This window comes from Anoplopoma fimbria, chromosome 12, assembly GCF_027596085.1.
Source record: "Anoplopoma fimbria isolate UVic2021 breed Golden Eagle Sablefish chromosome 12, Afim_UVic_2022, whole genome shotgun sequence".
Lineage (NCBI taxonomy): Eukaryota > Metazoa > Chordata > Actinopteri > Perciformes > Anoplopomatidae > Anoplopoma > Anoplopoma fimbria.
The window spans coordinates 7,110,433-7,182,521 of record NC_072460.1 but is presented as its reverse complement, the minus strand read 5'-3'; the positions used below and the strand labels follow the sequence as shown (position 1 = coordinate 7,182,521).

The 72,089-nt window shown below is 40.1% G+C and overlaps 3 protein-coding genes across 4 annotated transcripts; 2 read left to right on the top strand and 1 right to left on the bottom strand.

Moving 5' to 3' along the window:
* The first annotated feature begins 16,874 nt into the window (after positions 1 to 16,874).
* LOC129099927 (DENN domain-containing protein 2D-like) lies at positions 16,875 to 40,495 on the top strand. 2 transcript variants are annotated; one of them, XM_054609375.1, is made up of 17 exons: positions 16,875 to 17,076; positions 21,700 to 21,766; positions 21,872 to 21,958; positions 22,084 to 22,143; positions 28,259 to 28,306; positions 29,849 to 29,944; positions 31,907 to 32,082; positions 33,342 to 33,454; positions 33,565 to 33,634; positions 33,735 to 33,812; positions 34,973 to 35,113; positions 36,148 to 36,296; positions 37,349 to 37,520; positions 37,644 to 37,694; positions 37,793 to 37,874; positions 38,182 to 38,427; positions 40,171 to 40,495. In XM_054609375.1, the coding sequence occupies exons 1-17, from the start codon at positions 17,047 to 17,049 to the stop codon at positions 40,236 to 40,238; spliced, it is 1,734 nt and encodes a 577-aa protein (XP_054465350.1). In that variant the 5' UTR covers positions 16,875 to 17,046; the 3' UTR covers positions 40,239 to 40,495. The 2 variants fall into 2 exon arrangements, with proteins under 2 accessions (XP_054465350.1, XP_054465351.1); XM_054609376.1 differs by lacking the exons at positions 16,875 to 17,076; positions 21,700 to 21,766; positions 21,872 to 21,958; positions 22,084 to 22,143 and adding an exon at positions 23,530 to 23,981.
* A 3,335-nt stretch (positions 40,496 to 43,830) lies between these two features.
* LOC129099600 (serine/threonine-protein kinase 38) lies at positions 43,831 to 54,353 on the top strand. The gene is made up of 14 exons (XM_054608895.1): positions 43,831 to 43,952; positions 45,628 to 45,765; positions 46,566 to 46,617; positions 46,869 to 46,991; positions 47,293 to 47,376; positions 47,494 to 47,617; positions 48,131 to 48,285; positions 48,813 to 48,924; positions 49,116 to 49,177; positions 50,321 to 50,438; positions 50,570 to 50,693; positions 50,869 to 50,964; positions 51,460 to 51,554; positions 51,663 to 54,353. Exons 2-14 carry the CDS (start codon positions 45,635 to 45,637, stop codon positions 51,797 to 51,799), a joined length of 1,413 nt encoding a protein of 470 aa, XP_054464870.1. The 5' UTR covers positions 43,831 to 43,952; positions 45,628 to 45,634; the 3' UTR covers positions 51,800 to 54,353.
* A 4,098-nt stretch (positions 54,354 to 58,451) lies between these two features.
* On the bottom strand, positions 58,452 to 67,569 carry LOC129099799 (mitochondrial carrier homolog 1-like). The gene is made up of 12 exons (XM_054609176.1): positions 67,392 to 67,569; positions 65,603 to 65,687; positions 65,403 to 65,509; positions 63,885 to 63,947; positions 63,389 to 63,446; positions 63,070 to 63,121; positions 62,453 to 62,512; positions 62,214 to 62,307; positions 60,742 to 60,789; positions 60,590 to 60,657; positions 60,307 to 60,382; positions 58,452 to 59,680 (listed from the first exon to the last, which is right to left on the bottom strand). Exons 1-12 carry the CDS (start codon positions 67,524 to 67,526, stop codon positions 59,606 to 59,608), a joined length of 921 nt encoding a protein of 306 aa, XP_054465151.1. The 5' UTR covers positions 67,527 to 67,569; the 3' UTR covers positions 58,452 to 59,605.
* Positions 67,570 to 72,089: the final 4,520 nt, after the last annotated feature.

The window sequence follows — 72,089 nt, the reverse complement described above, 5'->3', positions numbered from 1 at the left end:
ATAAATACTGTGAAAGTCATAGATATAAAAAAAAAAACATCCAGTCACCATAGCTGCTACTTTTTTAAACACACCGGAAGGCCACTTCCTGTCCTGCCTAAGGCTACATCCACAATAATACAATTTCATTTGAAAAACAAAATCTCCGTCCGCTTGAGCGTTTTAAGGATTGTTTTAGAAATGATTTCCGTCCATACTAACACACCTGAAAAAATAATATATCACATCACCATTCACGTACACTGGGCATGCGGGTGCTGGTGTAAATGGGAAGTAGATTGGTTGCTTAGTTACAGAAAATAAAATAGTATTATTGTACTTTTTATTAACAAAATATCATTCTTAATACTTGAGATCTTCCTCTATATTTCCCAAACATGTACTCAACAGACAAATTTAATAGAAAAGTTTTATTTTTCAATCTAAGTTACAACGCTGCAGTTCTTGCTCTATTTCTGTCCCAAACACACACATCAAATTTACTTTAAATATGAACACTTCAGTTAAGTTTTACTAAATTATGGTTCAAGACATTTGGTCAACACAGGTCTCTCACTTGTTTTCCCTTGGTTTCATTGTCTGTTCTCACACTGGTATCTCTGCTGGGAGGCTGGAAGACCCTGTTGTGCTGAAGAGCATTTATGCTTTTGTACCTTTACAGTTTCTTTGTGAACTTCACAATCATTTTGCAGAGCAAAATGAGAATTAACCACTGGTAGTCTATCAGTATTCAAGGCTGTTGTTTGTTTTCTTCCGGTGGCATGATGAAACAGGGAGGGACATGTTGTGACTGTTAAGACCCATAGTAGTGAACGCAGGTGTTTGGGTCATCTGCCCGTCCACACTACAACGCACCCAGGAGTTTTGAAACTGCGTGGCGTCGGTAGTATTTTCAAACGCCTCCGTTTTTGAGGTTCAAAACTCAAGAGTAATGTGGACGCTTGATGTAAACGTAGCAAAAGATATGCGTTTTAAAACGAAAACGTAGTATTGGAGATGCAGCCTGAGGCTTGTGAGGCTGGCTTACGTTCAGGCTGGCTTACAGTTGGAAACAATGAAAATAAAGTGGAGGGAAGTCCGAGGAAGAGCCTGGTGCTCAAAGTGTTACTCAGTATTATAATCCTTCTGACAGGAGTTATTTGGTATGGGGATCCATTGGTTTCAGTTGAACATTTGGGAAGAGAGTCAGATGATCTGATGGATATCAGCCTCCATCTGAACAGAGCGTAAATCTGGGTTTGGTTAGCCTAGTTTAGCATAAAGACTGGAAGTAGATTGAAACAGCTGGGGTGGCTCTGTCCAAACTTTGAAAGTACACCTACCAAACACTACTAAAGCTCACTGATTAAAATATTCATATCTAATGATTCACGGCCTAATTTCCAGTGTAGGAAGCCAGAAGATCTCACAATTGTCAAAGTGTACATGGAGAAAAGAAGACTTCCAAAAGTTGATAAATGCCCTAAAAGTCTTTTGTTTTCACAGAATATTCCTTAGCTGAGAAACTCCAATCGACCCTTGGCTAAGTCTGAATTTCTCTACAAAAGTGATTTCAGAGAGAAGCAGACAGATGTCCTGTATATATCCAGGATAAAAACAGATTATAACGATAAAGATAGAAGCTAAAGCAACAGATCACTGTTTAAAAGTGAACCACAACATTACCTGGTGATAGAGGCAGAAGACAATGAAATTAAGGATCAACAGTGTTCCGGTAAAGCCAGGTAGGTTTTTATTCACTGTTTCAATCACCGAAAAGCAAAAGCAGCACGTGTTTACATTCAGTATACCTTCAGTAACTAGCTAATTAACTAATTCATTCATTTCTAACATACTCTGCATATGTTAGCGCCACAGGTTTTTATGTGGACACGTTACGTTTTAGAAACGTATGTCTCTTTTTAACCTTTCCTGGTAACGAGTATCACTATTACACAACGTTTAAGCATGACTAGCTCCAAATCAACAGTGCAGTAAAAATACATGAAATACAGCAGGCTACGCTGAAATATATCATGAATCTTGAAAAGGAGGAAGGAGAAAAATGGAGGACCCGGAGAAAACCCAAGCTGGCTAGTGGTTTCGATCCCAGGAACTTCTTGCTGTGAGCCTTCTCTCACTCAGTAATGGCATTACTGAAACGAGTTACTAAGGTGTAAATGTATGGACCCATAATCTAGTAAACTTCTTTTAGTAACTGTTCATTTTAAAATAAATTTGATGTCTGTGTTGGAGAGATACAGCAAGACCTGCAGTGTTGTAGCAAAGTTTGAAAAATAAAACTTCTAAAGACTTCCACGAAATTTGTCTGTTTGAAAATTTTGGAGGAAGCTCTAAAAGTATCAAGCACGACTGTTTTTTTTAATTAAAGAGTAGTATAACACTCTGTCGTATTATCTGTAACCAAGCAACCAATGTTCTTTCTGTTTACACCGGCACTCGCAAGCTCAGTGTACGTGAACAGTCATGTGATATTCGTTTTCAGGCAAACTAGACTGGAGGGAAATCATATCGAAAACGATACTGAAACGCATGTGTGGACAGAGGACGTTTTCTTTTTAAACCCCTGTTTTTAAACAAAAACGTATAAGTGTGGATGTAGCCTAAGTAATGTGACATTCAGAAGAGCAAGTGCATTGATAATTCAATAAAGAATGCAGCATTTCAAACTGTTCTAGGAAGACTGAACACATTGTTTTGTTAATAATGTGTCAAATAGGTAGATAGGATTGCAGGATTACATTGTCCCTCATTGAATCTCACCTTGGGGTATATTCTGCTTCAAACTTGACAGGCTCTTTGAAAAGACTTCTCAGGCAAGAAGGTGCTTCTAGCCTTTTGTCTCCACAACATAGTAACAGCTGTTCACCGTTGACTTGATAAGGCAGGAGGGGAGAGCTTTCTCCTTGTGGCTGCCTGCGTCACAGCCAGATAGTGATATTTACTCCCATCTCTTCCCATGCGGAGCTATTCTAATAAAGGCCTCACTCACATCGGATTCTCATGGCCATGACTAGGCTGTTGTTGTCAGCCCAAAGGCTAAATGTTGGACTGGTAACATTTTTGTTCAGATTATAATTTTCAACAATCTTAACCGATCTGCTATGAAAGAAAACTGTTGCCCTTTTTTATGGTTTTCTGTCCCGTTTTTTTTCAAGCAGGTCTCATATAGAATGTACAAATATACCTTTAATGCAGACTTAACCAATGGGCAAGTCTGGTATCATATAGAGTATGATATATGCATCAATTCATAGCTTTTCATTAAAGAATGCCCTGCTCACCTGTGATAATACGTCCTATACATCACACCACATGCAATATGTGGGTGTAGGATGTGTTAAGGATGGGCCATATGCAACAAGTCCTCCAACCCTCATAGACAAAATAAGTTACTTGTTGTTTCCCTCTTGCCTCAATCAGCATTTTTTGTTGCCTTCCAGAACTGTTACAAAATACTTATAATGAAGAGTACTTTCTGGTCTGCCACCTCTCTGCAGGGCTGGTTTACGCTCCTGAGGGGCCCCGGGCTGTGGACCCCTATTTTGGTTTAATGTGTAAATAATATTGTATAAATAATATTGAACATGGCTTGTTTTATAACTAAATTCTCAAATATTTTTAATGGAGGTTAACAGCGGCTAGGGGGCCACATATCCATGCTTCCAAATTGCAACACGTTTTGAACCGAGCTAACTATTTAGCCTGTTACCTGGCTAGCTTTGCCTTTATGGTTAAGTATGGTTAAGCCACTGGTTCCCAAACTGGGGAGTTATAAAAATGGGGGTGGGGGGTGGGGCTGAATATATATGATGCATATTTTCTGCTTGATATTTTCATCAGCAAACACTGGGTTAAGGTGTGGTTGGGTTACAAAAAACGACTTGGTTAAGGTTAGAGAAAGATCCCAATCATGTGTATAACAAACCAACGTTCACTGTAAAAAACACAAACAAGCCTTTTTGTCCCAAAACTACCCTAGTTTAATGTTTCAATGAAATGTTCGACTTAGTGACTAACTTTGAATCCTGCATTTTTATAATATCAAAGCAGTTGTTATGGGAAAAGGCTATTTAATATGTGAACCAATAAAGTTTAGCTTGGCTCATTCCTCACAGTTATTGAGTTGTTCCTGTCATGTTCAATGCAGTAGATGTAAGTAAGATTTTGTAATGTAAACTGTTATTACTTCAGTGACACTTAGAGCTCACATCTCTGAAACAGATATATGACAGTGAGACTCTACAGAAATACTGACCCGAGCTCTCACAGAACTTTCTGCTTTGCATGCACAAAATTGGCACAAGACGCCGGACAGATTGTTTTGTGTACAAGGCCTGTTGGGTGAATAGACTGTCAACAGGTCCACCTGTGACCAACTGAATGAGTTCAGTGAGGCGGCGTGTCTCTGTCAAGGCTGCTGGAGGATCTGGATTCTTTTTGTTTCTTTCGCCCTATCAGCAGACTTATATCTGCAGCAGAGCAGCTGTGAACACAAAGACAAGCGTCCAGCCAACAGCTAGCCCTCAACCTGGACCAATGATACATCATGCATCTGAAAGCATCAACAACAGCATCTGCCATCAAACTGGTCGTGCAGAGTACAACCTTGTACCTTGAACTGTCCTTGAACTACATATGTAGTTTTTAATTCACAAGTTTTTCAGCTTTGGCCCCTGAGCTCCAGGATAAACTTCTGCCCTGTGCCAGAACTGCTGATCCTGCTGACATTTTTTGGCAGGACATCTAATTCCGTAATTTAACTTTATAATTCATAATTATTGTTTTCCCTATCTCTGTTTAGCTTGTAGGCCTTTATCATGCTGTGTTTGGTTCCTACAGCAGTCACAACACTTAACTCCCCTTGGTAGCCCACCTTGCCCCAAAGTCCCGTATTGCTCTACACAAACTGGACTTGTTTGTACCTGTACATCAACCACTGTACTTCTTTCCTGTTGGTATTCTGGGGAACTGAACTGTACATATCATATATTTTCTCCGTACATATGTTCACATTCATGTGTTTCCCTTTTGATTGCATTGTTGTGATGGTTTATGTTGTTTCTTTTTTCTCACTCTCTTTATTTTGCACTGAGCCACCATGCCGTACCAAAACAATCACCAACACTGTGGCATGGCAATAATAAAGAAATAGCAAATGAAACAAAAACATTTTTGTTTCATTTGCTATGGATTACCTGGTGAGAACATATCACTAGCGTAGTTGGGATTGCAGTCATTAACACCAAAATCAAAATGACATCTTCATCAGTGACTAATGTTTACTGTCACAGAAAAGAATAACAATATAATTATACTAATTGTAGCCAAAGAAAATCAAATTCTCAGATAAAGAATAGAGTGTAGGTGGATAACATGATGAAGTGCCCTTTTGGGTGCACTGTAACAAGTTTCTGTAGTTTCCACAGCATTATTACTGTAAACTGGACAAATGCTTACTGTAGAACCTGTATACAGCATGTAGCTGTAGATCTGCAAAGCATCATGGTCAAAATTAATTCCCGGGTTAATCCTACAGTAAATACATTTTACTGTGAATCACATTACAGTTATTTTGAGCGGGATTTTTTATTCAGCAGTTAATGTTGGCGACTGTCTTTATGGGCTGTCGCTGTAGTTTATTGATATAAAGTGAGTTGTAGGCCATTTTACATCTAAAATACATACATACAGCTAGTGGGGCTGTACACAGTTTAAATGGGGAGGTAGGGAGTAAAAAAATTGATGTAAAAACAAGAAGACGGTCAGAACATTGTTGTTTGGCATAGAGCAACTTACAAACAATATAAAGTATTATAATGTGTAATATGGCAGTGAGCATCTTTCCGTTGAAAAGATCGTTTAAAAAACGACTATGGTCACCGGTGAAAAGACGTTCAAGAGTTAATATGTTTTTCTAATTCTTGTTTAATTTACAGACATCCCTCTGAAATATGGCAGACCATCTGAAACTGGCTCCTGGGAGGCTTTGACAACAACATTTAAAGAAGAAACAGGAGATTTTGTTGTGTGTATTTTCAATTTCATAGTAGTTGTATCAATAAAAACAAATTAATTGTTGCCTGTGTCAGATGATCTTATTTGTCCTGTCAATGTAAACAATGTAAACTGTTCAAAAGTGGTTCAAAAGTGAAAGTTTATTCACAGACTATTTGAAGACGTTAATTAGACGTTCACTTTTAGACCATATTTCACCGGGATTTGCAATATTGGCTTTCAACTGAGAAATGTGGATGTGGTTTCATAGTAAGCCTCTAAAATGAGGATATAACATTATTAGCACAACGTAGAGGATGAACAAATTCACTATTGCAAATCACGTTGAAATGTGGTCTAAACGTGAACGTCTAACCAACATCTACAAATAGTCAGTGAATAAACTTTCACTTTTGAACCAATTCTGAACGTCTTTTCAATGTCGGCCATAGTCGTCTTTTAAACGTATTTTCAATGGAAAAATGCTCACTGGGTAGCGATAAATGTGTTCACTGAAATCTTTTTGGTCTCAAGATTTTCTCTACTATGTTAATAAAATATGTTGCAGAGTAGACATACCATGATAACAGCTGTGGATGAAAATAAACTTAAAGTGATTTCAGATTGGTACCAATATAGTCGTATTTACTGGTCCATGTGAGTGCATTACATCCACAAAGTTTGGTCTATTAGCTCTTTCCCTGTTGGGAGAATGAGAGCTTCACCAGGACTGTATGTCCGGAAATGAAGTAGATACACTCAGAAAAAATTGAGCTGTAGAATTGTTGAAAGATCCACTTTTGTTTTGTTTTCACATAAAGACATCAGGCAGTTCTAGAGTTCAAGTTTATATAGCTATAATTCACTGTTACACAGACTCCAGCCCAGGAAGAAGACTCCAGTACAAAGAGAAACTTCATTTCAAGTGCAAAAAAGTTAGTTTTGGACATTTTATTGTTTAAAATTCTGCCGTATTTGCAGTTCATATTTCATTTCTGTGTTTTTATACTTATCCTCTTTTTTCAGAATACATTTTCTTGCTTCCAGTGCTTGAATTTGACTGATATCTGTCAAATACTTGAAAACATGTTAACATTGTCACCGTAACTTGAAGAAAGAGGAGAAATGTGTACGTTCAGTAATGCCATAGTAGCAGTGTTATTGTTTTAAAAATGAAAAATGTTTACAAAATGAAAAAATAAAAAGTCAAATTGGTATTTACTATGTAAAAGGTTGAAAGTGAAAAAATGAATTACTTCTGGTGAGAAAAACTGTGTCTATATTTTACAGTATGTAATTATTTTACTGTTATTAATTTACAGCATCAAAATGAATGCAGTGATGCATTTTACAGTGTTCTAAGATTTGCTGTTTGAAAAAATACAGTACCCTCTTACTGTAATTAGAATGACGGTACTGTGATTATTACTGTAAAAATAACTACAGTATTTTATAGGTACTGTGATTCATTTTACAGTGAACATACTGTGAAATGTATTACAGCAATATACTTGCTAATTGCTGCCAGCTAGTTACTGTACATATCATAGTAACCTCGTTACAGTGGGACTTTTCAGTGGAGAAAGCATGATGAACTGCCAGTGGAGAAAACATGAAGTTCCTCTTGGGTGCTGCTGCTAAGCTGGCAGACAGCTTGATGACTTTGATTTTGTTTTTGGCAAGATTGTACGACGTGTCTCATAAGACTTTTGCCTGCATACATTGTCGCTTGTCTCTGACTTTGAATGAGGGGTGCTTTATGATTTTGCCAATTGTGAGTTGTATTTATTCAGCTACACAATACAGCAGTGGTCTGTGCAGACACACCTGGTGGAGAACACGTTTGTAGCTTGTTTTGTGTTCACATTAGTTTTAGAAAATCTCTTTTAGTAAATCTCTCGCATGGACTCCCTCCTTGTCACATTCCCTGAGCCAGTTTGTGACAATGCTGCAGTGAAGAGTCAAAAAAAAAAAGAAAAGAAAAGCCAGTCTGATCTTGTTCCACATTTTGTTACTCACACTGAGACTGCAGTGTACTTAGTGTGTCGGGACTGTAGTGTTGGAATGGGATTCCTTATCTGCTGTATTCCAACCTCGAACCACCTGCTGAGCTTTGTTGCCTTCTCATTAAACCTGCACCAATGTAAACACAGGCCAGTGTGTGAATGGACAGAGCTCACTAGGTCAGGGGGCATTACTGTCAAAGGGAATAGACATTGTCAAGGACGTTTCAATGCCAGCCGTGACGTCACCCATTTTTTCGTGGACAACCGTTTTAAATCCTCCAGTCTGGTATTTTGTCTGTCCCCTTCTTAGTTTTGTGGAGTCAGAAGTGACCATATTTGGACTGGAGGCTGAAGAGGTTGGAGGGATATGCATTGCTGCATCTCTATCCTGATTGACAGGTTTAATTCATAGCGACATGTCTATCACAATTGGAGATAGCCATATCCTAAAGTATCACTGACTTAAAAAATATTTTCACACTCTCAAGAGGACAAGTGGAAGTGGGCTTATGTAGCCCCCCTTGATGCCCCCAATGTTAAAAGAATCGCAGCAAAAGTGCCCTCTTGGATGGCCCTATGATATAAGACTTGATGTAGTGTCCTCAAGTGTGCCCTGACATCAAACAATGACATTAGCATCACAACAACAGCTGCTACTGATCAGCAAGGGCAAGTCAACCCCCTCCTACAAACATATCATGTCTGCAAACATATCCACTGACTGTGTTCAGTCAGAGGGGTTGAACATGTGTTTAAATGTCTATTTCTGGAAAACTTTTTAATTTTTTTCCTAAGTCTAGCTGTGTTGATATTGGTACGTAGTGGTGAGCTTTGGTTGTTTAGTTGGGAATTATTGCTTTCATACCGTAGAAGTATTTTATTAAGCTCATGACACATGGAATAATCGCCTTGCTGAACAAAACTTGTAAGTATCAGGAAGAAATCAGTGCTACGCTAACTTCCCGGTTGGCCTTAAAAAATACATCAACACTCTTTGTTGGCATTGCAAAACACATTTTATTTGAGATGTTTAAAGTGAAATTAGAATATTTGTGGAACACAATATTTTTGGCTGCGTCCATTTAAAAAAAAAAAAAAGTACAAAAAATACCATATCATTTGTATTCAGTTACTGACTACCTTTCAAAGTAATCCGACCCAGGCCTGTGTGTAGCAGTGTTTACTTGTCTGACTTCAGTCAATCCTAGCTGCAGCAGCGTCAGTACATTTATTTGACTTGCACAGCATGTATGAGCTCTTTAATTCACTTATCAGGCTGTTCATTGTCTCCTGATCTCCTTTTGTTGTGTTGCACAGTGTTAGAGTGAATATGACTATGAGAGACAAGTAGATTGTGATAAGTGTTTGGGTACACTGTTAAGATTAGTAAGGATGTAAATAAACAGATGATAACTGAGTATGACCAGGAGAGTGTGTATCATCCACGGAAAAATTTGTTTTCATTCAGCAGTTTGTCACTCAAATCTTTTGACCTTTCCTTTATCTGCTTCTTGCATAACTTCTGCTTGTAAAATAAAATGGAGGTGGCAGTATTCTTCCTGTGAGGCTTGTCCATACCATATTCAGCAAACTCTCTCAACTTGTCATTAACTGCTTGTTTAAACCTGATGAATGCCAGCTGTTCGTGAGTTTTGTGAGTTTCATTCACAAAAATGTCATGTAGGAAGCTTGATCCCATGGGTCATCACAGAGACATGTTGTGACAGAAATAAAGACAGAACGGTAAATGATGTGAAGTGATATGCCAAGAAGCATTGTGCTACAGCAAAGCAGACTGAAGAGAGAATGAATCAGGGAGACATGACAGTCACAGAAATACATGACAGGACACATTCCATCAGAAGTGTTGTTACCCACTACGGAAGATGTTCTTCTGGAATGCGCAGAAAGTAATCTAATCTACGTCGTCTATAACTGCCCTTTAGAACAAATTGTTAAGTGATCTACACCATCAGCAGGACCACTTCGATGTGACAATTCCGTGGTTGAGGTTTGGTTTATTTAAGCCACCAACATGACCTGATTAGGTTCGGGGAAGGACTGCTGTTTCAGTTAATAGTTCAAATTAGGGAAACTTTCAAACACAGGCCCTATATGTTATTTTCTGGGTGCATATTTTTATCTCAAGTTACAGTTACAACATGTTTGCATGCGTTAATGCTCATAATCCGCCTTGTTTTTCTCATCCTGGTTGTCCTGCAGCAGCTCTTCTCACCCTCTCTCTGAAACGCTCCGTTGTAGCGCTTGCTCTGATTGGTCAGCTAGCCCACTCTGTTGTGATTGGTCAACGTTTCACATTTCAAAAAACTCTTCCACATCTTTCTCTCTTGTTGTTTGAGGGCCAAACTAGCCAGAAGGAGTTTTACGTCACTTCCGTAACATTGTGACCTCATAAAGTTACAGAAGTGAAGGAGTGAATTCAATAGAGCCGTTTTAGGCAGCTCAGGAGCAGTGTGTCTGAGGGGGAGGGTAACTCCTTTTAGGAGTGGACTTCAGGTTTTACACTCTACGGACCTTTTACATGTACAAAAATATATATAACACACTAAAGAAGAGAGGAAACGTGGAAAAGCATAATAGGGCCACTTTAAGAAGTAAACACATATTTTGTGTTTATTTCTTGTTTTACTTCAGTGATAAGACCATCGGAATATTTATCAGTGACTTGCTAAGACATTCAGTGTGATATTATTACAGGTACAGAAGAGTCAGAATAAAGTCCTTTATAAAACTTTTCTACATGCACCTAGTCGTCTCCCATATTGACAATGTTTTCGTTTACCTTTCCATCCACTTCCTTCCTTTTGCGCTGTATTAAAACCTCACCTTACTTCCTCCTTTTTCTCCTGTCAGAACTACTACGGCCTACAGATGGCGCCTTCACTTAAACTTTAACAGACTTTTGGCTGGCAACTGTAGCTTAGTGGAGAGCAGGGTCGTCCTCCGATCAGAGGATTGACGGTTCGATCCAGCAGTCCATGTCGATGTGATCTTGGGCACGAAACTTAACCCCAAATCGCTCCCGCAGGCTGTTCCTTCGGTGTATGTATGTGTATGAATGTTAGTTAGAGTCCTGATGGGCAGGTTAGGTGGCCCTGTCATCAGTGTATGAATGGGTGTGAATGGGTGAAGGGTGACAGACCATTTACCATTCTGCTGAAACAACTGATGCTGTATTTCTCTCCGGTCGTGAATTTTGTTTGTGCGTAAGAAGTAAACTGTTGAAGGCATCAAATACCCTTAAATCACTCACGTTCTAACTCCCAACTCGCCACACACGGACACATGGTCCACTTGAACCCACTGAGTGCCCCTTAAGCCTAACTTTTTCAACAAGCAGTCCAACACACTCCAACATGTGGTCAACATTGACGATTCAGACAAAACTACTTGGTAAGGTTCAGGAAAAGTTAATGGTTTGGATTAAAATAAATAAGTTGAATGGTGAATGTCCTTTATTCAACATAAAATAATCAGAAAGTATCACAGAAGTAGTAGTGTGTTCATCAGATAATTGAAGACAACAGGTTTTTCAATGTTAATAACAATGCAAGACTCCGTTAAAGGGTCACTGCCTTTCAGAGTCCAGTGGGGGTGAAACTACCAACCACTGTTTTTTCCAATTACTTACTGAAAGAGTCCTCCCAAGAAGGACGGCCATCGTCCGTTTCAGCGAAACAAAAAACACTTGTGAACATTCATTATGACGGGAGCGAAGGAGGAAGTCAGATGACGTTAGGGTGGATGGAATTACTTCATAAACTAGAAAATGGACTCAAAGACGTTGCCAAACAAGTTTTCTAACTTATGGGTTTACTTCAACTGTTGATATTAAACCTCCATGGTGGCGCTGTATCCAGCTCTCTTAATACATTCATGGTCAGGGTGGATGGATGGCCCCACAAAACGCCAGGAGACCACTTCCTGTTTCCAGCAGACAGTCAACGTTGGCTTCTTTCAACCATGACCTGAACCTAATGGTCATTGTTGTTACCATGACGACAAAGCACCTCTAACCTTAGCAAAGTAATTTGAACCCCAACCAGGTTGATTTTGGTGCCTAAACCTAACCTAACCAAACCTTATCCATATCGTTAAGTAAGTGATGTTGTGCTGCTGATAGAGGAGTCAGATCACAAAACATTGATTGTTCTGAAGGGCAGTGACAATGTATTCTGTCATTTAATTTAATTTGAATTTTTCATTCGGAGGTCCGCAAACAGGTATCAAGATTGTCAAAATAATGCCACATGTAGAAAATAAAACATAATCTGCAGTGATGCAAAATGATCACAGCGCAGAAAATGAGCAAAATCTCTTCTCATTCAAGAGCTTTCTGTAGGTGCAGCTCTGCCATCTGATGGGATCTGAGGTTGAAGCATTATGTAACAGATCAACATGCACCACTCATATGTGGGACAAGGACTTTGTGATTAGTCCTTGTCGGTGACCTGTTTCTCCAACATGTCCAGACTGTGTGGCTCTGAGTGACGTCCTCATCCAGTCGGTCCACTATCACATCTGACAGCACAGGATGAGTGACAGGCAGGAACACACCAGTCTGAAGAGATGTGACAACGACATAAATGTCACTAGCAGTGTCTATGACAATCACTGTGCAGTACATTTTGGAAAGATATACCTCATACCAATCAGGTTCTGCAGTGTTGTTGCCAGAGGGGGGCAGAGGGGAGTTCTAGTGAGGATGATAGATTTGTTTCAGTGGACTGACGTATCTGCATATACAGGAGTTAAAAGGAAAGGGATACAATTCCGCTTATTATTGAAAAGGGTAAAATGAATGATGCCCTTGAGGGCTTCCTGAAAATAAAATGTCTATTATTGATAGTTCAAATATGTAATGTGCCAAATTACCTTTTGTTTATGTAAGTGATGTAACTTTCAACCAGATTTCTGTTGTTTAAGAAATGCATGGATTGTGGAGGCAATTCAGTGTGTTGTGGCCAGGCCCATAAGTGAACAACACTCTTGCAGATGAATTGGGTTATATGATGGTTGTATTAACTCCAGAGCCCCAGAGCCTCTTTTCTAAAAAGTTCAGATGAACAATAGAATCAACATTGTGTGGATGGAGGACTTATTACATTCAAGAACTGTACAGACAAGGCAGTATATTATGTCATGTACAATATGTAACTCCTCCCCAGTAGATAATGTTTGAGCTTTGTATCACATGCATATCACCACTGTTAAGACCTGTCCTGAGTTTGATTACTGTGTCTTCCTTTTATACTTTTTACAGTAGCATTCACTTCAACAATATACCAGAATTAGCCCCATATCAATGTTACTACTCAATAAAAATACATTAATCAATTTGAATAACTTGGCTGTATTCCACTGGCAGCTTTGTTTCCATATTAAAGGTCCGTTGAGATCCTAGAGTAAGAAAACTAAATAGTATCAAACAGCGAGGTGATATCAGAGTCTTTTCAGAGAGGATATGATGAGTTTGTATGTGCACTAGTTCGTACTCAAGATAATCTACAGACATTTAGCATAGAATACACCGGACCATCCTTTAAAAAAGGAAAAAAGATCATGCCGCCCCACAATTCCTTGGGGCTGCATTCGGCCATTCACGAAAATAAAACAGTATGCCTATCCAGCATAGGCTTACCTATTATTTTCATATATCATATACTCATGGGATTTATGTTGAGGAACATGAGTGAACAGTGACTATAATTTTTTTTCATTGTATTAAAATGTATTTATTTCAAACATGTAACAAATAAGTAAAAAACTAAACAGGAATAACATAAAATGAACAGAAATATAGCAAATTTTGTATATTGGGAGTTGCATTTTAATTATGGGTCTCAGTAAAAAATGCAGTCACATTCTCTTTGCTCCATGGTTGTATTTACATACATCCATTATGAAATCTCCTTCACATCTTTCATAGGGACCTCACCTTTATGAGTCTTCCTGATCCTGATTCCTGAAATGAGCCCCAGAGCCTCAGAAACAACCCTGATGCTGAAATATTATTATTATTATTAAGGATAAGGCACCATGTGGGCACAATATCAGCTAACAACAATACAGAGGAGGTCAAATCTGACCCTGACAAACCCATTGAGGACTATAGTTGATAAAGCACAGCCATTCTCAAGGCCTGTAGTTTTCTTAAAGGTCCTGACAATTAATTTTCTTAACAGCTCAAACCACACCCACACAGTCCTTTGGCTGAGTTGAATGTTAAATTTAGCTTTGTTAGTCATGAATTCCAATGAAAAAACTCAATTCCACAGCATTAACTGGGATCCACAGCATTAACATAGCAACAAGCAACTTCTATTTATAAAAATATATAGCTGGTTAGCTGGACGCCACTCTGCACGTTGCTCATTTGGCAGTTACAGCTGATAGCGTCCCGACCGTCAGCATCATCGTGGAAGTGTGGTGCCCACCCTCCAGTTCCCACTGTGGTCATCACTGTTACTGTGAGGGGGAGCTGGAAGGTGGCAGCTGCGTTGTTTGCGCTGTTACCACTGTTAGCTTCTAGCTATATGCTTAGCTGTCGCCATGCAGAGAACCACTATTTAATAATGGAAATATAAAGTGCATTAAAAAGTGTAAACTTAAGAGTTTATAACGGCAGCATAGGATATTTTGTCTCTGCTGCTCACGTTGCTCCCGATGCAACCACAGTCAAAGCAGAGTATCTTAAATGTAGTTTCTCTTTTTTCTTCCTCAATATAAGAGACCCTTTAAAAAAACCCAACTGAATTTCTAAACTTCTCCAATGCCCACCTGCGTTTCAGATCTGGCTCGACTTTACTGACCTCTGATGCCATCCAGCAACTCAGCTGAAAAGAAAAGCACCATCACAGACCGTTCTGCCACACACTCTGCAGCTCTGCTCTCCACCCAGCGTTGACGCTCCTCAACACGTTCTGTCCATCCTGGGTGAGGTCAGTGCTTGGTTCCGGTTTGACCTGTGTTACCTTGCTGCACAGATACCGTATACCTCACGTCTCCCCAAACTGTCTCAGATAGCAGGTGCAATGTGTCACCTGCTATCTGAGACAGTTTGGGGAGACGTGAGGTATACGTACCTTGTTGGCACACCTTCTCACACACACACACACACACAGACACTTCACAGTTGCAAAACAGCTGCTGATTTGCTTAATTTCCTCTGTTCTGCCAACAGATCCACTTTAAGAAAAAGTAATATCTCGCTGAAAAGCTTCATGTTAAACACTCCCACTGACTGTGACATTACATTCACACTATCATCTAGATCTATAGTAGTTGTGTATATGTGGTTGAGCTGCCAGCACACGCCCTTAGCACACAGAAAGAACTGTCAACAAGTTGTCATGTACTCTTATTAATGTTTGCTGATGTGTTGAATCCACTTTATGCAGGTTAACTATGATGAGACTTCTGCCCATGTACTCAGAGACTTCTAAGGCCCACCTCTTGCTGTTAGAAAAAAAAAGAGAAACTAAACCGGGTTGTACATAATTGGTATGCCACTGTCAGCTGCTGTTATACTCCAAATTGAATGTATTTGGAGTCATATTTCCTCACCACATGCATTGGAGCTGTTTTCTCTATAATTCAGGAACTGATCCATTTTGTGTCACTCCATACCAGGAAACACTAGCTGGTTAACCGGGTCAAAACAAGTTTATCTCTAACTGACGATCTGTGGTGATTGGTGTGGTAGTATTCAAACGTCACTGGACATTGACATCATGCTTTGTTTGAATTACTATGTTTTTTTGCATTTATGTGAATTCTTGAGCACATGTAGAAATGAAAATAACTTGCTTTGTTAATTACTCAAAAATTGGTTTCTTTATTCAATCTAACCATTTGGTGGTACCTCCGCCGCCCACTATATGGCAATCTGAGGCTCACCAATGGGCCCCGGCCCAGAGGTTTAGAACAGCCGCCCTAAATCATACCCTGCTTTATGGATTATTGACTCTGAATGGACCATAATTTACTAAATGAACATCATGCTGTATTGAAGAAGACTTGAAACTAGAGATTGAGACCATAAACTCATGTTTACAATGTTTACTGAGGGAATGAATCAAGTGAGAAGTAGAGTCATTTTCTCATAGACTTCTATACAACCAGAGGAAACGGTGAGTGGGTGGTGGGAGGGAGAGCATGTTAGGTGAGCAGGACTGGAGTCGGAGGGCATCTAGTGGATGGTTACGAGGACGGCAGGTCTCGGGAGTGAGAGGGGAGAACATGGCTTGGGGGAAGTGAGAAGTAGGTGGAGACAGGGAGCCAGGCAACATAACAAAGACACAATAAAGTCCTTGTGACAAGTTCATCAACTAGTCAAGTCAAGGGCGTTGTATTTATATAGCCCAATATCACAAAGTTGCGTAACTATATTGATGTTGTGAATACACTGGATGACTTTCAGTCTGCCACTCTAGTGTGACCGGGACATCATTCATGGACTTAAAAGAGTACGCCACTACTTTAGCATTACACAGCTTTAACACTGTTGGTCTCACAATGCTCAGTTTTAAAAGACGGATTAAAATAGAAATCAGTGGAACCACAGATATTATTTATTTAAATTATTCTTCCTTATGACTCTGTTGCGTTTGCCAACACAAGCACTGTGTAGAGTGCATATACACTATTAATCGTTATCCAGTGCTCTAACTGGCTCCAAAAGCCGGTGGACAGGTTTCACTTGCAACAAACACACACACAAACCCCCCCCCACACACACACACACATTGTGTCGCCTACGTCGCTGTACTATGGTTCAACATTGAAAGAGGAAATCCCAGCTTGAGACTGAAGTCCGTCAACCGCACATTTCAAGTGCACTTCCTCTTATGGTGCACTTGCTGCTTCATCGTCACCAACAGCAGTTGTCGACACCGGCCGTGTTGATTCGCAGGAGAACATTTTAGGCTGGTATTAATCATTGAAGGAATAAAATAATCTAAGCTATGACAAAGACAGAACATTAGAACCTGATCCAGTTTCATCTGCCAAACCGAGAGAAATGGACAAGACATCACAGCAAGCGCAGGTGGTGAGTAAGCTCCTACATAAACCATGCTCTCTGTGTTTTCAGTTCAGGGCTGCCTTACTTGTTTGAAGAGGCTCAGCTGTGATTAACTTGCCGTTTCCATGCTCACTTTTCATATTGATTGACATCAGTATCTGAAAATGATTATAAATGAAGGTGGCAATCAGCAAACCAGAAAAAGAAAAAAAAAGCAAGTTGAAATGTGAATCTTTTTTTTTTCTTAATCATCTTGAGATATTTCCTGTGACTATCACATGACAGGAGGAATGGAGAACTTTGATGTCAACAATTTCACTTTTACTTCCTGTGGTAAGAATTACATGAAGATCACACCACTTTAGAATTGAGTGTGTGAGTGTGTGTGTGTGTGTGTGTGTGTGTGTGTGTGTGTGTGTGTGTGTGTGTGTGTGTGTGTGTGTGTGTGTGTGTGTGTGTGTGTGTGTGTGTGTGTGTGTGTGTGTGTGTGTGTGTGTGTGTGTGTGTTAGTAAGTGTGTGCATTTCTTTTCATGTGTAAAGACATGAAATGTACCAGCAAAATATCGCTTGACTATCAGCTATTGCAACTTCCTGCACACCTGTCTCAGCAAGTCTTTCCTGATCTGTCCTGATTTTACTAGCTTCCAGTGAAATGTAGGACTGATTACACATTATCTACAAGTCACATCATTCTAAATGGTATCCTAGAGGATTACTCAATCACTAGAAGCCAAACATAAACATGCTATGGTTTGGTTACTTTCCCATTTCATCAGTGTTTTAATGTTTCCACAGTGGTATTGTAACATTAGAGCAGGCGTAGACTGAAGTGCTGATCTACCCTTAGGTACTTCTCCTACTTCCTCTGCTTTATCTCAACATAACTTTGTGATCTTGATCAAGCAAACTAGTCTGATCAAGTCAAAGTTGATTAATAACGCCTCAAAGGGCTGTAATTATGATAAGAACAGCAATGAGTAACATTAACAAAACACACATGGATGTATAGAAGTGAGATACGGGGCATTGCAAATGTAATAATGCACAGTACATGTGATAAAAGCAGTAGCAGCATCAGCAAACAAATATGGAAAGAGTCAACGTTATGGAATAAGGGGTAATATGAACACATTTTCTACTTTAGGATAATAGAATAGAATAGGAAGAGTTGACCGGACATTTACATGGTCATTTGACTGGTACAAAAGAAAATGGAAATTGTTGTTAGTTGTCGTGGCGACAACTCAGTGGGGCTGTAAAGTGCAGCTGCAGCTCATCAGTAAGGGAGCGGAAGCAGTGGAATAAAGCGTGGGCGCAGCACACCGCTTCTCAGGTTATTTCATGTTTAATATGAAATGTACCATTACACCTATGTTAAAACACAGTTACAAGTAATAGTCCTGCATTCATCATTTCACTGAAGCAAAAGCGCAATTATAATTATCATATATTTTAAAGTTACTGTGAGGATCTTTTAACTGGTAGTGAAATAGTCTCGATTTAATGTTGATGCCTCTATAGGACCTACATCAGTAAGCAAGAGGATTATCTATTTCTATTTATTTTATTCTTAATTCTTGTCATCTCAATTCTGGCAAATTCAGAAGAATTCATCAGATTCCCCAGAAACTCCTTCAGCTCAGACTCCAGAGGGGCCTCCAGCAGCAACCAGTCCACCGTGGATAGACCCAGATCCGAACTGCTTTTTTCCACAGGGACTTCCAAAATAATAGACTTCCAAACAAATGTAAAGTTCCTTGTAATAGCTTAAAGTAAGTAAAAGTACTCATTCTACAAAGGATGGAGTGTTTATTGATATTTATTACATCCATGGCAAGTTATCCCCTTCGCCAGGTTTGACACCCAGCCTTGGTGCAAGAATGCAGAATGAGAAATGAAACAATCGACAGCTGAAAACTTCACAATCAATGCATCAATTAATTTAGGAACATTTATAGAAAGGTATAAGAATGTGGGTAATAATATAGAAGAGAATACAATGACCTACTCTATTGAATTTGAAGCGATACGCCCAAGAAACACACTGTCATTTTGTCATAAATGAGTGTGTTTGTAATGGATTGAGGCATGGTCACTATGGCGACTGAGGTCCTCTGTTCTTTGAAGTGAATGATAAGCCAGAGGAAGGGCAAGTGCGCACAGGTCTGAAAGCACCCGAAAGGCCGCTAGCCAGAGGCTTTAAATGACATTTGCATTTTGGTGGTCTGTGTGTTCATGTGTTTGTCTTATTTTTTCAAACTAACACTGGGAGGCCCCGAAATGACTTGTTTTTAACCTTACATATATAGACTTCAAAGGAGAAATATACTTATATGCTTTCTTTTTACGAAAGTAAATTGAAAATAAATATCAATGTTGATCTCAAGTCTGTGGGTTCAGTACAGACCTGGAGTCAGGCAATGCTTGGTCTAGCTTAGCATAAAGACTGGAGGAAAGGGGAAAAGCTAGCCTGGCTATGTTCAAAGTTCAACACCTCTAAAGCATCTTTATCATGTTTATTCAATCCTTACACAAGCATTGTTAAAACTACGATTGGTTGTTTAAGGGGCAACTACATGCTGGAACTATTTCTTGTCAAACAACAGCCTGGCCAGGCTGTACTGAAGTGCTGGGTGGATGAGTACTGGATGATTCCTGGAACTTGATTTTAACATTGCTCAGAGGGAGATACGAAATGAAAGTGCTGAAAACATTCAGGGCCAAATACTCTGCACAAATCTGCTGGGTGGATGGATAAACTGCTGTTTGTCTAGATATAGTTCCAACGTGTAACTCTCCCTTTTTTTTTTTAGCACTGTCTACTGATGGATTGACAATCAGTCACAGTTAGTGTTAGGTGACTTATTGTGATGGCACCCTTTGCTTGTTTTTATACTCCCCTGCTCATGCTCACTGTACCCGGTTTATTCAAAACAAACACGAAATATGAAACTCTTCATTTCCTGTGCCTAGGGAATCAATGACTGACTGACAAGCAAAGGTTGAAGCTTGCAGAAACTGCAATACCAATTATGGCAAGAGCAGGACACCGACAATGTTTTACTAACTATAACAAACTGATTTTACAAATACTTTACTTAACGACGCGCTCCACCAACCCTGCATCGATGCATTCCACTTGTACACTGGTGGTTTATATTGCCGGGGAGTTTTCCCTTAGGGCACCATCATGTCCTGTCATTTTTGTTGGCTATAAATACCATGTCTTCATGTCCTGTCATTTTTGTTGGCTATAAATAGCGGCCGTGTCTTCCCATGCAGAACCAATGATGCTCATATAAAGTTTGTGCAGTATGAGCTTCCAGTTGAGTTATTCAAACCAAGCAACAACAGTAGCTCAGTGGTAGTAAAGGAATGGTGTCTGTATAGTGTTATCAGATATTGTTTGTGACCACGCTTCAGTTTATATTTACAGCAGAGCAAACAAAGCCACGTTAAAACTAGACAGTGTGAGCCTGACAAACAAGGTTTAATAGACTCAGACCAACTGTTTACATGAAGTTCCCTTACTGTCTAAGACATACAAAAATAAGTGGTAATGTACAGTATTGCAGTTAAAAAAAAAACTTTACAACAAGTTAAAGCTGCACTTGTTATTTTTGCTTCTTGTTGAGACTTGCCTATAAGAGGACCATAGAATGTCTATAAGAAGTGGAAGTCATTGTGATGTCACCCAATTGTTTGTGGACTGCAGTTTACAGCCATAGTCATGTTGTTGTTTTTTGCAGCCAATGAACAGGAGTTACCATATTTGGTATGTGGAGGAGTGACGTAGAGACGCTGTATACGTCTCTTGTAGCGGTAGCAACCTGTCACAGTAGCCCCGCCCTAAAGCATACTCTGCTTTATGGTCTATTTGACTCTAAATGGAGCATAATTTACTAAATGAACATCATGCTGTATTGAAAAAGACTTGAAACTAGAGATTGAGGCCATAAACTCATGTTAACAATGTTTACTGAGGGAATAAATCAAGAGAGAAGTAGAGTAATTTTCTCATAGACTTCTATACAACCAGAGGAGTCGCCCCCTGTTGGTCAGTAGAGAGAATGCAAGTTTTGAGAAACTTCCGGATCGGCCTCATTCGGCAGAACCGGAGGTTGTCGCCTGAGGACGACAAAACATGCTGACACTATAGAACCACCAAAATCCATATGGTTTGTCTTCTTTAGAACATGATCATCCAAAACAAAGATCTTGGCAATCTTGCCCGTAGAGATCTACAGCACACAGTAGATCAATCATCTAAGGAGCAGCAGCCTGACAAGATGGATTTTCATCTGATACTTGATCCCGTATCGAGAATCCAACTGCCGTGCAAGAAAGTGTTCTTCCTCAGGGGACCAGAAACGCTTATTGAAAAGGTCCTGGAAACTCGACCATCAGTTAAGACACGTTGGATCAAAAGTAAAAATGGTGACCCAACAGTAGCATGAAAGATGAAAGGTCAAGAGGGTCACAAAAATCATTAGTAATCAGTAGCTGTTGGAATACAGATAGACAGAGTGACATGCCTTACTTGCAGAGGGAAAACTATACTAATCTTTTTTGCTAGACCACTAACTGATTGTATACTTTACCTCTTTTTATATTTTATTTTAATGTATCTTTATCCCCCTTTTTCTCAGAATTCGGAGCAGCAACTGTCTCCGAACACCAGAAGGAGTTTCAGGTTCTCATCCTTCCGAATTAAAAGTAAGACAGCGGATCGCACAATGCACATTCACAGACAATACTTTCATCCCAATTAGCCTTTTACTTATTGACGACTCGTCATTGTGTCGACGTTAACCTTTGCAGAAAGGAGCTTCAGTTGTGATGATGGCGCATTCACACGGCGGAGAGGGTTGTTTTCTTTCTCATCAGTACGGGAGACATCGAGAAAGGGTAAATGAAGTACTTACGTAACTCCCCTGCAGTCAATCTATTGAACAATAATCACAGACAACAACGTGACAAATCTGTTTGTTTCCTGGTCAAACCTTGTTGGTGCTTTTTCCCTTTCTAATCAGTCCCAGATGAAGACGGTGTCTTGCAGACACGCTGTAATCAGGACCAGGTGAAGCAGACAGGTATGTACGAAGGTAACAGGAGCATTGAGTGGACCCTGCAAAGTTTGGAATGCTAAATGAAGCCTCGGCTAATCGGCATAAAAGGTTTCATTCAAACTTCACAGTCACTGGCTTATTCATCAGCCTAGATTAATGCAAAGGGGATTTTAGACTCAGCATGCATACATCGTCCTGCAGCTCCCTTCACCGTCCCACCCTCCTTCTTAAGTGCTAAGAGTTTGGTGCTGCTAAGATTTAGTGTTCATAAACTTGTTAGGGGGACTTTTTGTCCAGCAGAATCCTTTTTGCCGCTTCGAGTTCGCTCAAAGAGCAAATGCCCTTTTACTCTTCTGTATCATGTTTGTTTCCTAAAAATCACATTTACATTCTACTCATTTGCACCAGCCAAGACATTTTAAAAGGAGGATAATGCTGCCAGTATTAACATTTCAACAACAAAATGAAGACACTTTTCAAATGAATGTTTATGCAGAACATTAAGTAAAAAGTATTTCATTTGTTTTTTTCCACTTGCGGAAGCTAAAAGCATGACTTAAAGCATTTAATTAAAGCTAGGGAAAGACGGTCAGGGTTTCTGAAAGGACAATTTTGTAAGGTAATAGAATAGAAGATGGCAATGAGCCTGTGACATTATCTAAATGAAATTACATATTGATCCATTCAAAAGATGTTCGAGAGAATAACAAATACAAAGTGACAAACGTTTTGACATTAAAGGTATGAACCCATGAACTCACATATTTGCAGATGTCTGAGATTAATCACAGCAATCCAGTACAGGTTTGCACAAGTGCACGATTTTCTTCATACCATGTAGGATTGGAAATGGTGAAATATTAAAGGGGCATTCTTAATTTCACATGTCACGGTCATTTTACTAGTCATATAGAAGTATTACGAGGCCTTTAAAGCTTTAAAGACCTTTAAAGTCAAGGTTACAAAGTTACAAGGTTTTTTATTTGTCATTGTACCACAGGGTTCCACAATGAAATTTAAATTGTAGTCCCAATTTGCTACATAGGAAAAACAATCAGAAAGTTGGTTGGAAAATATGCAAGTTATTAGCCCTTTGGATTTGAAGGCTACTTGACAGATGTGAACTTTATTTTATTGTTGTGTGTATTTCCTTATTTACTGCCTGAACGTATAGTGAACAACTTTTTTCGAGAAGTTTCTCTTACAGTCTTGTCAAAGTGGGAGAAAAGTCATTAAAGTAAATGTAATTCAGCTCCCTGACATTGAACAGGAGCCCTGTGAAGTTAAACGCTTTCCTGACCTGCTCTTACTCAGGGAGTTTGAGTCACTGCCGGCTGGTTGTTGCTTCACAGTTACAGCTGGGGAGACTTAAAGAACTACATGCAAAACCTTTTTTTTTTTTGTGTCGATGTCGGCCTGTCGAGCTTCTACGACATCTTGTAGTTATTTTAACTTGACTGTGTGACCGTCTTAAATCAGTTTACTAGTCGCGAACCATATTTCCCCATAAGGATAATGTAAGAAAAATAAAAACATTAGGGGAATGCGTTGCGGTGCGTTTTTTTTTTCTTTTTTCGGAACTGACTTGAACGCAACACAACAGAGGACACCAAGCGCTCTGGGCACGCTCCACAAGCAGCAGAAGCTGTTTCAGCCTGCGAAGCACGCGGAACGGTGAGCGGGAGCCAGCATGCGAATGTATGGTGCGGGAATGGAGAAGATAAAGTGCCGCTGCTGACACACACAAAAAAACACACAGCCGAGAGGACTGCGGTGCGTGTGCGGGGCTGAAGAAGACATGAGCGGGACGGTAGTGAAGAGGAGAAAGGGGGCTGGACTGAAGAACTTAAAGAGCAGATGGAGTGAGTACTGGACGTGACCCAACTATGAATGCTGTGTGTCTGACGTAGTCTACGTAGATATGATGTGAGAAACATTTAAAAACACGGAAGAAAATAACCCCCCCCAAAAAATTGACGTGGGTGCTAAACGGGGTTGGACGCGTATTTGTAGCATAGCCAACCTGTTTTTTAAGTTTTATATCCGTGTGTTTAGTGATAAACCACTTTAATAGTTGATTACTTTTGGACAAGTAGGAGTGTTTATACCCGTAACCCCGTCGCTCCACTGTGTCTATCCAGAAACAAGTGCACCACAGGGCCCAATCCTGAAGCCCTCAGGGACCTACGTGACGTCACCTGCTCAATGGTTGAGGGTGAAAGAGGATACTGTGTAAATACAAATGTGACAGCATCATCACACGTTGTGTAGAATTGTGGGTGTTTTATTTTTAGACTTTTTATCCTTCCCATCCGGATTTTAAACGTATTCCTGCTCTCTTGCCTCACGAGAATGAGAGGCAGTTGTCAAATAATTATTATTTACTTAAATTACAAAATTGAAATGTTTGAATCATTCTGTGTAATTTCATCTCTTCTTACATTCCTCTTCTTTTGTGTTTTTTTTTTTTTATGTTCCACCTTTAATCCTTAACGTGTCTGTGTACATTTAAAAGGCCAGGCTTAACACCCATGTGCCTTCCGCTTTGTTTACCTTTTTCTTCCCCTTTTTTTTTTCTTCTGGCTTCCACACTTCCACTGTTAACTTGTGGGTTTAGCGTCGCATTGCTATGAATTGTGGGTAGTTCCCTTAGGAAAAGTCTGCAGCAATGTGGACAGAACTAAACCTTTACGGACTAACGTCAGCCTGGTGCCGAACTCAATGCCTTTAAGTCTTGACATTTTATTACGCCAACACTTGGTTATTTAATGGATTTAATCCGATAATGAGGGTGACTTTGAAGCCAAGAGAGCCGACATGGGAGTCACACATATATGCCTCTTTTGTTAGAAACCGGTAGGCTACCAAGCCAGCTTTCACATTTGAAGTGGAACACCTTTTCACGCAGCAAAGCCCTTGTGAGTGCTCTTCATGGCTGGCTACATCTTAAGACAGGAATGTGGCTGTTGACACTGAAAACGGATCCCACTGGTGATGAAATTTCTGAATCTGGGACTTTTTTACGACTGAACTGGAAGATAAGTGGACAGATTGTATTTTTCCTGAATGAGAAATACAATTTCAACAGGATTCAGGCAGTTTTTAGTTTGGCATTAGTGTCTGCGCCATTCCTTTTCTTATAGAATTGGTTGTAACATGTCCAGGAGCCTGAGGGCTGGAGGCTGTTGAATCACTTTTGTTTACACCCTCATCATAGCTGAACAGCAGCAGCACATCTAGACAGTAGCATGGAAGCTTAAGACAAGTTTGCTCTGATGGCATTGTCTATTTCAAGAGTAAAAACTAAAAAAGTCAACACAGTTTAATATATATTTTGTATGTTACTTGGTATCTGATTATGTGCAAACCTGTTCAACTGCAAGGCGTTGGGTGGGGATACACTGGCATAGCTATTGACACAGTGCAAACAGACAGGTTGAGTGAGGCGGACTTCAGACTTTTAGTAGAGGTTGTTGTTGTGAGGACCTAGATTGAAAGTGAAACCAGGACAATGTCTTTTTTTGTCTCCTTCAGTTGTAGCTCCTCAGGGACGCATTCAGCTGTACTCATATTTCATGTACTTGACCCATTCAGCTTTTTAACCCTACGCATGCGGGAATGTCTAAGTTGGTGATAAACGTTAGGTCGTGTTCGTCGGCAAACCAGTCATTGCAGTGACATAACCTCACACCAACAAGAATGCAGTTTGTGGTCCAGTGTTACCAGTTTTGACATCAAGTGATTCACTTGGGATTAGAGCTTCTGTTTTCTGTCCGGCGGCCTTCTCTTTACCAACTGAGTTCAACACGTTAAGCAGGATCTAATCCATATTTGCCCTCACTGGGCTGAACTATGTGGATCCTTTTTTATTTATAGTAAACTGGTCCAACTTCAATGTCTTCTGTCGAGACAATTATACATTTATATTGACAATGAGTCAATATAAATTCATATTGACACATTGTTTCTGCTTTATGTGCCCAGATTTGGAGATATCCACCTGTGAAATTCACATGAAAGAAATGTGAATTATACAATTGAGTTTCGCAATATTATGTTTTAAGTTTATTTAAGTGCTCTTTATACTATGACAGATATCCTAAAACTCGAATTTATAGCACATTGCTTATGGCAAAATTCCAAATGTATTGAACGGTAACCCCCTGTATCATGATGCTTATCGTACCGCCAGATTTTTGCCAATACACAACCCTAAATTATCCCTTTATTCCAGTACAAAAGAGGGTGCTGGGTGTTTGTCTGTGCTCCTGAAAGTAAAAAAAAAAAAGGGAAAAATTCAAGTCTTTTTGCGTACATTGGAGCTCATGCAAGAACCGCTCGTTCATACTTTTTTTACTTCAGTGGAACTTCATTGATTTTCAACTGCATGACTTAAAGATAGTAGATGTTTTTTTTTACTTTTAATCAGAGCTTACAGTCTTTATGCAAAGCTACGCTAACAGCTACTGGCTGGTAGCCTTTTGACCATGAAGTACAGACGTGGCCGTGGTATCACCCTTTTTCGTCTGAGTCTCGGCAAGAAAACAAGGAATATTTCCAAAACTGTCAAACTATTCATTGAAGGCTTCATGGTGGACGAGGGTCTTTCCTGGTCCCATTCTGTCTTTCAGATGAGAGTTGTGAGATTTGCTCTTTGTTTGTAATAGGTTTCATACACTTGACTTGAGGTATTTACTTGTTCGCAGTGGGAAATCAGAGTTTGGTGATGGACTCTTTGAGTTTCCCAAGTGATGTTAAAGTTGTTAAAATGAAGAATATTTTTTTTGAAATAGTCAATCTTAATATGAAGATTTCTTGAAGAGCATTCACCAGCTTTTTCCAAATGCTGTTTTTTTTACCATCTGTCGATCTACCATCGACAGAATTTTCCTGTACAAAGCTGTGTTTTTTCCCCGCAGGACATGAATGCAGCACCAGTATGAAAATTCTTTCCTCAGAGTCTGAAGTAAACAAATGATTCAGCACTGTTAGAGCTGCAGTTCACAGGGAGGATTAATAAGGAAGACCTGTGTTGTTGATGATGGTTGCTCTGGTACACTGAAATAAGCAAACCAGATGCATAAGACTGCACTGAGGCTTAATCTACAACACATCTAAATTTCATATGCTCCACAACAACCAGAGTTCCAGTAAGTGTGATCTTGGCTCAGAACGTTGTGATGTTTCCCCATCTGGGGAGTTGTTACCCGTTGCTGTTCAACTTCAGCATACTTCAGTTTTTGCTAGTACTTGTATACCCGAGGTGTGTAAGCCAAACATACTTCAGTAAATCAGGCCTGTATGTAGGACATTCTGTTTAATAAAGCAGGTTTAAATTAGTCTGACCTAAGTTACTATGGAAACGTGACCTGGTCCTCATCAACCTAGTTTCCAGCATGAGCTTAACCTCAGACTTAACCGACGTTGCAATCAGTCTACCACACGGAAACGCAGTGCTCGGTGCAAAAGTTCAACCTAAGAAGTCCCTCAGAGCTCATGAGACATTTAGCACTGCGTATTGTATCAGTTACTACTCATCTTAAATGTTCAAGTATCGGCATAGTATTCCAGACTACGTAATGTGCTTACAAACTTCAAACACTGTAAACATTTGCTTTATTTCACTACTTGGATTAAATCAAATGAGTACATTTCCCAAAAATCTCAATTTAAATGTAAACTTAAAAAAATAAGATAAATGTGACAGACACCCAGATATACTTTAAGAAGAAGGTAATTGAACAGTATTTCCATGGCACCAGCATGTCACTTAAACAAATCAAATAAGTCCCTGTGAAATACCCACAAATGGCCAGGCGGGGGTCTTATTTCATACTTGAAAGTTGTTTTAATGTCATGCTGCGTCTTATATATCTCGCACTTGAATTCACATAATTTGTGATAGAAAGGAAACTCACAGGTCAAAGTCAGGAATGAGGAGGGCCTGACCCAGACTGGACTTAGTCTGACCTTGTGTACTTAATGAAACAAACAAATCCTGGTTCAGTTTGTTGGGCTTTTCAAAGTCTTCCTGAAATGCTCCTCCAGATGTGGACGCAAACAGAACCTGAATTCAGTATTTATAGCTGACGTATCAGTATTTAGCAAACTGACAGTTTCTCTTCTCTGTGCTGTCCAGGTGAGCAGCCCAAAGGGAACATCATCACTGAAGTGGCTGGGAAACACAGTAAGTACAGCAGCTGGATACACTTTTTAAATGTAAAGAGAAGATTTTTTTTTAAATGATTTTACCTGGGATAGTCAAAAATAAGGTTCATAATTATAATTTGTCATTTTACTTCCAATCAGCCCTAAATAACTAGAATAGATCTTTATTGCCATTGTGCTTAGAACAATGAAAATCTGTTTAGCGGTTCTTCAGCAGTGTGCTACATGAAAGTTAAATAAAATAAAACAACAATAAAAATGAAAGCAGAATTTAAACCATGACAAGTGATAAAAACAAGATGAAGTGACCAGTGCAATGTTAATTAATATGATAGTATGATATGATAATAAAGTGTGTAGTGCAAATAGTCCACCAAAACTCAGTCTTTAGAGGTGAGAGGGGCAATATGGCCAAAATGTCCTATCCCGATGTAGGTCTTGAAGACATACTATATCAGGATATAGTATGTCTTCTGATAATTCCATAAATAAATAGTCTGTATGAAATAAGCACATGGTAAAGCCTATTTTTGTATTCTCCAGTGGAAATTAAATACTTGACAAATGAGGAGCACTTGAGTATTTTCTCGTTTTATTACATTACATTACATTACAGTCATTTAGCAGAAGCTTTTATCCAATCAGTAGCTCAAAGCTTATATTACATATCATTACATATCATTCACCCATTCATTCACACACTAATGACAGGGCTACCATGCAAGGTGCCACCTGCCCATCAGACTCTAACTAACATTCATGCAACATCCAGTCCACACCGATGGCAAAGTCTTCGGGAGCAACTTGGGGTTAAGTGTCTTGCCCAAGGACACAGCGACATGGACTGCGGAAGCCGGGTATCGAACCGCCGATACTCTGATTGGAGAACTACCTTGCTCTCCACTGTGCCACGGCCGCCCCATTAAAGACTTTAGTGTAAAATAAACAGTTTCAAGTGAAATTATGGAGAAAAAAAAATGAATAAATATAGACCAAGCCTATATTGCCATATAAACTATAAAGAAAATAATCTACACAATAGACATCTTTATATTGTCTTGCCTTTTTATGTCATCATAATGCCCTGCTATGGAGTGTTTACCGCCGGAAGGCTTGAAGATGAGAGCTGCTGTTACAATAGATTGTAGTGACAAAAACATTTATAGTCACTAGTCATGTCTGGGCAACGTATATCGATTATTGTATAGATAATGTGAAATGAGACTAGATATCGTTATATGGCATAAGTATTGTGTTTTCCTGGTTTTAAAAGCTGCATTTTAGTAAATTGATGGAATTCTCTGGATTCACCAAACTTTTCTATCTGCTTTATTATTTTCCTTTACCCACTTAGTCGTTATAAATATTTTGTGAAGGCACTAATAGTCAACCCTACACTAGTTGCAATGTTGATACCGCTGAATTTGGTGAAAAATATTGTGTAAATTGAACTACATTTCTAGTCACTAAAAAAACACTTGACTTTTTAAACTAGCATGGGGAAGTGAATGTTGTGTGAACGTTTTCAGTATAGAGCAGCTTCTGCTTTTGTTTTCTGCAGCAGCCATCCCAGCAGGTGAAGATGAAGGTGGACGACAAGGGGCCCTCCAGAGGTTCAGTGCCATGTGGGCCTCCTTCCGCAGAGGCAAAAGAGATGGCAAGTATTTCATTACATTGACACATCAAAGAAAAAAACAATTCACCTTAGGGTTTTTTTTTTTGCAGCGCAAATACTTCCACTTTCCTGTTCACTGTTACCTTGGTACCCTGAGTGTTCGGACCAGAGAGTGAAGCAGGTGGTGCTGGGTGTTTGGTCAAATCGTGATTTTGGGGTCAAACACCTTGTTATATTTTCTGGTGTGGTGTAGAGTAACCATTTTGAACACGTACTAAACAGACCTGACAAACAGTGTTGAGCAGCTGTGATCAGAGTGCTGCTGCAGACACCAGGGGATTTCCATCTGGCTTCCCTCAGAGAATATCTGTGGTTTGGGGTTGATACTGAGGGAAATGAAAACCAAACAAATAAAATATGTTTTTATTCCCCAGCAAGCAAACTACCTAAAAAGATGCTATTTTCCCCAAACTGGACTCTCGATAAGCAACCGGCCCGACAGACTCACTTTAAAGGACACCCCAAACATATGTAAGACAAATCAAACTACACATAGGCCAACTTTAGGAGTATTTTTGCAAGTGTGGTACGAGATGCTCCAGCAGTCCTCAAAACACACAGACACAAGGCTGCCAGCCTGAGAAAGGGAAAAAAAGGCCCTTGCTGGGGCACTTTTATTTTTGACACAAAAGGAGGAATGCACCAGAGAACACGTGAACAGGCAGCCAGCCGGTGAAGAAGACAGGATGAAGCTGGGCTGCTGGAATTGGCTGAATGCTGGTCTCTGAGCCGTGGATAGGTGGAGTTGTCTGGGCCGACGTCTGTAGGCAAACATTTGTTGGAGACACTGTTAATAAATGATTGAGTAGAATCAGTAGAAAGGGGGTGTTGAACTAACAAAGGCAGAGATGGGTGCCGCAGCGCAATATGTTGTTAACCGACCCTTCGCTTAGTCCCGCCCTTCTAACTGGCCAATTGTTGAGTATTATCAGCCAGCTCTGACCAAGGTCCGACATCCAATCATTCTTAATGATCGTAACAGTGATTACAGACCTACCCGGCTTTACAGGATCAGTGTTGTTCTTCATTTCATTGTCTTCTGTCTCGATCACACGGTGATGTGGTGGTTCACTTTTTCCACTTTGATCTGTAGCTTTAGCTTCTATCTTTTATATTTGAACCTGTTTTCACTGCTGAACCAGTTTGACATCCTGGATATATCCGTAGAACACATATTGTAGACCCTTTCTGTCTGCTTCTCTCTGAAATTGTTTTCAGTTTTCACAAAATTTAGATAATATTTCTTCAGGGAGTGCAGCTAGTGACAGTGTGGGCTCCATGTTAACTCTGACATCGTGTCGGAGTAGTGAGATTTTTGTACTTGAGCAGGAAGAAATAATTTAAAGGAATAATTCAACATTATGGGAAACACACCTTTCAGGGGGGATTGCGTGCTGGAGTGTTGTAGTCAGGTTTGGTTCCAAGCAAGTGGAGAAGTATGGTTGCGTCCCTTCTTTTAGAATATAATAATAACAATTTAGACAGTGGTAACACTTGTCTATTCTCCCGAGGAGAGCAAAGGTAAGAGATGACAGACACCAGGGCAGGAGCACAGCTGAGACCTGCTGAGTCCTGGTAATCTACTGATGATGAAAAAAGAACAATTCATGACTCAGATAAATAACAAATAATAGGGGACTTTTATTGTGCAGAATTAGTTTTTAGTGGAGCTTGAAAAGCTACTCTGCTATACTGCTATACTTCAATGAAAACTAGTTAACTGATGCTGCAGGGAGGAGGAGGAGGAAGCGGCAGAAATAACGTAGAAATGATAGGAAACAAACGTGCTTATTCATCGTTTTACAGCCGCTCCTTTCACCACTCGAATTGTCTGATCGCTATCCGATCAGGTTCTGATCCAACAAAGCCTGTAAACCTTTCCATCTGGATCACAGTAGTAACCCTGGACGCTAAAGCACAATGTTTTTCTACATTTCTGTGTAGGAGTCAAAGACACTGAGCCGACAGAGCCGGAGGGCGCCGCGGCGGCAGACAGCACGTCCAGGCAGCACCGCTACGTCAGCGGTCAGTACTTCTTTGAGTATCTGGTGGTGGTCAGCCTCAAGAAGACGAAAGATGGCAGCAGCTACGAACCTCAGATCACCTACCAGTTTCCCAAGGTCAGTATATTGGTGAACGTAGGGCAGCATTACAAAGCGAACCTGGAGTGTTGGTGGAGTGAGAGACGGGTTATAGTAATACACTGTCCACCTGGAAAAAGCAAAGCCGTGCGCTCTGTTCTCTCTATATATGCGCTAGAGTTACACAGGGTCATTTAGGTGCTTTTAAACTTGAACAAAGAAATCAAGAAAAATCTGATTGTTTCTCAGAATAAAAATAGAACTTAAAACGTGGAGATGTCTGACTTCTCTCCAATATAATAGAACTAAATTAGATGGCACTCGACTTGTAGTGCTCAAATCGTAAAAAAAACTATTTTAGGTCTCTATTCTATACTCGATACTGCTAACTCACTTAGCACCACTTAGCTAGCTAACGTTACAGCTCAGCGGAGGAGTACGCCATGAATATTTTACGTCTCGCGCAGTCACATGCCTCTCGTCCACGAGTGGATCAACACTTCCTTCTGCGCGGTGATACGGTTGGCTGGTGTAGTTGGGGAAAAGAGGAAATACATCCTTCATGAAACTGCTCACAACAAGTTATGTGGATTATCTTGAGTAACTGGCTCAGGATTTCTGGGAAAGAGACGGTGCTGTTGAGTTTTGCAAATGTATTCTTTTGACTCTTTTGAGCACCACAAGCAGAGTGCCATCTGGTCCCATTATAGTGGAGAGAAGGCAGATATCTTTACGGCAGGTATCTCCAACACTAATCCACTAAGAGGAAAAAGATGTATTTCAGATTTTGGGGTGAACTGTCCCTTTTTGTTTCTGCTGACCTGTTGGTCATGATTGGTCACAATGATTTTCACAGAGGCAAGCTTGGAAACATGCTTCATAATTCATGTGTCATAATTGAAGCTGACCAAAGGAAGCTCCAATTTTGAGTAACCACCTTTCAATCCTAGAGGGGTATGGTATTATATTGCTTTTAAAGGTACTGTGTGGAGATTTTGAGTGGTTTGTATCCATGAAATAGAGCAGCACGACAAATAAAAGAGGAGAAGAAGACTACAGGCTGATATAAACCTTATAGGACGCAGCATTTAGAAGGTACCTACATCGTTTGTTACCTGTGTCGTAGCCCAGGCCAAAAAAAACAACTAAATAATCAGCTTAAGAATGAGTGTAAAATCAGATAGAGCCACTAGAACTGAGGTTTCTGGGGGAACTTTGGATAACTTTATTATGTGTTTCTGAGAAAACCTAAATGTTTTTTTTTAAAGAACAGATGTTTGTGGTTGCTTTTCTTTCAGAGAGATGGGATGGCGAGGTTTCAGAAGGAGGAGGAGGAGAAGACGCTAAAGGCGATCACCCTCTTTTGTTTCCCAGAGGGCATCAACTGGGCTCCGTTAACAGAATACCACAGGTACAACTGCTCCTCTGTCAGCTGCTTCCTCACTTTGATAACTTTCCTTCCTCATCCATGGTTCAGTTCAGCGTACACGGTTTATCTCCTCTCCCTTTCTCTCTTCCCAGTGAGACGTTCTCCTTTGTTCTGACTGAGGTTGACGGCAGCAGAAGGAACGGATACTGCAGGAGGTTACTGGTCAGTGTGTAGACTGAAGCTTTCTTCACCGTGTCACCATTTGGATCACATTCTCCAGTGTTCATTTAATAAACCTCTCCTTTCTCGCTCCAATCTGCAGCCTGGAGGGAAAGGAGCTCGACCACCGGAGGCTTACTGTATCATCAGCTCGGTGGCTTGTTTCGGCCTCTTCTCCAAGGTGTGTTCAACTGAACATTTCTGTAACCAAATCTTTCAGCCTGTTCCTCACTGTGACTAAACTTAGCTGTACTTCTCACCAAACATTATGAATTTCCAAAATAGAAACCAGTTAATGCAATTTACAACTTTCAGGACCTAATTATTTAAATAAAGGTGCTATTCAAGTGTTCGTACTGGGAAGTTGGTTTACCTCAAAAAATATTATATGCTGAGGTACAGATGTGTCTTTCCCAATGTTTGTCTTTGGGAAAAAGTATTTTTAATTTATAACTTCCGACTTAGATAAGTTCACTAAATAAAATTTGGGCTAGGTAGATTGAGAACCAAAAAAAAAAAAAATGTAGGCTAGCACCTTGCCTTCAATTGTGGAATGTCACTTAACAGACATTTCATTGTTCAAACATTCATTTCTGACACCATAAATTCAAAAGAAACGCTGATTTATTTCTAGCTCACAAAATTTGGAGGAAGCCAAACTTTAGATTTAGATTACTTCCTCTTTTTTCTTGCTGATGTTTTGAAATTAGAAAATTGGAATCTGCAAAAATCTGAAACAGAAAGTGAGAATAAAAAAAAAAAGAGAGAAAATTGGAATTGGCCACGAAGATTGCACTTGGCACATTTCTTATTTAAATTGATACTGTCAGAAACTACAGTGCAGGGGGTTGAATAATACAAATTGGGATGAAAATAGAAGGAAAACAAAGAATGGTACGGCATACGGTGGCTCCTTTTTTGACGTTTGCACATATTTTTTGAATGAATTGTGAATTGTTAGTGACGTTTTGTTTTTTTGTTAAAACTGTTTGTGTTTCATGAAATGTAAAGCTGATCCCATTTATTATATGCATTCATGCACCATATGGGCTCAGCTCACTGCAGTAAAACATTTAGTGACTTGCTGGGTTGTGGCATATTTATATTTACTTAACCTTTTATATCTACAGTATATATGTATATATCTGATCACATAGGACACTTTTTATTTTACTTTAGGATATTTACAAGATATTCAGAGCATTAATATAGCAGCAAACAACCAGTCACCTAGTCTTGTTAAAAAAAAGTCAAATGAGACTTTATCCGTAAAGCTTTAGAGTTAAAGAAGTTTGGATGATATGAGTATTCCTCAGTACCGTATCATGACTGTGTGTGCAGATATTTGACGAGGTGGAGAAGCGGCGGCAGATCTCCATGGCCATGATCTACCCATTCATGCAGAAGCTGAGGGAGGCTCCATTCCCTGCTCCGGGAAACACTGTGGAGATTAAGAGCTTCATTCCAGAGTCGGGCACTGAGGTCAGACCAACCCCCCCCAATATGCTCACAGATAATCAAAAAGTCTGTTTGCTTTTTAAAAAGTTTAACTTCAAAGATTCAGAGTGGCTCAGGTTTACCGACGTTTAAAACTATTTCTGGTGCAACAGAATTATTAGATTGAGCTGAGTATCCTTGTTTTGTTTAGGAGAAAACATAATGCATCTAATCAGCTGTACGCAAGACAATTACATAATCAGCCCAATGATATTTAAAGGGGCACACACCCAGTCAGATGAAGAGACCAATAAAAAATGAAAGAAAACCTATATCTATATTTCACATCTCTGACCATTAGTTCTATAATATTTATTTGCTGAAATATTCAAATGAGGCAACAAATTCATTTTCCTCCATTCAAAATGCCTTATAAGTTATAAAAGTGATACTCATGGTTGTATTAGCTTCTTCTTCTTCATAGTCAGTGTATAACTACAGTACATTTTGTTTGTAGAAACACACAGGAGAACCAGCATTGGAGCAAAGCAATGCACTGCTATGGACGTATTTTAGACACCTAAAATAATCAATATCAGTTTAAGTGAACGCTATATCAGACAGCCCTTTCTAAAGAGGAACTGGACGGGCTTACAGGTGTGTTCTGGTGGAGTTGTGTCTGACAAGTCTTACAATACCCTATTTTTACCTCAGAGCAGAAACAGAAACAGAAACACTTCTCCCATCAGGCCGCATACCACGTTTCAGCAGTCATCACAAGTTTTCACTGACGCTGGCCATTGTTTGTGCTGCAGTTACTGTGGCCAGCCCTCAGGCTGAAGTGAGGACAAAGACATGGTTCTCCGGCTGTGTTCATGGTGGCAGTGAAGGGGGGGGGGTTCTAACGATGTACAGTAATGTAGAGTAAAGCACTAATACTAACCTGCATCTCATCCCGTCCTTGAGAGCTAAGCTTCAGTGCCTTGACAATAAGACAGGCGTCACAGTTGAAAGTCAGCAGCGTGTCTGTTTGGTGGTGCTTGCATAATCGTGACAGTGGTGGTGACTCTCTCCTCCAGATCATCAGCCTGACCCGGCCGTTGGATTCCTGGCTGGAGCACGTGAACTTCAACACGCTCTTCGACTGCCTGACGGACGAGGAGGTGTTACTGGTGTTTGCCGCCGCCGTCCTGGAGAGACGGATCGTCTTCATCGCCGATGAGCTGGGGTATGACACCCTCACCGCGCACTCACGCAGATATGGAGGCCGTGGAGACCTACTCAACCTTATTCATGCATAGCTCGTTTACCAAAAGTCCTGCACAAAGTGAAATGTAGCAGATTATGTTTTTATCCGGACAGTGGGACCTACCAGGGAAGTCCAGTGATGTTGATTCAAATCATTCTGATTGCATCAATCAAAAATCAGATGTCCACTGGAAGCATTTTAGAGGTGGAATGTCTTCAAGTAGAGTTCCAGCACTGGAGCAAAGCAATGCACTCCTGTGGACATATTTTAGACACCTAAAAATATCTATATCAGTTTAAATGTACGCTATATTTAGAACATTTTCACCACTTCACCTTGCAGTCAGATGATACTTATACGGAGAACTGAAGCCTTCATATCCATATATGCTCTCTTCAAAGGCCAGTTCGCCTCCTCCTGCCCATTGAGTCGTCAATATGCAGGCTAAAGAACATTGAAATTTTAGTGTGCTGGTGGTGGACACTACTGTCCCACAATGCAGTGCACCATGGGAACAGAGGAGCTGCTCACAGCCGGAAATCAAACAGTTCATTGTGGCTTGTAAACTAAAAATAACTATTAAATCTTTGAGATGACATTTTGCTGTCTCCTTGTGACGTTTAACTGATCATTCGCTAAGTTTTCAAACGCAGACTGGCCAATCATAGCGTGGCGTTGGCCAGGCCTGACCAGGGTCCGACATCTATCCGTCTCTGCTGCTTTCTTTCTTGACTGACTGATGTTTTACTGATGTAAATGGACATTACATAGAATTTGAGTTATTACAGCACAATTATCCAAACCTTTCAATGTTTTACTAGCCTCTATCATAGTGTCATAGTGTTGGAAGCGGATTGGCTGATCTGGTGACACTGGCATGACATTGAAGGAGCCCGGGCTTGCAATTACACTGCGGCACAAATATAGATAATAATTGAAGTGATCGGGTTCATGATTAAACAGACTGACCCATCAAACCTGGGCAGTTAGTCAGAATCTGTTCTGATGTCAGCTCCCTTGTCTCCCTACAGCACATTATCCCAGGTCATTCACGCCGTAGCAGCCCTCCTTTACCCCTTCACCTGGCAGCACACCATGATCTCCATTGTGCCAGAGATCCTGATCGACGTAGTGATGGCGCCCACCCCCTACCTGCTGGGAGTCCAGAAGCGCCTGCTGGACCTGGTCACCGACCAGAGTGACGTGAGTTGTGACGGAGTTGTGTTGCTTCATTTGTACAAAAGAGGGGTTTGTGTATTAGAACGCCATCACTGGTGAAAGCCTTATTCTACCTTTTTTTTTTTTTTTTTACTTCTTGTGTGTCAGCTTCTGGTGGTCGACTTGTCCGAGGATAAAAAGGAGACCTTCATTGTTTCAGTAAGTGTCGCATCAACAAAAATGTAAAAAAACAAATTGGTTATTAATTTGCCATTTTTGAAATTCAATTAAAACATCTGTATGAAATTGTTTTCCAGCTTGGTGATGAAAGCTCAATTCTGCCCCCGAAGCTCCAGACTGAAATACTAGAGGCGCTAAGTAACAGACAGAAAACATCAAGTGAGTGCACTGCAACCCACATCAAACACAGGTGGGGCGGCTGTGGCACATGAGGTAGAGCGCTTGTCCCGTAACCACAAGGTTGGTGGTTCAAACCCCTCTACTGGCAACATGCCGAGGTGTCCTTGAGCGAGACACCTAACCCCAAGTTGCTCCCCGGGCGCTTCATTGCAGCCCACTGCTCCTCCGGGATGGGTTAAATGCAGAGAAATAATTTCCCCATTGTGGGACTAATAAAGGATTGATTATTATTATTATTATTATTATTAATGAACAGAAATATAGCTTTCTGTCCTTTTTGTTTCAGCGGTGGAGGAGATGAATCGAGTCGTGTCGGAAGCCTTCCTGCAGTTCTTTGTGAAAACAGTCGGCCATTACGGCTCGTACGTGAAATACGGCCGTGCCGGAGGGCCGGGGGTGTTTGAGAAGAGGAGCTTCTACAAGGCCATTGATTCCAAGACCACTCGACACTTTGTCAAGAAGTTCATCCAGACGCAGACGTTTGACCTGTTTATCCAGGATGTGGAGCAGCGGCAGCCTGGACCGCAGCAAGGTGAGGACTCGGAACAAATGATTTGACTCAAAGATATGATTTACGTTCAGGTTCAATGTAGGCCAACTCTCACATCTTTCTGCGGGGACTTGACTTTAAGAAAAAGAAACTGGCTTATGACAGACTCACTGCACCTCACTTCTCAAAACATCAACCAATAATGAAACTGAGGTCATTACGAGACTCATCGCTTCTTTAAATCCTCATTGACAAGGGATTAAGACTGGACTGACTAGAGAAGTGGCAGACCGTCAGCAAGGTCTGAGGAAAGAGGAATAGCTGTGTCCAAAATCCACCCTAACTCTAATCAGGTTTTGAGTATGAAGTGTTTTCACTCCGGAAATGTAACAAAATGGAGTTCCCTGAAAACAAATCAGTATGCAGGCTAAAACACATTGCTATTTGAGTGTGTTGGTGGTGGACACTATTGTCCCACAATGCAGTTCACAAAGGAAACAGAGGAGATCCTCACAGCTGGAATACAAATTGTGGACGATGGCTTGTAAACAACAAATGACTGAAGACATTTTTCCTTTCTCGTTGCAGTTTAATTGACAGTTCGCTAAGTCCCGCCCTTGAACCCCCCCTTGACTGTCCATGCAATCGTTGCAGTAACAGGGTTGGGCGGGGCTTAGCCAAGGGTTGTTGGCAGTAACTAGACTATCTAAAGTTGCAGCTTGTATCATGTCCTGCTGGTATAAAACAGTTGCAAATGTTTTTTCATGTACGCTAACAGCAAAAACACTACACAAAAAATATCAGTATATAGTACACACTGTATACAGTTAGCATGTAGTCTGTAGTAGCAGTGTAGCAGCAGTGTAGCAGCAGTGTCCAGCTTAGCATGTCCGGTTTCAAAATCAGAAAAAAAAACAAGGTGTAGGAAGCATTTCATGTCAACTTGAGAGTCTGACTGAAAACTTGACTCCATTAGCGATCTTGATGTACGACCATTTTTAGAAACCCGATAAAGTTAAATCGGTGTATGTTAATTGTTTTCATCAATGCACAGCATTAACAACAGCAATCCTTTAACATGATGATTAAAAATCAACTATTCACACTGACACACTGTTTCTAAATGACCTCAGACATTCTGTATCTTTGACTGCAATGACTCCACACTCATCAGTCGACATACGGCAATAACAATATATCCGCAAAGAGCTGAATAGTGGCCGTTATTTCTACTCGGCCATCGTTATTCTAACCCTCTACGAGTATCTACTGGCCAGGGTCAACGCATAGTATTTTTCTCTCATTCATGTTTATTTCACCTGACAACAGAGAAGGATTGAGTGATCTCAAATGTCAGATCAAGAACTCCTAATTTTGAGAAAAAATGTTATAGTCCTAGTTATGTGACTTATAAACACTTATTCACTTATTTTTTCTCCTGAATGCAATTTGTATCTGTAGCAGAATTGGACTCATTATTGGACAAAATTCATTGTTGCTTTTAAAGCTACTCTAGGTAATTGCTCTTAGTTAGCATTCAACAATTACTGTGAAAAACCTAATTTGAACAATGTACACCTACACTTAAAAAAACCACCTCATCATAAAATGAATTAAATCAAGTCGGATAGCTAGCTGTTTGTGGTCTAGTTTTCACATTCAGAGCAATTTCCTATTTTACTATCATGTTGCAGAGTCTTTCAACTAACAGCTCATGTTAGAACAGCTACATTTTTGTTTTTCTCCAGTGCACTGATTCAAGCTGTGTTCCTTTTTGTCCTGCAGGAATATTTCATAAAAAGATCCTTGAATACCAGGAGAAGAAGAAAAAGGAGAAGACAAAGAAACACTAGCTCTGGGCGTGGGACCCTGGGTGTATATAAAAGGAGTTCATAGGAAACCATGTGAATGTTGCACTGTGTGTTTTTATGTGTCAGTTTTGGTTTTAAAACAAGTGTGTACCGTTGTGTGAATTTACTGTATGGCTATGTCGCTGCTACTCTGTGAAACACTGGCAGAATGAGAGACTTTAGTTTCATGTATTGGTTCTCAGCCTGTGGCCTGATGAGCAGGAAAATAATTTCACATAAAGATTAGTTTTTTAAGCATACACCTACAGTCTCTGATTTGTATGGCAACCGGGCCCCGATGGCTGGAAGTCTTTTGTGTCTTACTAACAAAGAACTAATACCTTTCCTACAGTTTGAAGAGCGGCCTCCTCTGCCTATATGGCTAATGTCATTTCTAGAGGGTCCTGTCTCCACATGGGCAGCTAAAGAGACGTACAGGGGGCCTCTTAGACTGGTGCAAAGGACCCGGGACGTCAATAGCAGTGCCACTGGTCAGATGTTTGGAGTAAAAAAAACCCCACCTGAGTGGGCTCAAGAATGTGAAATGTTTGCGGAGAGACTTAACCAATTCTGATGGATGCCATCGCCACTGAATAACTGCCTTCGTTCCCAGAATAGGTTTAAACAGTCAGTGAATTAAACGCTATGGGGCGCAGGCTGATGATGAGAGCCAGGTGTGCAGTCAGAGACAGCAGCCCGCCAAAACGCCCTCTACCATGGGACCGGACACATGGATGTGACTCACTGACCGTTTCAGTGTGAACAACAGGAAAAAGTCAGTTTTTTTTTTTTAACATTACAGAATTCTTTGTGCCAACGTGGGGAAAAAAATGACACTAGCTAGAACCTTAACAGCCTTTTTTTTAAATGTATCTTTTATTTGCCACATTGAAAATGTACAAAACAAGTCAGGGAATAAGCACTTAAAAGGAGGATAAAGCACAAATCACCAATGGTGGAAATGATGCTGCAGCATGATTGGACACAAACAAAAAAAAATATTTTTAAAAGTATATTCAAAGCTATAAGCAAAAACAAGGAAGAGAAACACCCAGGTCAACAGACAAGGAGCACAAAAGGGGAGGCAGGGTTTTTGGAAATCTTTGGAATGGAAATGAAACATACATGCAAATACCCACTTTTTGTATTTCATCCACCAAGGTTTATTTGAATGTGTGCATTCAAACAAACCAGTTTAACTTGTAACATTGTTTAACTTGTAATTCATGCCCCTCACATTTATAGTTTCATGGTATAGAGGGCTGCAGGTGGACTGGTGTTTACACGGTCCATGGGAACTGTGGAAGAGTCTTCAGGTTTGTCAAAGTCCTGTGTATCTTTGTCATTTTTTATTTATGATCACTATGCATTTACGAATTTCCATTGTTGCCTTCTTTGCTTTTTTTTTTTTTTTTTTTTGGGCAGATTGAAAAGCCAACTCTTGGTTGCATAGCGCCACCTACTGTAGCGAATAATGTAGAATAGGATCTTGTTGACATTTGTCTGTAATACACTTTATAGAGTCAGTCACCATAAGTTAAATACAAGTGTGTTATTGTATGTTTTTAAGGTCAACTGTCAGTGGTGTTGAATGTTATTCTTTGTCTCACACGACATCTTCTCTGTGCTGAAGCTCTGAGCTATGATGTTTTTCTCATTACCAGCTGAGTTCTATTTAATGCGGTTGAATATTGAAAGCATACAACATATTTTAAATGCAATGACCCTTTTAAATGTCTTATGAGCTGCTTGAATATTCATAAAATGATAGGATATGGTCTGTAATAGGCATGGACAGTCAGACATCATTCAGTGTGATCTACACTTCCTCAGAATATCCTCGTCTCTGATGTCCAGAACTTCAGAATACCTGCAACTCAAAATGGTTTGAGGAGCTCATTTGTTTTCTTTTGTCAAAAGGGACAGCTGGATACGCTGTGCATTGGTTATGAAGAGAACGTATATCGGTTATGTAAAGAGAAGGCCATTTGAATGTAATGTTATGTCTGGCTGCCATTAACAATTAGCAGCCTGGTGTGTTGGAGCCACTTTGTATTTGTGTTCATTATGTGTCTTTATATAAAGTAATATGTGTTCACCTGTGGTAATTCCTCCGTTGCACAGTAGGTGGTACTGTGAATCAGTAATGTATAAGTGTTCCTCCAGGATTAACCCTTGTCTTCAAACCTGTTTGTGATTTTCATGGAAAGGAGTTCAAGGCAAGGGTTCCGTTTGGGGTTCTCAGAATTGCATCTCTGCTCTTTGCAGACGATGTGGTTCTGTTGGCTCCATCAGAACGTGACTTTCAGCACGCACTTAGGCGGGTTGCACTTTTTGGGAGAAGGACGTCTGGATTCCCTCAATGTCCTAATATAGTATGCTATAAAACATAATATGCCATTTAAAAAAAAAATGGTAATATCATATATTAATATAAATAATACAGTAAAATAAAGCCATATTATAGCTAAGGACAGCATACACCGTAGTCATAATATAGTATAAATAAAAAAATTACATTATAGTATGTTTTAAAAATCATACCATACTATAGTGTTAAGTGCTTGGCATTATGAACAAAAATCTGTATCATTGGTATTTTCACGGCATATAACGTGGTTTTTTTTTAATCATCTCCCGGCCTTTCGTATAGGTTTATGGTTGCTTATTCCAAATATAATAACATAGTGTGCCATAAAATCAATGTAATAGTATAGTTTTCTCATAGTATGGTTTTCTAAAAAAATTAAATAATAATTAAGTCATAAAAATGCCCTTTGTATAGTATGTCATAAATGAAAAATGTCATGGTACAAGTGTCATAAAATATCATAATATAGTATACCATAGTATAGTCATAGTATAGTATGCCATAAAAAATACAAATATACAATGTCAAACAAAAATGGGACAGTTAAGTGTGCATTAAAATGTCATAGCATAGTATACCATAAAAAAACTCAATATAGTATGAGTATGTCATGAAATGTAATGGTACAGTATGCATAAAGAAGTGTAATATAATGTGTCATGGTAAAGTATGCCATAACACTAAAATAGGTTGTGAAATCATGTCAATTAATGATAAAGTATTTCATAAAATGGCATAGTGTAAAATGTCATTATAAACATAATATAGTATTTCACAATTCATACTATGGCATTCCTTTAAAATGCTATAAAATTATAATAAAATGTCATCAAATATATCAAAGTATGGTATGCCCCACCCCCCCAAAAAATGACACTTCAGGTCCCTGAAGGTTACGGTGTAAAAAGGTATACAAATATATCTCTAAATATCTATCTATTTATCAATTGTAACCTCCTTTGAGGACGAACACAGTTAGTTCAGGAGTGATGGCATCCATTTTAAACTGGTTAAGGGTTTCTGTCCAGAAAACATTCCACATTTAGACCGCAACTCAGGTGTTTTTCCGGGACTAGTCCCACTTCTATTGACGTCCCCGGGTCTTTGCAACAGTCTAATTGGTTCCCTGCGCGTCTTGCAGATGGATAATAAATCAAATAAATAACGCTAAATAACTTTAATAATAACTTAAGAGTAAGGATAGGCAATCAAATCTAATTAATTTAATTTGAAATGGTCATTCCAATCCTGGCCACTAGGTGTCACGCTACTTCAGACTGATTTGGTGACGCAACCCTGGTTGAAGGAGAGGAAGAGAGGACGGCAGACACCGCACCTTCAACAAGGTAAGTGAACAAAGACCAACTATCAAAATACTCAATGAAAGCACCAGGAGACAACGTGTTGCACTTTTCCTTTAGTTATTGATCTTGCTAAACGGATCGTGGACGCGCCGTGTGTTACGATGTCCTGTTTGAAAACAAAGGACGCAATCTATCTCAGTAGATAAGTAGCTAACGTGTACTAGCTAACTTTCCCTTAGCCATTGGCTTTGGGTAACTTCAAGCTGTCAAGTTCGTGATAACGGAAATAGAGATTTTCTAGCGGAGATTTTCAAAATAAAACTCCGACCAACGAATACCGAATGAAACGTCCGTTCCTTTAACCGCGGCTGTTTTATTCTGAAGGACATATCCGGTGTCCTTCATGCTCTATGTGCGTGACTTGACGGAGATAGGAACTTTAATAGCTAACTAGCTAGCTAACTAATGCTAGCAGGTTAAAGCATTTGTTTGCTTTCGGTTAAAGGAGACGAACTTTATAATTATAACATATAATCGAACGTCAAAGTACGTTACGTGTTGAGCTACGTGTCTTTGTTGACCACAGTTTGCTCTATAGGTAGCTTGTTAAATGCACATAACGCTACGTCGCAACCGAAACTAACAACTTTGGTAGCTAACGTTAGCTCCGTGTTGTTGACACTGGTCAGGTCCGGTGGATAAAACTAACGCACCTCATCGTCCCGGTTCTTTTCTGTCGTGTTTATTGTTTTTATGGAGGAAGACACGATGAGGCAGCTTTTCAAATAACAGCGGTCATTTTCACAGTGCACATTGCCTCCATGAAGACGGTGGTTGTACCTCACCAAACACATGCTGACGTCAATCAAAACTATGGCTGAAGTATTTTATATAGAAAAACGCAAATGCCTCCTGAGGTGTAATTCATTTCCTGATCTGCAGTTTAAGCATGCAAACCAATAACACCTCCAGGACTTTTCCATTTGGCCTTCCAATGAGTCAAATAGTCTGATTCACCTATAAACCCCTCTACTTATTCCACATGTCTCATGTCCTGATAAGCATGGCTAGATAAGCTGACTGCATAAAGAACTTGTGAATACCAGCAGTCTTGCTCAGTCAAATAGCTGATTTACAACTGTGTTGGCTCCATATTCCCATGTGACTCTCCCAAAATGTCTGAATTATTTTAACATTTTATTTCTATTTGACCATTAACAGTGTACAGATCAGTTGGGTATTTTGTTTCATTATTACGTTGCTTCACTGCCCTTATATCTGCTTTAAGTCTAACAACTTTGTCGGGCTTAGCTTGCGTCAAACCCAGTGGGACTCGACCATCAGTGCTTGCACAAATGAGATTTCCTCATCATTTCTTCATAGCTGCACAATGTTATCATCGTTGCTCTGCTCAGACAGCAGAGCCAGCTGCTTTCCTTCCTCTTTTCTGGGCCAACAGTCATCTCATTTCATAGCTCAGTTTTTTTTTTTTTTTAAGAGCTCAGCTCATTGTCGTAACGTCTAACATTGCTGCTTCGTTAAGCCTTCAATTATCCCAGCCCACCTCTTACTCCTCAGTGGTGCAGTGTTTTTCTTATTAGCTATGTGACAGCCTTCTGAATGGACATGTGTTTCCAGCAGCATGGACTGACCGGGGACGTTTTTTATGCCGCGGACGTGCTTCTCTGCCCACTTCATCGTTTGTGTGTCTTTCCAGGTAAAGCATGGCAATGACTGGCCCGAGCTCGTGCTCCTCCATGAGTAACCACACCAAGGAGCGGGTCACTATGGCCAAAGTGACCCTGGAGAACTTCTACAGTAACCTCATCGCCCAGCACGAGGAGAGGGAGATGAGGTAACGTCAACACGTTTTAAATCTACACCTGTCACTTTTTCAGTATCTCCAAAATGACCTTTGGCAACGACTTTGCAATGCAAACCGTTTCTAACGATTTAATTCACAAAGAAACTGAAACATGACTCTTCAGCGCGTTAGTTTATACACGCATTTCTTTGTTTGTATTTCATCCAGCATGTGGCTTATGTCAGAATTTTGTTGAAGCAACACCACTTCCTGTTGTGACAAGTTTCATCAGAGTGCACTCCTCCCTGTCCTGGTTGGTTCAGTATGGATGCTGGGGGATTATTATTTTTTTCATTCATTTTTTTTTTAATACAGATTTTAATCACAGAGGATGCTGCTAAAGATAGGGAACAAAATCCATTGTTCAGTATGTGTTGGTTTGAGGGCCATAAGAGGGTCAGGAAAGCACAAAAGATAACATCAACAATAACATTAAACATTGGCTCATCGGCAGGAATTCAAACTCCAAACCCCCAGCTTGTAACACTGTTTCTGTTATAAATATGTTTCCAAGTCCACGCTCAGATAAAGATGCATTGGGATGCAATCAAATAGCTCCAGATTCTTTTGAGTATAGTAAGACTATGAATTTATGTATTTACATTTTTGATTATGTAGCTGATATCTTTGAGTTTATGTCATAAAAATAGGGCGTAATTTTATAACTTCGTAGTTGTTTTTCTTGAGATTGTTTATGCCTCCTTGTCATCATAGCGGAGATGATGGGATGTGCAGTGCAGACACTATTTTGTTGCTAGAAAACAATGCTAACGGTCGGATTGTCTCTTTAGGCAGCAGAAGCTGGAGAAAGTGATGGATCAGGAGGGTTTGGCAGATGAGGAGGTGAGTAACAAACACACATGCGCAGTGTTTTCCCAGCATGCTCTGCAGCGGTATGGGAGAATTCACTCAAAGTTGTTCTCATTCCCTGTCTTAGTGTTGGAAGGAGTGAACATTAAGTCATTTTCTGTGATTGTTCTCACAAGTGTATGATTGTGAATTTCAGTTATTGTTTTCCAAATATGCAATTGTTAAGTAGCATGTGTGCATCCCACTTAATGCTGTATTTAAAAAGTAACGTCTGTGCTCTGCAGAAACGAATCCGCCGTTCTCAGCATGCAAGGAAAGAGACCGAGTTTTTGCGGCTGAAACGGACTCGACTGGGTCTGGAGGACTTTGAGTCCCTGAAGGTGATTGGCCGAGGAGCTTTTGGAGAGGTAAGAGCTTTTTAGCATTAATTCATAGTACCAAAAAACGTGTGGATCACAATGTCACAAAACTGACGACATACTTTACCCATATATGAAAGTAAGCATGATGGTGTCAGTGTTGTTCCTGCTGAATGGTTTTCAGAGTATCTCAGTAGATCAAAACAACGACGTCAGTCTGTATGGAGTTTGTGTTCTATATCTGAGCACACTGACACTATTAATACTTGTATCAGTAAATATGAACTCACTAAAGCCTCACCATTTATACCTAACGGTTGAGATAAATGAACATTGTGTTGGCCTCCAGGTCCGTCTGGTGCAGAAGAAAGACACCGGTCATGTCTACGCCATGAAGATCCTCCGCAAAGCCGACATGCTGGAGAAGGAGCAGGTGAGGCGGAGAAATGCACACAAAGACAGGAATGCTGCTGGAGCATCAGTCGGACATCTTTAACCTCGTGTGTGTGTGTATATATATGTGTGTGTGTCCTGTCTGTGTGTGTGTTAGGTTGGTCATATCCGGGCAGAGCGGGACATTCTGGTAGAGGCCGATAGCCTGTGGGTGGTCAAAATGTTCTACAGCTTCCAGGATAAGATGAACCTCTACCTCATCATGGAGTTCCTGCCTGGAGGTATGACAAAAACTATTAAAGCTATAATTGCACAGTGTATTGTATTGCACATGTGTCATGTGGTCTGCTGGGAGCAGAGCTGGTTGTGCAACCTGACAGCAGCAGGAAGGAAGGACCTGCGGTACCTCTCCTTCACCACCGGGGGTGAAGCAGCCGGTGGCTGAAGGAGCTGCACAGAGCTGCCAGGGTGAGAGGTGTTGTTCATCAGGGATGACAGCTTGGCCATCATCCTCCTGTCTCCAACCACCTCCACCGTATCCAGTGGACACCCCAGCACACTGCTGGCCTTCCTGACAAGCTTGTTCAGTCTCTTCCTGTCAGCTGTCGAAATGCTGCTGCTCCAGCAGACCACTGCATTAAAAATGGCTGATGCCACCACAGAGTCGAAAAGTCTCCTCAGCAGATAGAGTCTGCTCTGACCCTTTTTACACAGTGCATTTGTATGATTAGTCCAGTCCAGTGTATTGTTCAACGGTGTTAAATGTCACTGTGGTCTCTGCTGTTGCGACGCAGGAGACATGATGACCCTGCTGATGAAGAAGGACACTCTGACGGAGGAGGCCACTCAGTTCTACATAGCTGAGACGGTGCTGGCCATCGACTCCATCCACCAGCTGGGCTTCATCCACAGAGACATCAAACCAGACAACTTGCTGCTGGACTCCAGGGTGAGTCATGGGGGCTACTTGGTTTGAAAAATGATGTACAATTCTTGCGTCACGTCCCACGTAATCCACACGGAGCTACCGATGTGCTCCATGTCAGGAATACAAAGGGTTCAAGTCATACTAAGATTTAGTGAGGAAATGATTCCATCAGCCGTGGCTGGAGTTCTGGTCCATTTGACTTTTATGGCTGTGTAAAGCTGATGCATAATGTTGGTTTACATCTTGTCTGTTTTTAAAAGGAAAAGAGGAATGGACCTTTTTAAGAAAGTAGGGACAGGTGCCAACCATCACCTGCTATTCCTACGTTACAACTGTGCCAGACACAGCCCCTCCTCTTCCCCTCTGCAGTCTGCATATGTAGCATACACTGAACTTGAATATGCTTCAAATTGTTCTTCACGATTTCCATAATGTGCCCAGCTGCAGACTGATGACATTGGGGGGCTTCCAGCTCTTAAACTCTAAACTTGAGTGTGAGCTGACACTGTTTGTGTGCTGCAGGCTTCAGTGTGTGCTGTGTCTTCCAGGGTCACGTGAAGCTGTCTGACTTCGGTCTCTGCACGGGGCTGAAGAGAGCTCACCGCACCGAGTTCTACAAGAACCTGAACCACAGCCTGCCCAGTGACCTCAGCAAGCAAAGTCAGTTTCGTTTATTTCATTCCTTTGACCCCATTTAATGGCTGTAGACTGTTTTTAGATCCTCCAGGAATGATTCTGTCCTGGTTAAGATGCAGCATGTCGGCCTGTATTAGATATGTGGGTGTTAATGCATCAGTGGGGTCACAGCTAGCATTTAATACTGATCTGTTTTTTTTTTTTTTCTCCATCAGCCTTCCAGAACATGAACTCCAAGAGGAAAGCAGAGACCTGGAAGAGGAACAGGAGGCAGCTGGTAGGTCTGAACAGAGATGTGATTAACTACAAGAGCATTTTAGAGCTGTTTTTAGTTTTTAATGTATGCAACATGTGAATGAATACAGCACAGAGGCCTAAACATATTGTGCCGAAATAAATCAATTTCATGCAATAAATCAGCTAACTTTAGGGCAGTGTAGCACTCAAATGTCTCATCGGATTCAGAATGTTGTTGACTTTTTTGTCTTTGATCAGATAGTTCCTGACTGGAATCAGAGTTTGCCAGTATTAGACTGTATTTTATTGAGGCAAAGTACTTTGATCAGCTGACTTTGTTTGGATAAACATTTTAGAAGGTCAGCTTTTTTTTTTTGTTAAAAGGAACAAAAGGGTCGTGAAGAAGAATATGCACTTTGTTCAATTAAGGTTTTTTATTAAAAAAAAAAAGAATAATTTTGTTACCGAAGCTTATTATATTTGCAGTTATTATTATTTTGAATATCCTGCCCCACAAACGACTCAGCCTGTTGACACATGAAGGCTCTTAAATATACAAACTGTCATGTCTGGAGTTCTGTCATTATTTATAGATGAAGGTAAAAGTATCTTGAAAGAAGGATTGGTTTAAATAGCATTTATTGAAAACTGAATCCAATGTCGTATCTGCTTATTGAATGTGAATCATATTGAATCTCCTATCTTTTTTGGGGGTTCAGCTTTTAATGAGCAGAAATGATAAAACTCAGTTGAGATCCAATACATGTATGTTGACTCAGAATGCAGAAACACTGCAGTTTGTAGTGACGGCCTGATGTTCAACACCTCTACTTTTATTACACTTTATCTTTCATTGATTCAAATCACGAATGCCTCGATACAGAACCATTACGATCACTCAGTATCCAGTTCTTTTCAAGCCATGCACAGCTGTATTCAAATTTCGATTCAAATGTCGCCAAATCCTGATTGGTGCGCAGAATCACATGACGTAACCTTTTCACAACTGAGTCCCGCCCACATCACACCAGTGAAACGAGCACAGAGAGAGAAACTCCGGTCCAGAAACGTCTCGTATGAAATAACCAAAGCTCATCTTCAGCGTAAAAAGCCTTTTTTAATTAGCTTTTTGCTTTCTCCTCCTCCTCCTCCTCCTCCTCCTCCTCCTCCTCCTCCTCGGCAGGCTTTCTCCACAGTGGGAACCCCCGACTACATCGCTCCAGAGGTGTTCATGCAAAACGGATACAACAAGCTCTGTGATTGGTGGAGCCTGGGTGTCATCATGTATGAGATGCTGATCGGTAAATGACTCGACGATGAACACTCTCCATCTTATTTACCTCCAGTTTTTTGTTTTTTTTAGACCGTAGCAGACCAGGCCTGATGTGGTTTAAAGGGCCGGTGGTCTTTGTGCTGTCCTCCCTGTCTGCAGGTTACCCTCCGTTCTGCTCAGAGACGCCTCAGGAGACGTACAGGAAAGTGATGAACTGGAGAGAGACGCTGACCTTTCCCCCAGAAGTGCCTATATCTGAGAAGGCCAAAGACCTGATCCTCCGGTAGGAACACGCCTCTTTTCTTCTTCCATCTCTCTCACTTGTGCCATGATAACTGTTACTTTTCATTTTGAACACGTCAATGTTAGCTTTAGACCAGTTAACAACTAGTTGGTCTGTATTGAGTAGTTGGATTTGGATGTGTGCGTGGTATTAAGTGAAGATATGTTGTGAGCAGGTTCTGCTGTGAGGAGGAGCACAGGGTTGGTGCTTCAGGTGTGGAGGAGATCAAGTCCAATCCTTTCTTTGAGGGGGTGGACTACGACCATATCAGGTGGGGCACCGTTACACCATGTTCATGTTAAAGGAAAGCTGTTAGACACTTTTAGACTTTTGTCTCTGTAAAAATAGTTTCTCTTTGCGTTGCGCCTCGACTAAGATGGAACTGAAAGTGTTCTCAAACATGTTCATTCTAAATCCATCGTACGAGGTCGTCAGTTCTGTGTCTCTGCGAGTAACTAGTGTGTATTCAAAATTAGAAGTGATTCCGTGTGTGTATATGTAACCACCACTGTAGGTCTCTTGAGCCACGCCCTTCATTCCCAACTGCTCAGTGGTCAAGCGGATCAGACTGTGGTTGTACTGGGCAGCTGTATTTATAAAATAAGTTTATATAAGACAAACTTTTGTCACCATAGAAACAGACCAGGCTGTATTCCGGTGCTCCAGTCAGTCTATCCTATTCTCACCCAGCTTACCAAAGTCTGAAATGCTAAATGTTCCCCTCTGCAACTCTCTTTTCTCCCCCCTCCGTTGATCCGCCCTCCAGAGAGAGACCCGCTGCCATCCCCATCGAGATCAAAAGCATCGACGACACCTCAAACTTCGACGAGTTCCCTGATTCCGATATCCTCACACCGACAGGTACGCCGCCCGCATCTTTCACAACACGCGTCACATTTTGTGCCTCTGTTGTGTGACGTAATTTTAAAAAAAAAAAACCTCTCCTCGTTTTCTCTCCTCTTCCTCCAGTCGCCCCGGTGTCCAACCAGACCGAGGCGGACCTGAAGAACAAAGACTGGGTCTTCATCAACTACACCTACAAACGCTTCGAGGGCCTGACAGCCCGAGGAGCTATACCGTCCTACATGAAGTCAGGGAAGAGATGAGTGCCTCCACGCAGGCTTTTTAACCAACACCGCCGAGAAAAACCTGAAAAGAGTCGTCCAAACCCCTGCTGTCCGAGGAACTTCAGCCCCGAGAGGAGAACTCTGCGCGTTCTCTGAGGATCCTCGTTCACCCAGGACTCCGCAAATAATAAAAGGGGGCTCAGTTTCAGCCGTTGCTTCTTCCAGGAACTGCTGCCTTCATTTTATGCAGTCTTCACTTTTCTCTGATGCTTCTGAAGGGTACCTTTCTACTTCCTGCTCACACATGAAGACTGAACTGGGATTAAAGTGATTGGGATTCTGTCTCCGCTTGCCTTTTTTTAATCCACCAGTGGATGCAGTGGCACGTCTTTCACTCCCCGATACCAGCATCCATTACATTCCCTCTCTCCGTAAACCAGCACAGTTCTGTCGGACCTAGCTCTTCTCCTTCCGAAACCAGGACTTCCACTCCACTTGCCCTTTTTCATGTTGACTCATCAACTCAAACACCGTCACTTGAAGTGAATCAGGGATTCTGTCCAAATGTTTCTCACTATGAGGCTTCTCTGAAGTGCTGCTGGCTTCTGACCTTAACCAAAGACTGTGATCTGAATAATGTTTCTGCTTGATCTCTGTCACTTCTTTGTAACTTAGAATTGTATTTTATTTTTAGGTCCATAATCACAAGTGTTGCTCCTTTTTTAAAAAGAGGACATATGAGTGATGCATTTTGTGGAACAAACACAAGAGTCTTGTTACATTTTTCACAATGACCCACTTACGTTAATGCACCTTATGTGATGTTGGATCCAGCTCCAGTACAGCAGAGTCCACAGCTCATTCGTTAGTGTGTTTTGAATTGGGTGTTTTTTTTATTGTACTGGACATGGGTTTGACAGGGGAGTGAAGGCACCATCTCAGAACTGAAGTCACCATTTTACAGTTTTAATGAACATGATGCAAACTCAGATTTATTATTATTATTATTATTATGTCTATCCAGGGTGGAGGAGTCTAGGTCATCATGGAAACAAATGCAAGTCTTGTAGTCTTAGCAGCTGTTTAAAAGCAGTTTAAACCCACTCCGCCTATTTAAAAGAATACAGTACTGAATGGATTCATAACCGTGGTGCAAACATGTACTGCTGAACTCCCCACAAGTCAAAGCATTCGGCTCACGTGGTCGGAGTGTGAACAAGATTCAGCGTGGACTTACTTTTTTGAATACAGACGCACAGGGCTAAACATCTTCCAGTGAACACAATATCCAACATGCTGTCATTTAAAAATGAATGTAAATGAAGTCTTATAGAGAAAAGTTTTTTTTTGTTTTTATGCCACAATAATTCCAAAATGCTGTTGGTGTGAATGTAGCCTGGATCATACAGTTTTTCTTTTTCTTTGTGTATGTTTCCGAGCACATGATGTAGAACTATGGAAGTACATCTCTGCCAGGAAACAAATAAACAAAAATACAAAAAGTCAGGAATGGTTTAAAATTAAAAGACATACATTTAAAACCAAATTATGAGCCAAGATTAAATTGACTTTCATTATATTGATTTAGTGAAAAGATTTAGTCAGAACTCTCTAAGTCATATGATGTCATACTTTTGTCGAGTCAAAAGTCGAGGACTTTCTATTTATATGCAAGTAAATCTGAAAATATTGAATTTCATCCTAATCTTGACTCTGATTTAGGATTTGAGTATTTTTTTTTTTTACCATAATTTTAATACAATTGTATGTAGTATGTCATAACATTGAATTCTTAAATCTCATAATTTTGGATTATGTCAAAACATTAATTTGGATTTGCCTAGTCAAAGCTTTCTCTTCGCTTCTGACAAAAAGACATGTTCAGATTTATGAGGTCAAAATCTGATATACTGTCATACAATTTGGACTTAAAAGATATCTTTAAACATTACCAAGTATTTTATTAGTAAAAAAAAAAAAGAAATCATTCCCATCATTTTTTTTTTTTCTTTGCAGGAATGGGCTTCCATATGCATCCGTTCAGTCTGAAGGTTTTTCCTCATAGTCATTATGTTAAGCGTAGTGTATGCAGGTAGTGTGTAGATGAAGCTCAGCACATTGTAACGCAATTTTAGAAAAACACGCAGTGGAGCTTTTTTCTATTGCAGGGGTCACTATTTTAAACTATGTGTTATTGGAATGCTGCAGCTCTGCATGTCTTCGGTTTTTTTTTTTTTGTACCAAACTGCAGATGGGTCAGCTTAAAGCAATAGAGCACATGGAAAGACTTATTTTATTGATGATGCCACTCGGTGTGTGTGTGAGTGAGCGTGCCAGGACGCGATCATGCTCAGTTCAAAAAAAAAAAAAGACTCAATGTTGGAGTGCTTGAAGATGCGTATGTTGTTTTCTACGGGTGATGCTCAGACGTGTGTTTGCTCGTGTCATCGTGTGCCGCATGTGATATGAGAGTCAGAAGTGAGGGATTTTTTTTGGGAAGGTGGGTGTACATTATTTAAACCACTGTTCTCTTTGTAGCGCGTGGCTGTTATATTGTTTTCTGCTATTTGACAATGAATTACTCTGCACTTACTGTGTTGCGTCCTCCTTCACAACATCTGGATGAACGGGGGCGTGTCCCCTTTAGAGAAAGGGTTGCTTGGCCTGTAGACTTGAGACTAGATCTGGAGTCAGACTGGTCACAATGAGGACGCGAGAAGTGTCTCCCTAAAACTTGACTTCATTTAATTTTAAAAGCAAAGAAATTCAATTCTCAAGTTTTTGGCCACCTGTTAATTTCCTTTGACAAGAAACAGACAATGCCAGGTATATACATATTTTATAAATAATTAAGTATCTAAATAATATCTATATAAATAAGCATCTTTAAAAGGACATCTTCAAGTAAGTTAGAATTCATAGATGTGAAAAATAATAATATTGAACAGCCATTTGCTTCACTGTTGTGACACATTTATTCTATGAAATACATTTATTCTGAAGGAAGTGAAACAAAAATGGCGGTTCTGTCTGATTATCAGGGTCGGCAACTTTTTTTTATATGAAGAGCCATTTTATATATATATATATATATATCATATCAACATTAAAGTTACATTTAATTATGACACCACATCAACATTTAAACCTCCAACGGATCTGACATTTAATTCCATCCATAGAGACAGTTGTAAATATTTTGAACATATGAGAGCACGATACAAGAAGGCTGCCATCCGTATGAAAACATCCACATCTGAGTGGAAATCATTAACCTACCAACCTTCCACCACTGTTGTTCATCAGCAATAAACTTTAATTCTGCAAAGAAGGTAACGAGTGCTAGCCAATCAGAGGCAGAGGTACGGTCTTTGCGTAATGTGGGGGGGAGGAATCAAACTAGCAACTACTACATCAAACTGGCTCACGTGCCTAAGGTTGCCAACGAGTGCAGAATAGTGACAGCCTTCTGACTGGACAGATTTACAACCTATAAATGAAACTTATGAAGTCGTACTGACGTGTGATTGGTATAAACATTGGTATAACAATGTTTATGCCAATGTATAGTGCTGACCAACACTGTTGGTGCAGTATGAAATATAAGCCATAAAGGGAAGAACCTTTGATTGTAACAAAGATCTCTCTGGCTGGTGGGCATTAATAGTCAAGTCATTAATAAAGGGACATGGGTTTCCCAGCTTCTAATACACCATTCATTTATTGAACATCAAAGAAAATGTTAGTAATTTAAGAAGTTAGTAAGTATAGGGAAATTGTACAAAAATGTCTAATTAATCATTTCTATGGTTACAAATGGTAAATTAGTCATTAATGAAGTGTCACGTTTCTCACTTTCTAATAAGCCGATAGCAAAAGTTTTTGCCATCAGCAATGTCAAACTTAACAAATTATTATTGGGTATTTAAAGTAATCATTGCAGTCTGCAGTTGTAATTACTGCTAACTCATTAATAAACAGAACTCACTGGTCAAACAGTCCATTGAAGGATCTGAAACTAGTGTCATCACGGAGGAGGAGAAACACCAGACAAAGAGACTCTTCACAACCTGGCAACCAAAAACCTGTTCGTATTAGTGGTCTGAAGCATAGTAAATAGAAACGATCACAAAATAAATGAACAGCTTAGAAACACTTTGTGAATGGTGCATGCACAGATTTTGAACATGAACTGAACACTGTTTGGTTGAACTGAGGGAGAATTATGGAACAGAACAACACAACGCAGTAACATGAATAACAACCCTTCACTGGAGTCAAAATATGAGCATCACTCACTCATCAGTCACATGAGTGAGCGTGGTACAGACTTGTCATTGAGCAAGAACATGTGTGGCTTCTAAAACGTTCTTTTGGGGAGACATTTTATCACAAAAAGTATAAAAAAAAAAAACCAAAAAAGAAACATTTTAAAACTTTAAGGTATAAAATGAAAATTCAAGAAATATGCTACACTTTTTAAGTATTGAGTTATATATGTACACTCACCGGCCACTTTGTTAGGCACACCTGTTCAATTGCTTGTTAACACAAATAGCTAATCAGCCAATCACATGGCAGCAACTCAATGCATTTAGGCAACTAGACGTGGTGAAGACGAGTTGCTGAAGTTCAAACCGAGCATCAGAATGGGGAAGAAAGGGGATTTAAGTGACTTTGAACGTGGCCTGGTTGTTGGTGCCAGACGGGCTGGTCTGAGTATTTCAAAAACTGCTGATCTACTGGGATTTTCACCCACAACCATCTCTAGGGTTTACAGAGAATGGTCCGAAAAAGAGAAAATATCCAGTGAGCGGCAGTTGTGTGGACGAAAATGCCTTGTTGATGTCAGAGGTCAGAGGAGAATGGGCAGAGTGGTTCGAGATGATAGAAAGGCAACAGTAACTCAAATAACCACTCGTTACAACCAAGGAATGCAGAATACCATCTCTGAACGCACAACACGTCCAACCTTGAAACCGATGGGCTCCAGCAGCAGAAGAGTGCCACTCCTGTCAGCTAAGAACAGGAAACTGAGGCTACAATACGCACAGGCTCACCAAAATTGGACAATGGAAGATTGGAAAAACGTTGCCTGGTCTGATGAGTCTCGATTTCAGCTGCGACATTCAGATGGTAGGGTCAGAATTTGTCGTAAACAACATGAAAGCATGGATCCATCCTGCCTTGTATCAACGGTTCAGGCTGGTGGTGGTGGTGTAATGGTGTGGGGGATATTTTCTTGGCACACTTTGGGCCCCTTAGTACCAATTGAGCATCGTTTAAACGCCACGGCCTACCTGAGTATTGTTGCTGACCATGTCCAAAGCTCACATCATCTCAAACTGGTTTCTTGAACATGACAATGAGTTCACTGTACTCCAATGGCCTCCACAGTCACCAGATCTCAATCCAAGAGAGCACCTTTGGGATGCGGTGGAACGGGAGATTCGCATCATGGATGAGCAGCCGACAAATCTGCAGCAACTGCGTGATGCTATCATGTCAATATGGAGCAACATCTCTGAGGAATGTTTCCAACACCTTCTATGCTACGAAGAATTAAGGCAGTTCTGAAGGCAAAAGGGGGTCCAACCCGTTTTTTGTACAAAAATGAAATATGTCTTCTTATTACAGGATCAGTTTGTCCACATTATCAGTTCAGTAATGATGTATTAGAACTTTATTGTTTGATGCTATCACTAATACTTTTCTATAATCTATGAAGAATGATCCGTTCTGAGTTAGATTTTTATTTATTTTTGGTATTTTTTGTGATCAAATCGAGCAAATTACATGGTATTTGTGATTCCATCTTTAAATTTCATATACATTTATTTCATAACACATTCTATGGTCAGCTTACAATGTATATATCTTATAATTTCATATTTATTCATTGTTTTCTGTTAAAGGTTTTGTCTTATTATTGTTGTTGAGGACCCATTGAAAACGAGGTTTATTCCTAGAAGAGAATTTCCAGTAAAACTCAAACTGAACCGTGTTAACAGAGTGACTGCAAGTTTTAGTTTCAACATTAGTATTATTATTCATAATTACAATATCATAACTATAACAGAATAGAGCGCTGCTTCCCTATAAGCCAATGTTTTTATGTACCTATGTCTGCAGCCAATTGCTCACTGAAGTTTACAGAGTTAGAGTCAAAAGTTTAGACACACCTTCTCATTCAATGGTTTTTCTTTATTTTTATTTTTTTCTACATTGTAGATTAATATTGAAGACATCTAAACTATGAAGGAACACATATGGAATTATGTGGTAAACAAACAAATGCTCCACAAACCAGAATATGTTTTATATTTTAGATTCTTCAAAGTCGTTGAATGAGAAGGTGTGTCCAAACTTTTGACTGGTACTGTATATTACCATCTCATATTTATGAGAAAAGTTAAGTTAACTGCTTTCTGTAAAGTGGGAAAGATGTTCACAGATTGGGACTCCCCAAAATGCTGTTAAAAGTCAAAAACTGGTTTCTATGTGCAGCCAGGTTAAAGTCTCTACTGAGCCACAGACGTTTTCCCCTCGTAGTAGGAGTGATACTACCGAACTCTTTTTGCATAATTTTGCATTTCACCCACAATTATGCAAAAGCTCATTTTCACCAAACTATGCGTTGCAGTATAGAACCAGGAGGAGACTGTTAATGCATGAATGTATTTTGGTCAGACTTCATTTTATAACAGTGAAGAAATTGAATATTATTCACAATAAAAACAAATCACCAAAATTATACAAAAGCGCAATTTTTCCAGTGTTCAAAGTGTTGTAGCAAAACCAGCAACAACGAATGACACAGACTGAGCCGTAAAAGAGCGAGCATGTCTTCACTTCTGTTTGTGGACCCAAACACACCAACTCTGGACAAATCTGATCCGGGGCCGTTCGGGTATTTCTCACATTGTTCCCATTAATATATGAATAGATGTTGGTCACAATACACTGCGTGAGAATGAAGTTATTTAAAATGTTTGTGTCTCTTCAGTGTTGCGCCTTTGTAGACGGCCCCTTCTTCATAATAACGCCATCTTTTCTTGTAATAGCTACATAGTAACTCATTACCAGATAAGGTGTATTCATCTTTTTTTCTTTTGTGAAAACATATACACACGTAAGATACTTTAGAAGAGTTAACATCATTCCTCTCCTCAGTAAGACTAACAGGATGTACCCCAACCTTTCATATTAGATCCAATGTTGTAAGTGAGATACAATTATCTGAACATGACTATCAGGCTCCCTCATGTGGCTCAAAGGTGAACTGCAGATATAAATGTTGAATCAAAGAGTCAAAAGAAATTCGGGTTATTTATTTTGCGACCCTAATAAAATCTCCTGCGACCCACCTGTGAGTCCCAACCCAGTGTTTGGGAATCACTGCTGTAAACTTCTATTGATCTGCAAACACTTTTTCCTTCACAACAAGTTATATATGTATGTAAATATGAACAAATCCATTTTAATATCTCAGCTGGAAAGTGTTACAAACCACTTCAGAGGAGTGCCCGAAAGCTCAGGTCAATAGGACATGGACCCCATGAGAGAGCAACTAGACTCATTAAAGCATTCATGTCATTTTATCTGTAATTGGAGATGAATAGATGCAAATATTAAACCCGTCACACTCCCTGTTCAAACGGATGTCGTAGCTTTAAGAAGCTTCAGGTTAACTGGAAAAGTTCATTGGCGCTCCTTGAACTGTGTCTCTGCTGCTCCTGCTACATCTGGAGGGAAATGTTTGTGAGCGCGAGGAGGAAGAGCACCCAGCAGGTGATGACGATGATGATGATGATGATGATGATGACGACGTTGAAGTTGATGATGTCAGTCCTTGATGTGGGGCAGCGAGGTCACCGGCACCCGGCGGAAAAAGAAGCTGGATCCTCTGAAGAGTTGACCCTGACAGGAGGGGACACAAACCAACTGTAACACAACTGACATCCTCAGCCTTTAAGACAAACGCTCCACACTGAGGGCTCTGTGTAGATGTGGATGGGGTTGGGTTGGGGCGGTTCTGAACTAGAGATCAACCCATTCAGCTGATTAATCGGTGCACACAGAGCCTTTGCAGACAAGTGGTTTTTTTTAGGGCTTAACGCCAACAAGCGGTGTAAACATGTACCTCTATGTGTACCCCAACTGAAAAGAAAATGCTGCGTTTCAATGATTCACAATGAAAACACAATTGTTAACACATTACATGTTGGGCAGTGAGTGTAGTTTGGATTTGCATCTTATTGATAGTTTGTACTGTATCTTCCTACCGTCCTACTTTGTACTGTAACTGCTGCGCAACAATTTCCCTCGTGTAAAAAATAAAGTTATGGTTATCGAATCAACAGATTCATGACACTACAAAAGCCACCAAATGATCAAAACTGATTGGGAAAGCTCCAGATGAGACCCTTCTCTTGTTTTCTCGCTGACTGCTGAGTGGTTAGAATGGGCCCCGCTATGAGGATAAGAAACTGTGTGCTTTTCCTTTTTGTGTCATTGTCACATGCTTGTGCTAGACTGTACTGTACTTTGTTGCTCAGGTGGTTCCAGCAGTGCAGCCAGGACTTGAAGACGGGGGAATGAGGAGGAAGACCTGCAGCCAAGCTGACAACACAAACCACAACCAGTCAGCCCGAAGCTAAAAATTTCACAATTCACATTTTTTCACCTGTTCTAAAGACACAGGAGAGAAAAGAAGCAATTTAGATCAGACTTAGAAAATGGATCCCCAGGTTATTTTCTTTCCCACTTGCCTCTCAGGGCTTCTTTAGTAAAATATCCACCTGGTCCCTGATTATTAATACGACTCACCCACAGTTGTTGACGGCCATGAGATCAGCCACCAGCATGAACGGATATGTTAGAACACTCACTGCAATCTAGAGGAAAAACACACCCCATTACTATGAAGAGATGTTGCATATGAGAAACACTTTGAATAACAGTTGGAATGTTGAACTTACGCCCATCACAAACTTAGTGTAGCTCCTTATGGCTGAGGCCTGATTGAACTGCAACAGAAGAACAAGAGAGAGGTGAGACAGCACTTCCATTATTTTTGCGTGAATCAGATTTCATTTTTAAAGACTCATACATCTATAATAGTTGTATACCTGGTATAACTTTTTTTTTTTAATTGATCACCTCGCTGTCCAGAACAGCATCTTGACAAATTAAAACTGAGTTTTTCTATTCCGGATCAGATTTACCATCATTTATCAAACAAATAATGAACTGAAATTACTAATAAGTTAAATAATAGCCGGTGACCGGTACAAATAAATAAAAGCTGCTCACTCATAAGGACCGGTTGAATTACCTGTACAATAAAAACTCACATGGTAAATGAAATATTCTGTCCATTTCTGCAGCACCAATTCCATTTATAACAGCAGCCATGTCACACTCGACACATGTGTAAAACTCTGTATAACACTGTCACTGTTTTCATTCACTGATAATGTCCAGTTGCTTCTACTTGGTAGTTTTCTTTTTCAAATCGACACATTAGGTTACCATCAGTTAAACTCAACACTCACGTCAGATGTTTCACATTAAAAACCTATCAGGAAAATACTGAATTATTCCTTTTGATCTACTGGAAGCCTTTAATTGTAGTAAAAAGATTAAATTCTATTGATAGAAACTTAACAGAGATTTTAAAAAAAATGCACAAAATTGAAGTGACTAGAATTAATTAGTGAATTACACCAGATTTCTGTCAGAGAATGAAATGTTCTGCCCTCTGAAGAACCAGGCGTGAAGAGAAGTCTGAGATGGAGCCAGAAAGAGATTTTGTCAAATTAAAATTCCAAATCAAATAGTTACAAAAGTCATTGTAATTAAAATTCCAAATCATCATTTGAATGTTTGATCCAAACATTTTGAATTATTCAAGAGCGTTGTAAAGTCCAAAAGTCTAAAATGTATTTAAAAAAGGCAGACGTAATCCTTTCCAAAATTGACACGTTTTTTAAAATCGAACAAAATATTTTGCTTCAATCCATATTTGTTGGCGTTTAGCCCTTAAAAAAACCGACATTTTCCCTGTGGTGCACTCTGGCTTGCTGCACACAGAGGTTACAGTTAAAGTAACATTTGAAAGATTTATTTTCCTCCCTGTCTGCCTGTCTCGTATTGTAGAGAAAAAGCTGCTCGTGTGCGTTATATATTTCAAGAGATTCAGGAGGAATAAACTGGAAACGGTCAGACATGACACTCTATGACAAAACATCCTGTCTGCTTGCCGTCAAATTAGCTGTTCACTGGGACCGCACAGGTTTATGCCATATTTTCTAACCCTATGGTTCTAAATGGTTAAAAGTACATATGCTGATTCATACAATCATTTTATATCAATAAGGAATTAAGTGTGTGAATAAAAAAAAGGGCTTGTTTTCTTTCTAGCACACTCTCTCCAACCATCAGGACTTACACTTTCATCCACGGCGTAGGTGTTGATGAAGTGAGCCAGGAGGTTACAGCACCACAGGAAGATGACCTCTCCTGCTACGTGGGGTAAGAGACCACTGCAAACACACACACACACACACACACACACACACACACACACACACACACAACACTGCTCAGACCCACGGAGGTCAAAGATCGTGGCAAATATGTCGAAAACGTTTTACTGATGAACAGTGTTAAGTTATTCGTATGACTCACACATAGAATCCAGCGACTCCTTCCTCCTTAAAAATCTTGACGATGCAGCTGAACATCCCGCTGCAAAAATGTGACACAAACTCCATCAACATGTACAGAATGTCTACAGTGTAAAACATCTACAACAAAGAGATCATTGGCACATGGCACAACATTAATTATCCCATCCATTATCCCATATTTTTATTAAGACTATCTGAAACCCAGAGAAATCACTTATTTGAATCAAGATGACATTTCGTTTGGTCGCCTGTGAGAAGCTGATTTACTTTTTATAAATTTTTTAAGCCACCTTTCTATGATACACTTTCCAGATCTCTGTGTTTTTAGTTATACACTCAGATTACCAGATCAATTACTTACTGTTAATGCAACAACCAAAAAAAAAGGACATTTCTCACTGCTGCTCCCTGGCATTACACAGAATGACTTTTATTGTGAAGCAGCCACAGGAAATGCAATGTATTTATCACAGAGGTTACTCTACTGGGGCAATGAACATTTAAGGATTATACATTTTATGAATAACCTCATCGTTGCTTACTTAGTCATATCATTTTACACTCTTTAAAAAAGGAAGCATTGTGTCATATCTGCAGCGCTATAAAAAGTCTTACCCGTACTTGACCTCTCTGCCAACAAACTGGGCCATACACCGCACTGACATTACTGCCAAAGGAAAGCAAAAGAGATGATCAGCCAAACAACTCGTTTACCATTTGGTTCCTCCGACGTTACATTCCATTCGGCCAGTTTAATGACATGTATCGGCTTTAAAGGGGACTGACAACATTTACTGATGGCAGCCCAAAATGGACGGACGGTCAAATCGTGTAAGAACGAAGCCAACGTGTTCTGCAATGTGTCATTGTTACACTGAATATCTCTGGGTTGTGGTTGGTGGAATAGACACTGACAGCCTTAATGAGGACATACCATGAAAAGGATGAGTGGCTATTCTGGACAGGCACTGGATGATCATCTCATGTGAGGTCTGGAGAGAGGAAACAATTTGAAGAGACCACCTGGCATAAAGTTGAAACGATTTGGATTCATCAGCTGTCCGTGTTCTGGTGGATTAATGTGTCTTGAGTTAGGACGGGGTGTATTTCAAAAATGCTGTGATACCGATGCTGATTCGATACCACATTATGTACTTTTGTTTTTGGTACCTTACGTTATTATAAAACACATTTTTTTCAAGAAAACTATTTTTCATTTAACAACAGAAGTCAAATGTGAATAGACATATTTCCCCTGCAATAAGAGAGAGAGCAGACTTGTCAGACCCTGCTGCCGTATAATTTGTGACTCTCTACCACTAAATACCAAAATGTCCAATGGAAAGTACGAGTACGAGAATAATATGACTTCAGTTAGACTCTGAATGAAATAAGTCAGGGATGTTAATCAGGAGTAGATGACCTCTCACCTCTTTGACCACTTTACTGAGTGAAGTCTGCAGGTCCTCTCTCTTAGAAAGACTCTCCACCTGCTGAATGAAGAACTTCAATTACAATATATCCAATATATCTTTGTATGCTTTAAAAACAACCTTTTTACCGATGTAACGGGCCCAATTCATGATCCACTCATATGAGCCCATTAGTTCTTGAGAAGCATGTACTGGTGGTTTAAGAGAACTTGTCACATTCACCAAATCTCAAGTTCATGGAATCGATCTAAGGCAAAACAAACTAAAGTGATCCAGGCCTGTCATACGTACGGGTCTACAGAATGCTTTTCTTTGCCGAAGCGGTTGTTCGACCCAAGAAACAAACATGATCTGAATGATTCTGCGGTTAAGATAAGCTCAAATGAATAGAAAATAAGCCAATAGAATAAAAACTGTAAAATGACACTGTTATATCAAGTAAATAACAATCCTTTTGGTAAAAAAACATTCCCTCTTTGTACTTCTACAGCCAGTGCTTTTGTGCTGGGATTGAGGGACAGAAACAAAAAGAGGGAATCAGATCAAAATACAGTCAACTTGAAGATACTTAAGACACCAAGTCTAGACATAAACCGGAGGAGCTGAAGGTGACATCTTGACATCCACAGCTGCTCTTGTGCCGTCAAAGAACCTTACAGACAATTGCATAATATTTGCATTCTGGGTGAGTCAAGTACACATGAAGAGAAATTGTCCAAAAATATAAATGCCGTGCAAGTTAATGACATCTTGTTTTTGCTGATATTATTGAGGCAGCTTCAAAACAACCAAACCTTTAAGCTTTCTGCAAGCAATACAGTTAAAGTAACATAAATAAAGCTTTTATAAAAGAGTGTGAACATTTATTCAAAATATCTAAACATCAATCAACTTAATAGCAATGTCTCCTCTTTTCAAACGACAACTCCCCTTTAAAAAGTCTGTGTGCGTGGTGCGACAATATCCCAGCATCATGTTCCGTTTAATATTAGGATCTTATCTTTAATATCCCAATAAAAAAAAATCATATCCATAACGTTAACTACTCTTATGGAGCGCAGAGCAAAGTCTTGGTAAGCATAATGTAAGGATAACTAGGACTCTGCTGTTAAAACACCACTGCTGCTGCTCTAGTAACATTGGGTTATATTTAAAATGTCAACAAATTCTAATCCTGTTGTCAATTTTTTTATTTGTTTTAAAACTAATATTTAAAAAAGCAATTATTTAGTAATAACAAGGAAAAAGATAATGAGCTGAATCGATAATGAGCATCGATAAGAGTTGTTTTGATAAAAGTGGACATGCCGTTCCACAAAAAACATCTCTAAATGCACAGTAGGGTGCAGATTCTAAAGATCATTTTAAAAACATCTAGGCAAGTTAACTTAAAATCTCCTAAATATTGGAGTAGGAAAAATAGTTCCCAGCAAATCCAGTCGCCAAAAACTATTTTAAAAACACATGGGCTTTCATGTCAGAGAGTGACTTGTTGAATTGTGCTGACATCTGTACCTGTTTAACTTTGCTCCTGACCACAGTGGAGATGGCGCTGGACACGATGCGAGGCGACAGGCCGCGGAAGAGCCCTCTCTTTCCGTCCACCTTCACGATGTGCTGCGCTGGAAGCAATATTTACATTTACTGTCAGCCGCTCTCAACTGGTCTGGAGACGGACGACAAGACGTCCATTAAATCCAGCCTCACTCACTCACCGTAGGAGAAGAAGCCGGGCAGGTAGAGGACTCTTCGTCCGAACATAGTCGTGCCCACAGTGGAGGGCAGAGGTTCATGTCCCACCTGGAAACAGCAGAGAAAGAGATTAAACACAGCCTCTCTGCCTCGCCAGAATGATGGGGATGATGAGGACTTTGACCCAAAACACCATGGTCCTTACTCCATCATAAAGCTACTTCAATTTATATATATATATATATATATATATATATATATATATATATATAAATATAATATATATATATATATATAATATATATATAATATATATATATAAATATATATTTATATAAATATATATGTATTTTTTTTTTTTAAAGAAACACAGCTACTACTCATTCATTTATTTGTGTGCAATATCAGTATCAATATCAATGTATGTATGAAAATATATAAGTACTCTGTGAATATAAACACTTTATATTTCACACTTCATATGTGCAATAATGTAAATCCAACCACTCAATCAGATTCTATTGTATTTTTACCTTTTGTTGTTTTTTACAATTTGTTTATTTATTGTACCTTTACTGTTTGATTATTTAATGTACTGTTTTATTGGGGGGGGTTTTCTACTGATGTATCTTGTTGCACTATCCACATTGTAGCTGTAATCTTGCAAATGTCCCCTCTATGGGACTAATAAAGGGACTATTTAATCATATCTTTATCTGTGCTAAGAGAGTATTTTTCCTGAAACAAAAACGTTATTTTCCCCAAACAACCGTCTGTCCTCTAACGTTCTCAATGATCAGTGGTTTTCGATGCTGATCACACAGCACAGGTATCAAACCTGCCTGGATGATTTTCATCAGATGATGTTGTGATCATAAAGTCAGGATTTTAATCAGGGCAGCGCAGCAGCTCGGGAATGTTGGATACCAGAATCTAAGTTTGATAACTAAAAAAATACAGGCAAAAAGAAGAGAAGATGTATGCCGGTAGCAACGTACACTATGTTGTCGTCTTTCTAAATGCTCGTTTTGTCGGATTAGATGATCAATTCTTGCTGTGAACTGGCTGAGAGACACGTCACTGACAAAATCAACAGCTTGCCCGTCTTTCACAACTTGTGTGACGTACAGAGATGATCGGTGAGGTTTAGGGGACCAGCTCTTCTGGTGCTCTGTGCTCTCATTGGTCAACGTCTTAGAACACATTCAGCTGAGGGAAGGCAAAGAAACTCTGGCACGATGCTCTGTGATGCTTCACATATGCTGCAACTGTTGTCTTCCACTATGACACCCACAACACAGGATCACATGTGGAGCCCTACCCCCCCACACACACACACACATCTGTATGATCACAGGTCCTTATTGGGCTGATGTGGTCTGATCTGGGCATACACAGTGGCTACATCCAGTCAGGATGGCCCTCCACATGGGACCGGCCCTTACAACTAGACATGTTCATGTTATTTCAACCACTGTTTCTCTGTGAGATTGTGTTTTTTTGGGACTCAAGAGATGTTTAAATGCAGCATCTTTATCCAGAGGACACAGAGGACAACTACTGGCCCAAGTGAGCACGAATGTTGGATAAATTATAAATAAGGGCCAAACCACTCGGGCTCTTAATCCCCACTGGAGCTCCGCACAGAGAGGCGGTGCTCTGCCGCGCAGCATCTCCTCTTACCGGAAGAACAGCGCACCGCGGCGGGACTCTTCAGCCCGTTTGTGGGGGGTGACTCCATAAACAACAACAACAGCGCAGCGTCGTTGTACCACAGTCAGAAGAGAGACTAGCTCACCTCGGCTAACTTACCTGGATGAGCAGCTTCACGTACAGCAGCGGGTGCGTGGCGGCTGTGACCCCCGCGCCCAGCAGCAGCACCGCGGTGTCCACGTCCACCAGGGTCGGTGCAGCATCCGGACCGGACCAGTTCTCGGAAGATTCCATCTTTAATTGCTCGTCCGTGGAGGAGGGAGACGGAGCGCCCCGCCGCGGCAGCAATCACACGCTACCGGAGGAGGAGAGGGGAGGGGCGACGAGGAAAAACACTTCCGCATTGACCTTTCAAAATAATGTTCTCTGCCTCGGTGATTAGAGGTTGGAAGTAATCCAACTCCATGTGACATAGAAAACAAAACACTTGGGCGGAGTCGAGCTCGTGCCGTCACATGGACACACGTGCACACCGAATGTATGTGTGTTTTTTTTCTTGTCTCGTGCAGACAGACCCACTGGCCAGATGTTTTCTTTATTTGCTGTCTTTAGGTATTATATATTATTATTATTATTATTATTATTATTATTATTATTATTATTATTATTATTATTATTATTATTATATTCCTTTATTGATCCCCAAATTCAAGTGTTGCAGCAGCTCAACTACACAGACACAGACAATAAATACACATACTATACAACTATTATTATGCCAGAGATGCATGAAATTCAATTAAAAAAAAATAATCATAAAAACAGACTTTTATAAATAGTTATCCGACACCATAATAAAAGCAGGTGCTATTTATTTAACAGATTTCTTCATCCAGCTAGTACTTCCTTTGGACTACTTTTGACAAGCAGGCACATACGTTTAGACTCATGGCATTTATACTATTCTACTTTGTATCTTTTCAAATTGTTTGGTGTATGCAAATGATTGGTATATGATTTCTTTATTTTTTTTTTATCTGGATAAAAATCTAACATAGACCATGTGAATCAGAGAACTGCAAGAAAAACTGAGTGAGAATGAATACAAACTGAGTGAGAATGAATACAAACTGAGTGAGAATGAATACATAGCATTTCAGGTCTGAATTTAAATAAAGCAGTGCTGTAAGTCCAGCAGGTGGTGGTCTTGGCCTTAAAATGGTCCTGGGTCATGGTGATTTCTCTGTGATCCAGGACCCTAACAGTCCTGTAACCACAGACTGTATAAAGCATACATTATTGTTATTTTGAATAACATAAGCATAAATTAAGGTTATTTTGATTTAATTTTATTTACCTTAGTTTGGATTACTTACAGAAGTCAACCAGACTTGTATCCAACTATTTTGTATTAAACCGAAGAGAGTATTTTTGCATTTCAGTGATAAGAATTTCAATAAGAATATTTGTATTTAAAAAAAAAATTAAAAAAAAGAGTAAAGTGAAACATTATGAAACAGACGGCTTGGATCAATGTGATCATATGTGTTCATATTAAAGAATGGCTAATGATAGCGGAGCGTAGCCCTAAGGCTTATTGGTGAATTAACAAAAACAAAGTAAAGTATGACTGTGATGTTACGATATCATTATAATATAAAATAATAAGAGGACAAATAAACTTGAATCAAATTGAATTAAGTATATGTTTTAAACTAAATCTTGTGAACTTTTGCAAATTCCCTTGTCATTTTTTTCCACATTCCAGCACAAAACTGTATATCTCTTTCATTTTAAAACATATGCTTTATATTTTTTATTGTACATTTTTCTATTCTATATTTATGTTTATTGTCTTTTGCAGTACTTTTTTTTGCCTCTCACTATTTTTATTGCACTGACATACCAAGGCAAACTTCTTATATGTGAAAACCTACTTAGCGATAAACCTGATTCTGAAATAACCTGCGGAGCCCACAGGCTTGAGGTTCTACGTGGGTGCTGTTGAGTTGGGCAAACAGGGTGTCAACAGGGTGTCAACTCAAAAGCGGGGCGGTGAATTTAAAAAAGGATGAAAAAAACATTCAACCCAGACTGAATTTCATATCAGATCTCTGTAATTTCCAGTTGTGTTATGTCTTGCTTCTTATTAGATACATTACAGTACATGGTATTATTTAAAAAAAGAATCCACTGGAGTCAAAATCTATGGTTGAAATGCATTCAAACCAGTTATTAAATACCAGAAAATGTTCTTCAAACAGATTGAGAGTTACTGCACAGGGGGGGGCTTAGATGGACCAGAGCAGTTGTGGACTCTCACTCAACAGACACATCATAATAAAAACAATAAAAACAGAGTAGAAACCCAATGCTGATTCCCTCAACTTCACCATTCATTCCTTGATGGGAGAAATTAATCAAAGCTTGAATTGCGGAAATGTCTACTAGACACTGCAATCAATATGATTGGACGAAGGAGAGGAGACGCCCCCCCCACCCCCACCCCGAGTGGTTTAGTTGCAGACGCTGTTGGTAAGTTGATTTACTGTCATTCTGGCAGATGCTGGTTTCAGCCCACTGACCGTTTCCACTCACGCTGACGGACACAAGCCCCTTGGACTGCAGGTGGACACATCAGTTATTTCATACGCCGGCTGTCTAAGCAGTGAAGTGCTGCTTGTAAAAATGAGGCTTTAAGAAAGCCAATCCTTTCTTTCATCACAACCTGTCCTCATGTATCTTTACCCCAGTCCGACATTAACTTTTATACCGGAATGTCTGGTGGGAATTCACTTCCAAATTCAAATATGGCAACACAGAGACTTGTTGGTAATTTTGGAGATATTGGGTCTTGGAAGCTGCGCACGCCGAGAATCTGATAAATTGCGTTTGTCACGTATTGTCACGTAGTCGGTAATTCGGTAATTCTGTCAGAGTTAGCTAGTTTACGATAACTGTTAAACAAAGTGGCAACCAGCTTAGATAATAATGATTGATCACCACATCCTCCAAAATATATATTCCACTTCACCTTTTACACGTGGTGTTGCTGCACCTATTGTTATGACATTACATTACATTACAGTCATTTAGCAGACGCTTTTATCCAAAGCGACTTACAATCAGTAGTATATTACATATCATTCACCCATTCACACACTGATGACAGGCTACCATGCAAGGTGCCACCATCAGACTCTAACTAACATTCATGCAACATCCAGTCCACACCGATGGCAAGCCTTCAGGAGCAACTTGGGGTTAAGTGTCTTGCCCAAGGACACATCGACTGCCGAAGCCGGGTATCGAACCACCGACCCTCTGATTGGAGAACTACCTTGCTCTCCACTACGCCACAGCCGCCCTTTATGAAGCACGGAGAACTGGACCCAAGTGCAGACACAGACAGGAAGCAGATTACTTTTTAACAGGTTTATTGCCAGTGAGTTGAGATCAAGCTGAGAGTAGAGGGATTTTATGGGAGATGGCTGGCCGGCATGCCGGCAGAGCGAGCTGAGGGAATAAACAGGCAAACAGGAAACCCTGGAGCACAGAGAACAACCAAGTATTGATTTGGGGGACAAGCACAAGAGGAAATAAAACTCTCCTCAAAGATGGTTAAACCTAGGTAACATAGCTACAATAACCTGGAGATGCGCCGAGTTTAAATACTTCTGAGGTTGATGAGAAATTGTAGCAAGGTGTGTGGTGAGCCGGGAGATGGTTAGGAGCTGATTGCCACCAGGCGTGTTGGTAGGCTGGAAAACACACACACACACACACACACACACACACACACACACACACACACACACACACACACACACACACACACACACACACACACACACAAACATAACGATGGACGAACAGGGGACTATAGAAAAACAACAGAGCGAGGAAAGAGGTCCTGACACCTATATGAACCGATATATCATGTGTGCATGGAGACGCCCAGCCGATCTGCTGTGCTTACTCATTGTGCTCGCCCCATTAAAACAGAGCCCTGAGTGTGAGTGTGTGCAACCACATGGAAAAAAACTGCATTATCTCGTTCTGAAATATGAACTGTGTTGAACGTCGACGCTTAGATTTTACTCTTGTTGATTGGCCGTTGACGATTGTAAGTCACATTTATTAGGCTTGGTGAGTCCTATTATAGAGGTGTGGATTTCTTCTTTATCCATTTAGATTAAACCTCTGTGCCCATCATGCTCAACATAAATTCAAATGATGGAGTCTCTTTTACTCATTTAAATCTGCAGAGCTAGCTCGGTTTAATTAAGAGCTTATTCTCGTTCTACCTTTTATTGATCCCAGGGACATCGGTTTTTTTCCGCTCCTTGATATACACACACAGCTTGAGTGTTTTATTAGCAAGGCGGTCATGCAGGGTTCAGATGGGACGTGGGTCGGTTTGTGCTCAGGTTTAGATAGGGTCAAATTCTGAGAGCAGGCCAACAAATTGAATAATGGGTTAATAATTCACACTTGCTTGTCTCCTCTTGTCAGATGGTTGATGTAGTTCTGTGGGGATTGACTGTGTGTTCCGTAATCCCTGATGGTGTCTGGGGTCAGAGGTGAATATGTGTATGTAAGTGTTTGCTAAGACTTTAACCATATCAAATAAACATGTGGGATTTCTTCTGGCCCCAGATAGCCCTAACATTTTTTATTATGCAGCTTTAATGTTAAATCTTCTTTAAGAATAACTGAATATGAAGACCATTTCAGTCTTATACGAGGAGCCTGGGCGGACTTTGTGATAGTTAATGCAGTGGTGGAATGTTATTTTCATCTTTTGTATAGTTGTGAAGGACTTGTACTTTGGATGTTTGCATTTCCTGCTGTTTT

Coding starts and splice junctions, on each gene's coding strand:
- LOC129099927 (XM_054609375.1), top strand. CDS start 17,047: ATGGACAAGACATCACAGCAAGCGCAGGTG. Junction 29,945..31,906: donor CCGCAGAGGCAAAAGAGATG/GCAAGTATTTCA, acceptor ATTTCTGTGTAG/GAGTCAAAGACACTGAGCCG. Junction 35,114..36,147: donor TTCCAGAGTCGGGCACTGAG/GTCAGACCAACC, acceptor TCTCTCCTCCAG/ATCATCAGCCTGACCCGGCC.
- LOC129099600 (XM_054608895.1), top strand. CDS start 45,635: ATGGCAATGACTGGCCCGAGCTCGTGCTCCTCCATGAGTAACCACACC. Junction 45,766..46,565: donor CACGAGGAGAGGGAGATGAG/GTAACGTCAACA, acceptor TTGTCTCTTTAG/GCAGCAGAAGCTGGAGAAAG. Junction 49,178..50,320: donor AGAGGAACAGGAGGCAGCTG/GTAGGTCTGAAC, acceptor CCTCCTCGGCAG/GCTTTCTCCACAGTGGGAAC.
- LOC129099799 (XM_054609176.1), bottom strand. CDS start 67,526: ATGGAATCTTCCGAGAACTGGTCCGGTCCGGATGCTGCACCGACCCTG. Junction 60,790..62,213: donor CCTACGCCGTGGATGAAAGT/GTAAGTCCTGAT, acceptor CTTCTGTTGCAG/TTCAATCAGGCCTCAGCCAT. Junction 60,383..60,589: donor ATGGCCGTCAACAACTGTGG/GTGAGTCGTATT, acceptor TTGTGTTGTCAG/CTTGGCTGCAGGTCTTCCTC.